The following is a 72,089-nucleotide window of genomic DNA, read 5'->3' as shown; positions in this document are numbered from 1 at the left end:
TCATAATTGAAATTTTCATTATCTACAATAAATACATCCATTTCTTTTTCAATGTCATAGATTTTTATCTTAAGTGTTACTATACCATTTGTTTTTTTTTACACCATTAATTGTCCTCAAATTTATTATTAGAAGGTCGCCTCTATTATGTGCTTTTATCTGTAATAATTTTGCATTAATCAATGAATTATTTCATTGATTAATAAATCAATAATTTGTTCCTGAATCATATACTCCATAGATCTCTAAAGCGTCATTCATTAGTAACTTGATTCTAATTAGTAGGGGTATTAACAGTATTTTGGATTTGTTTCATTTAATTCTAATTCTAATTTATGGTTGTTGACAGTTCTTACCTGCTGATTTTTCGAAATATCACGCGTAAACCTTTCCTTCTTTTTCACAAATTTTGCAGGCTTGTTTTTTCTCAAAACAACATTTTTCTTTTGTTTCTGAAGTCTTCATTTTAATTAAGTGTTCTAAACCACTAATTTCATTGAAGAGATCTTCCATTTCTTTCAAAGCGTCTCCATCAGTTCTATGAGATATATAATTTGGAAGTCTAATAGCTATTAAATCAATCATACTTTTTTTATCTAATGATTTTTTTACTTGTAGTATCTTGTAGTACTACAAGTGCCTTTCCTTTTTAAGAGCATATTCTAATAAGGAACCATTCATGTATTTGAACTGAAAGCATACCTCACTGGAGTCCACCCTTTGTCTGCATATGTGTCACAAATTTGTTTTTCCATTCATCCCAATTAGAATTTATTATAATTTATTTTATAAGCATTGACCTATACCAATCCACAAATGATCCTTCTAAAAATAGTCTTGGAAGTTAAATTTTTTCCGGATTTTGATCTATTTGCAATATTATGCACTCATTTTCAAATGTTTCCATCCATTGTAAAACGTTCACATTTTAATCATAACTCATAGGATAATCATAAATCATTACTCATAGGATCTAATTTTGTACCTGTAATAAAATGAATGTTAATTTGCATGAACTCTTGTTTTATTTTTCACAATTATTCATAAACATCCATCATTTATTAATTAGTTTGAAAGGTTATATTATTTATTGGACCCAAATTATATTTTATTGTCTAAATAATATTCATAAAGAAGTAAAGTTAGATAATACACCAGTATTGTTTTGAATTTCTAATTAATCAATTATTGTAGTAATAGTAATCAATAAATAGTAGTCAGGGAATTCATTATTTTGAAGTCAGACGCGTAAGAGGGAATTATTAAAAATTGTTGAGTCATGTACGCTTCCAGGCCACCGAGCAACTAAAGTAGAATTTCACTATTTTGGAGAGTGATTCATCGTTTAAACGCTGAATATCCTCAAATTTAAATCTACACAGCGGCCCTCGAAAACTACCCGTTTTCTCAATTGCAATTTGCGTTTTCTCATAAGAAATTACACAATATATAAGTAGTATATTTATTTGTGCTTCTCTATAGAAAAACTGACCAGGAGTTGTCGTACAGTGTAGCCAATTCTTGTTCACAAGTAGTAATTATGGTCATACAAAACCTGTATTCTTCCACGCAGCGATTATTACCGTCATAAAAATACCAAAAAACATGATTTTTTCAATAGTAAAAATTAAGCACAAAATTGTAATTAAATAAATTTTATTTATATGTTTCGTTTCGTTACATATCTAAATTTATAAAATAAAAATCGATATTTAAAAACAATATTTTTCAATCGTTTGGCAACTTTGGAATTAGCGACGTAACTCCGTTTGAATTTCGACACACAGAAAGCCGTAAAACTAGTTTTTGTCGAGCAAGTGCCCAGCAACAATAGTTTATTTACATTGGCGTTTCTGAGGGTAGGGCATGTGTTGCATTTTGTGAATATATTTTATGCGATAAGTTTGTGTTATTGATAAAACGTGTTATTGATAATACGAGTGTTATAGTTTGTCGTTTTATAGTAAATTTTTAGTTATATTCTGTGATTATTTGGTTTGAGTTTTATTGGAGTTGGACGAAAAACCGAGTTGTTCCAAGAGAAGACAGCAAAATTCTGATGTTGATTCCAAAAATGAAAAGCGCCAAAAGAGACGGAAAATGTTAACGTCCGAAGAAAAGGTAATGATACGAAACGTTTATGAAGGAATTGTCGGCAGAAAAATGGCATTAAATATTAGCCAAGCGGTCGATATTTGTAGCAGTTTAACAAAAGTATCCGTTAGCTGTATTTATCGTGTACTTAAAAATACATCGGAAAATAAAAAGCAAGAAAAAGGTAAAACTAGATGTAGGAAAAGCATTGTTTTGGATGACGAGACAAGGAATATTACACGTCGAAAAATTCGGAGTGAAATTCCAACACTAAAAATTATTTCTCAAGAGCTCGAAAACGATGACTCCTTACCCAAGATATCTCGTAGAGTCTTAATCAGGACCATACGCGAAATGAACTTTCGATATGTCAAACTCAACAGAAAAAGTATGCTATTAGAAAAAAATAAAATTATTGTGTGGAGAAGAAAATATTCAGAAGAAATACGCAAAATTCGCAACACTGGACGCAAAATATGTTATTTGGATGAAACCTGGATTAACGAAGGTCATACCAGTTCGAAAAGTTTGGCAAGATTTAAATGTCAAAAGTAAACGCGAAGCATTTATAGAAGGCTGAACTACAGGATTAAAAGCTCCATCAGGAAAGGGACGGCGTTTAATCATCACCCATATGGAAGTGATACTGGGTTTCTTGATGATAATTTTCTTCAATTTGAGTCACAAAAAATAGGTGATTATGAAAGAAATTGAAAGGGAGGATTCAAGAATGGCTTACAGAAAAGGGGATTGCATACGAAGAATCACTGCTTAAAATTTAGCTACTTGACATTGCACGGTTAAGAAAAAGTGAATATCTTAAATATGCTGTAGATGAAACTGCAAAAGATTATGGTGTCAAAGTTCTGCGTCTACCACCTTATCATTGCGAACTTAATCCCATTGAACTTATCTGGGCGCAAGTGAAAGGAGAAGTAGCACGCAATAACAAAACGTTCAAATTAAACGAAATTAAGAAACTTTTGATTCAAGCAATCCTCCATGTAACTCCAGAGAAATGGGCTAAATGTATAGGCCACATAATTAAAGAAGAACATCGTATGTGGGAACTTGACACTCATATCGAAGTTTTACTAAAGCCAATTATAATTACACCAGGTGGTGAAGATAATGACAGCGATAACAGCACTGCATCTTCAGATTTAGACAGCGAATAATATTTTCTAATAGTTTAATTAGAACATCAGCATAAAAAAAAAACAAAAACAAAAAAAAAACGAGAAGAACATAGTAAGTGTGTATAGTGTTTGTGTTTAAATAGAATAGCACAATGTTTTGTTACATCAAACATTATTTTTATTTTGTTTTTATTGAATTTTATTTCGTTTTATAGGATTTTATTTTGTTTTGTTTTATACTGTTTAAGTGTTTTGTTCATTTTATTAAATAAGACAATATGGCTCTTGGCGAACACCCATTTAAAAAATGTAACGCGCCACAAGACATACCTCTGGGGTGGTGTGAAAACTGTGTAACTTGTGTAACTCTTTAAGGACGGGTCACGTCAAAAGACGTTTTAGCGTAACTTCCGCGACAGCCGGTTGGTATCAGTAAACTTTCTGCAAAATTACTTGTTTTTTATAGCTTTTTGTTTGTGGCATTCTGTATTTTTAGGGGAATGTAGGGAATGAGCCACAAACTATTTATTCATATGTTTATTTATTGACGTTTCGATCTCTATATCCAGAGAGCGTTTTGAATTATACAAATGATAGTAATATTTATTTTCTATGGCTTTTTGCTTCTCGTTCTGTATTTTTAGAAATAATGTTGGGAATAAGCTACAATATATTTATTCAAATGTTTAATTTACGGACGTTTCGATCTTTATAAAGAGACCGTTTTCAAACATACAAATGACAGATGTATTTATTTTTCTATAGCTTCTTGTTTGTGGCATTCTGTATTTGTAGGGAGAAGGTTGGAAATAAGCCACAATATATCTATTTACATGTTTAATACACTGACGTTTCGATCTCTAAAGAAAAAGAAAATAAACAATATAAGATTATAACAATATATAATAATAAACAAATTAAATAAATATAACTATCATTTATATCTTTGAAAGCGGTCTTTGGATATAGAGATCGAAACGTCAGTAAAAACTTGTAAATAAATATATTGTGGGCTATTTCGAACATTAATATTTGAAAAATAAAATATAATTAACGTTAAAATAAAAGTGAGTGTACGTTACTGGATTTTCATACGTCTTTTCGCATTTCTGCGCCTTTAAACGATGAATCACTCTCTCAAATAGTGAAATTATACCATAGATAACTGAATTTTAATTGTGCATTGCACGTTTCTTGAACATTTATAGATAATCATTCTTTCCTGTTTCTAAACAACTCACCATGCTCTCCTTAAGGGGGCTTGTATTTTTATATGTGTACAATTTATCGTTCCAAGGACCCTCGAAAATCTTGGTTTGGTAAAAATCATTTGCACCTTATTCAATTCATTGCGGTTCTGGAGCATTTGTACAAACCAAGGATGTAATATAGAATATAATACGATACTTTTCTTACAATGGGGCAGACTGTGGCCTTCGAAACATTAAAGTGATCACCAGTACATACTTCAAATGATCCTGTAGCATAAAAGCGAAGAACAATTAACAATTGTTTTCGAACACCGATTTGTCTGTTTTTGTTGCCCAGAGGACGCAATTTTTCATTGATCAAATGTAATAACTAACTAACTCTGCCTGGGGTAAAGTGAGGAACGGGTGAATTGAGTAGCTCGGAAATCACCTTACTGCAGCCGGTCCCAAGTACGGATAAAAGGGAGGATTGAGCGGAGGGTTGACTAGCCACCCTCGGAAAAAGAAACTAGTTATGAAAACTGCAACTTTGCCTCGTAACCGGACAGATAAACACAAAAAACGACAAATCCAATGTAAAAGGACTAAGAATATCGGAATTTGGAATGTCCAGAGTTGGTACAGACCTGGAGCTGTTATAAATGCTGTGAAGCAACGGGAAAACATAGGAATGGATATAACAGCAGTCCAAGAAATAATATGGCCAGACGATGGAAGTATAAAATAAGTAAATCCACCATCTTCTTCAGCGGTAACAAAAACGGACGACATGAAGTTGGAACGGGCTTTGTGATTACAGACAGCCTAGTACAGAATATACTAAATTTTAAACCTATAAACGAAAGGATATCATCATCATCATTTTGGCTTTACAACCCTGTGTGGGTCCTAGCCTCCCCAAGAATTTTTCTCCAGTCGTCCCTATCCATCGCCTTCCTCCGCCAAGCACGTATTTCCATATTTCTCATATCTTGGTCTATGTTATCTAGGAATCTTGTTCTGGGTCTTCCTCTTCTTCTATGACCAATAGGTCGTTTTTCTAGCTGGGTCGGTTTGCTCCATCCGCATTACATGGCCTACCCACCTCAGACGTCCTATCTTTATGTGTTTTACGATATCTGGTTCCTGGTATATCCTATAGAGTTCGAAGTTGTATCGTCTTCTCCAGACACCATTTTCATTTACCGCTCCATAGATGCGCCTTAGTATTTTTCTTTCGAAACATCCTAACATGTTTTCATTGCTTTTTGTTAAAGTCCAGGTTTCTGAACCATATGTTAGGACTGGGCGTATTATTATTTTGTAGAGTTTTACTTTTGTATTTCTTGATATAACTGTAGATTTAAACAGGAGATTAAGCCCAAAATAGCATCTATTAGCCGTGCAAATTCTGCGGTTTATCTCTGCGGTAGTGTCATTTTCAGTATTGACGAGCGTTCCCAGGTATACAAATTCGTTAACTGCTTCGATGACGTCATTTTCTATAACAAGTGGCCGTAGTGTTTGTGGTTGCGTACCTATTTTCATGTATTTTGTTTTGTTGGTGTTTATTATTAAACCCATTTTTGTAGCCGCTTCCTTTAATGCTACGTACACCTCTCGTGCTGCGTTTTCCGTTCTCCCAACAATATTGATATCATCAGCATATGCTAAGATTTGCACAGATTTGTTATATATTGAACCGGTAGTTGTGATTTGTGACGTACGTATTACTTTTTCCAGAGCTAGATTGAATAGTATACAGGAGAGTGGGTCTCCCTGACGTAGCCCGTTATTTGTTTTAAAAGGTTCAGAGAGTTCCCCCTGGATTCGTACTTTGCATTCAACTTTTTCAAGGGTTAGTTTGCTTAAACTTACCAACTGATTTGGTACTCCTAGGTCTATCATTGCTCTAAACAATTCTCTTCTATTTACAGAGTCGTAGGCTGCCTTGTAGTCTATAAATATGTGGTGCGTGTCTACACCGTATTCCAGTGTTTTCTCTAGAATTTGTCTTAGGGTTGAAATCTGATGAATTGTTGATTTACCACCTCTGAAACCAGCCTGGTATTGTCCTATTGTTCGCTCTGCATATGGTGCCATACGATGGCATAGTATATTGGAGAATATTTTATACGCTGCATTTAGGAGCGTAATTCCTCGATAGTTAGAGCATTCAAAGATATCACCCTTTTTGTGTATGGTGCAAAGTATTCCAATATTCCAATCATTGGGAAGGGACTTCTGTATCCATATATCCTTTCTTTTATAAGCTGCTATAGGGCTATTATGATATCGTGGCCACCTTCTTTATATAATTCCGCTGGGAGATTATCTATTTCGGGTGATTTGTTTCTGGCTAGTTTGTTTACAGCGTCTTTAACTTCCAGGATCGTTGGTGGATCCTCCTTCCTCTTGTCTGCTCCGCTTACCTCGCAGCTTTCGTCTTCCGGGTTTTCTTCTTCCTCTATATTAAGTATCTGGTTAAAATATTCCGTCCATCGGTTTAGTACGTCTGTTCTTGTTGTTAAGAGATCGCCATTTAAACTTCTACATGGATTTGTGTTTGCCTTAAATTCTTTTCTGTTGATGTTAACTTTCTTATAGAATGTTCTGAATTCTTTCTCTCTGTTGAGGTTTCTATATATAGAAGTTCCTTTTTTAAGTGGTTTCGTTTCTTCATTCTGTGTATTTTCTTTTCTTCTCTTCTCTTTGTCTGGTAATTCTCTATACTTGTTCTAGTTCGGCGGGTAAGCATTTTTGCATAGGCTTCATTTTTTTTCTGTGTTGCGTCTTTGCATTCATCGTCAAACCAGTGATTTTTTCGGGTACAAGTTTCTGTTCCTATTTCATCTTGTGCTGCTGACTCAATATCTTCCCTTATCCTGTTCCAGAATGAGTCTATATCTCTCTGGTCTTCTTCGCCTAGACTTTGATTCCTTAACCTATTGGTAACATTTTCCCAGTACTGTTTTGCAACAGTTGCATCTCTCAGCTTCTGTACATTCCATTTCTTTCTATTTATTTCTTTTTCTTTGTTGGAGTTTGAAATTCTAGCCCTTAGTGTTGAGATCACTAAACAATGGTCTGAGTCTATGTTTGCGCCTCTATAACTTCTGCAGTTTATTATGTCCGTTCCGTGTCTTAAATCTATTAAGATGTGATCAATCTGACTAGTTGTTCTTAAATCAGGGGAGGTCCAGGTTACCTTGTGTATATTCTTGTGTTTAAAATAGGTGCTAGCGACGGTCATGTTCAGTGCTGCTGCTAAGTTTATCAGTCGTAATCCATTATCGCTACTGATGTTGTGTAGGCTATGCCTTCCTATAGTCGGCATAAAAACATGCTCTCGTCCTATTCTTGCATTCATGTCACCTAGCACTATTTTATTGTCATTTTTGGGGCATCTTCTGTAGGCTTGTTCTAGGTCTTCGAAAAACTGTTCTTTAATGTCTTCTAGTTTGTCGTCGGTCGGTGCATTAATTAAGCTGTAATTAAAGAATTTACCTTTTAAGCGTAAATAGCACATTCTTTGACTGTAGGCTTTAAAATCAATAACTAGGCCTTTTGTTCTTTGGTTTACTATAAATCCCACTCCATCTATGTGTTGGTTTTCATTGCAGCTGTAATATATGGAGTGGGTTCTCTTATCAAGAATGCCTGTTCCCGTCATAAATATAACGACACGAAGAGATAGTACAGGACAAAATGTGATGGTCAACACCTCCAATTTTGAAAGAGTGCAATGTTTTAAGTATCTGGGGGCCGAAATCACAGCTGACAACGATGTTACTGAATAAATAAAAGACAGAATCCAATCTGCAAACCTCTGTCTATTCGCACTGGATAAGCTCATAAAATCAAAAAATCTTACAAGAAGTTCAAAGATCAAAATCTATAAATCCATCGTCAGACCTGTAATAACATACGGATGTGAAACGTGGACCATCACCAAAGCAAACGAAGAAAAGCTCAGACGCATTGAACGAAAAATACTTTGTGGACCTCACCATGACATCACCACAAACCAGTATAACCAATCAGAACCAGAACCAATATCGAAATAAAAGCACTCTACAATGACGCCGATATTGTCCAAGAAATTAAATCCCAGCGACTTAGATGGGCAGGCCACGTGAACAGACTGCATAACGAGAGACTTGTAAAACTGGTATGGGAGAAGATTCCCACAGGCAAGAGACCACTCGGACTTCCCAGAATGCGGTGGAGGGATAACATCCAAGCAGATCTCCGGAAAATGAACATTCCATTTGACCCTGGGTTGATGGAAGATCGAACAAATTGGAAAAAAGTTGTACAGTCAGCCAAGACACACCCAGGGTTGTAGCGCTACCTGATGATGATGATGAAATGTAATAACTGATTTTCTAGTTTTAGTAAGTTACCAATAAGTTTTAGGTAATCTAAACTCATTTTTAAAATCCCCATCATCAAATTCAGTAAAAGGGTTTTTTTCTCTGCAGCAACAAGCGTTGTCTGTATCAGAGGATGATGAGGAGTATGATGATGACAATAATCTGAAATAAATATATATTTAAACAAAATTCAATTCCTCCAATTTGATCACATTTTCCTGCAATACATTTTTAATAATTTCAATTAACTGACGAATTTTTTTTGTTTATTATGACATTTAAAGTAAGGCTAACTTGTCAATTTATTCGAAGAATAAATGAGGCGTATAAAATCAAAATCAGACATTTGATATTTTGCTAAAAAATGAGGTATATATGGATTCCATATGTAAATATTGATAGGAATACGTTTTTCTGGTCCTTATGTTCATTAACAGACATTTGAATGGCATTATTCACAGTTGAAATTTAGCCTTAGATGCAAAAGCAGACATTTGTGTACACTTGTTACGTGAAAAGGCAGATATTTGCCTTTAAACTAATCCCGATGCGACTTCTTAGTCACGTGCTGTCATGTTTCCTCTGTTTGTTATTAAACTCGTATTTCGTTCATACTTTGTATTTACATTAAGAGCAAACGTGGTAAACATACGTTATGAATTAGTGCTCATGAAAATAAACAATATTTAATCATTGTAAACATGAATAACATTATTATTGAACCAAATCCAGCTGGTAAAGGGCGAAAACCATCGGTAAATAAGGATCAGTGGAAACGAGAAATAGCAAAAAAACAAAGGCATGTCAACATTGAAGTTTTTGTTTAACAACTGATCGAATTATATCATTTTACTTTCGTAGATATTCTCGGCGATGCTTTCCCGAATTTCCCAGGTGCGCTCATAACACTAAAGTTCATAAATGTTCCTCGTTGACAATTAACGATACCAGAAAATTCAACGAAAACTTATATAGCAAACCATCGAAATCCTATCAAGACATGTTTGTATTGAAGCACTGCGTGACAAATAATCCAAAAAGACCTGGTACGAAAATTAAAGAAAACGTTCTAAAATAACCAAAAACAGTCAGTGTTCCATCAACACTTCAACACTTCAAGAGGATCAATTCCTGTTTGTAAAAAACATTCGTAGCGATAGGTACTGGATATTGGAAAAATCCAAATTAAATGGATATTAAAGGAGTATCATAAAACAGGAGTTTTGCCGGCAGAAAGAAGAGGGGGTGACAGAACTTCAAAAAAATAAATTTTTGTAAAAATCAAGCTATAACACATTTCATTGAATCTATTACTTGCTGCGAAACTCATTATTTATCAGAAACATAATATAACCGTTGTATACAGATCATATTTTCCTTGTGAACCAAATATATCGAAACTGTGGAAGACGTATAGTTCTACAATGGAGGAACATCTAAAAGTAATACAGTGCTTCTTCAGAAATATTTTTTTATGACAACACAACATTGGTTTTAGATCACAAAAAGTTTATGTATGTTTACAATGTCTCCAATTTTCAAAAAAAAATGATCCCCCACTTCATTATGAATCAGTAAAATTGTTTATCTGGTCAGAGAATGATCGCTAGAGGAGTTCAAATGAGATTGTTTCCGCTATTTGTTACCCATTGACAAACTATAATTTGGATGAAGGGGTAGAGAAAATGCGTTTAGTGGCTGATGGTTGTGGGGACAAGAGTAAGAATATCACAATTGTTAAAATGGTTCAATACTGGCTATAATATTGTGCTCCACTTCATATAAAGTATATAGAACTCCTGTAGTCGGTCATTCTTTCCTTCCCATAATCGAGTATTTGCTCAAATAGAAAGAAAAGTTAAAAAATATGCCACTATAATTGATCCAGACACGTATATTAATTTAATTAAAGATTATTCTACACTGCTGAAGATGGGAACAGATTACACAGTTTTTGGGTGGATAGGTGAAGTGCAAAAAGTTCTTGAAAGTCCTGGATCCTGGCATTTTCGTTTTTAATTATCTAAACGAATAATATTTTTAAAAAACAAGAAAGGATTTGTTTATGTCACAGGAAAACCATTTTATATAAATGTGCTTTATAAGGCCAAGAGCATCTGCAAGAAAGGAAAGAATATTACTCAGATCCAGTTACAACCATTGAGTGTAGGGAGACCTTTAAAACCAGATAAAAAAAAGCATATCAACTTTGTTAACGAAACACTATGGGGTAAATTGGACGGCTGATGAACATCTTCATTTCTTCACAAAAGGTTTTAGCTACTTGAAAAACACTAACCAGGCAGAAAATCATCATGAGAGTACGGAAGATCATCCAGAAGACAAAAGTATGATTAATTTATCTGATACTAAAGATATTAACTTAATAATTTAGTTTTTGTTTATATTATATTCATTAAAAGCAATATTTTCCAAATTTAGTTGTATTTTATTACGACCCTTTTTTGTTATTATATATCCTAGTGTGTGTGTGTGTGTATCACACACTAGGCTATCAATGTTATATTAAATACAAAACCAGTTAAGGTTCATTTAGATGCATAAGTAGACATGTGCAACTCTCACGTGCAAAACCAGACATGTCTAATTTTTAAACCAAAATATCTTTTTACTAACAAGTCTAATTTATGTTTTGCTTAGTAGTAACTGCTTATCAAAGATAGAAAATTTTGGTTAAAACACGATGTTCGTTGGTGTCAAATTATGATTTTGGTAGGTTTTTTGCGATTTACTCAAAGCAACTTATAGGTCAAATGTCTGGTTTTGCATTTATCTTCTTCTTCTTAAGGTGCCTTCTTCATTACTGAAGGTTGGCTATAACTACAGCAAATTGCTCTCTATCTTGAGCTGTTCTTAGTATCGAATGTGTACCCATGCCTGTTCAGTCTCTTACATTCTTCAACCAGGAGCATTTTCTTCTTCCTGGACTTCTTCTTTCTTCCACTTTTCCTTCCATTATAAGTCGTAGAAAGTTGTATTTTTCTCCTCTGTAAATATGTCCTAGATAACTCGTTTTTTTGTTTTTTACAATATTTAGGAGTTCTCTCTCAGTACCCATTCTTCTTAGTACCTCGTTTTTGGTCACGTGCTCTGACCAAGAGATCTTCAGCATCCTTCGAAAAAACCACATCTCATGTTTTCACTCCGTATAACAATATGGAATAAATAAACGTTTTTACAAATTGGTATCGGATATCCAACGATAACGTAGAGTTTATTAGGAATTTTTTCATTCGTTGAAATGAGGACCTAGCATATTCTATACGAGCACGTATTTCGACCTCGTGGTCAAGATCGTTTGTTATCCAGCAACCAAGATACTGGAATCTTTGTACTGATTCTATATGTTTGTTATAGATACAAATATTTATGTCGACATTTGGTGCACGTGTAACAGCCATTACTTTTGTTTTATTTGTGTTTATATTTAGTCCCAAGCTATCTCCCTCTCTGGTTATGACATTCAAAAGTCGTTGTAAACCCTTAGCACTGTCCGCAATAATGACGGTGTCGTCTGCGTATCTTAAGTTGTTTACGTATTCTCCTTTGATTTTTATTTCTTCTTCAATATTTTCGAGGGCATTTTGAAAGATCTTTTCGGAATATATATTGAATAACAGTGGAGAAAGTACACAGCCCTGACGAACTCCCCTTTTTATTGGCAATTCTGCTGTCAGACGATTGTCTATTTTGATGGACGCCATTTTATCCCAATATAGTTTTTTAATAAGTGCTACAGTGTTATGGTCTATACCATGTTGTGTTAGGGTTTCTATGAGTTCTGTGTGTTTTACTCGATCAAACGCTTTTTCGTAGTCAATAAAACAGAGAAACACGTCTTTTCGCTGATCTTGGCATTTTTGTAGTAATATCTGAAGGCCAAATAATGCCTCCCTTGTACCAAGCCCCATACGAAATCCAAATTGATTGTCGCTCAGGTTTCTTTCGCATTCTCTGTATATTCGTTGATGTACATTTTTGAGTAAAATTTTCAGAAATTGACTCATCAGGCTAATTAATCTGAACTGTGAGCATCTATTAGCTTTATTTTTCTTGGGTATAGGTATAAATGTCGATCTAATCCAGTCTTCTGGGACGATTCCAGTGGTATGTATTTTGTTAAATAATAGTGTTAACGTCTGAAGATTTTCTTTATTGATAAGCTTCATCATCTTTAGGTATATTTCATCTGTACCTAAGGCTTTTCGTGGCTTTGCCGTATTAATTGCTTTTGTAACTTTCGATGTTAATATATCAAGTATTGTTTCTTGTACTATATTCATTTGTGGTTCTGTTCTCTCGTCATCAAACAGATGATGTATTTTTCCCAGATATCTTCTACATTTTCTGGACTAGATACTATTTGGTTGTTTTCATCTATTAAAGTTGTTGTAGTCATGCTTTTTTAGTAAATCTCCGAGTTCCTCACAGTTGCTGCTCATCCATTCTTCTTTGGCTTTCTTGATTTTGTTTCGGATGATTTTCTGGGTTTCATTATATTTTTCTTCATTGCGATTTTTGTAAGATCTCCTTATGTCCATCAGTTCTAGGACTTCTTCTGTCATACATGTATTCTTTGTTTTTCTGATGTTGTCTTGTAGTTGTTCTCTTTGTATAGTTGTGATTGTTGTCTTGAAAGTATGCCAAATACTTTCTATTGTTCTGCTGTACTTCTGCTTCCATGGGTGCTTCATTGAACTTTTCTTTGAGTGTATCATTGAGTATTTTCTCTATTTCTGCCTGTACTATTGGATCTTTAAGTGAATTGCATTTATACGCTTCAAATATTTATTTTTCCGATAATGAACGAATAACTTATTTTAAGTTTATTTATAGAACAATTCTTATTTGACGTTGGTAAACGGCAAATGTGTCAGTTTTATTGGTCGATAAACTTTATTCATTAAATAGACTACTATTATTTGTCGTTAGTGAAATCGGCCTTAAGTAATTTAACCTGACCTTAGTAATCTATATGGACTCGGTTGCTGAATTTTAGAAATATGCTTTATTAAATTTATAAAAAAACAAAATTAATCTACTCATTTCTAAAGAACTTTATTCTTTTTTAATATTAAAGAGATATCTTACTATTAAATTACTTGTGAAAAATCATATATTAATTGCGCTATAAAATATGATTTCTTTATTTCTTAATGGCGAATGCGCGACTCCGGATCCCAATTTAGCGCTCCCCTCCTGCGGTTCTAAACACATAAACTCCATGTGGCCGCAGATAATTATGTTTAAAGCAAATGATGTTTGTTGTCTTTAAGCAAATCTGAAATGAAACCAGATATAACATAGTGGGTTCTTTTTCGAAGAATAGTCATAATCCAGTCGTAGATCAAATGTAACATACGCCTGTAATAACATAATGACTGTCACTTCAAGCCCCGTTTTTGATGTATGCCCTATTCCGCCGCCAAGCTCTACAACGTTAATGTTGTTTATTATTAGCTCCGGTAAATTCGAATGATTATTTTGATGGTCGAGTTGTCGGGATGGATTAGTGTTAACTTGATTTCCTGATTTATTGAAATTTGTATTATAAACAAGGATATCCGACGGGAATAGTGATCCTACTCTCAAAATTTATTATTTATTGCATTATTTATGATATGTAATTGTATTATCTGCGACAACATTAGAATATAATATGTGTTTTACAAAAACACCTAACACGATTTTACAGTTTGATGTGCTGATTCTATTATTGTTTTCGGCGGTTTATATTAAGCTGTTAGGTTGAAGAAAAAATGATAGTTGCAACGAAGAAGATAAATAATGTCAAAATTTTTAAATAATTGCGGATTAAATTCCATATCTACTTAAATATAATTTTTTTATTTAAAAAGTAATGTTACTTAAGCGGTGATGCCTTACTTAACACGTTAAGCGCCATTTGTTTTCTCTTAGATACAAATACCTTTGATTATTTATGGCCGGTTGGTCCAAAATTTGTTTGTGGCCAACGATTTTTTTACAAGTTGATAACTAAAAACATTTTGTTAATATAAAATAAAATTAATTTTATTCAAATAACACATTTCTTTTTAGTAACTACTAGTAAAAATTAACAAACTCTTTTAATGAATAGTATTGCATTAATAATTATCTTATACTCTACTGTAACGCACACGACCCAACTGAAGCTTGAAAATCGTCGAAAATTCAAATAAAAGATCGGACTAGCCCATACAAAAGAGTCGTAAAGCAGTCAAAAATCAACAATTACCGGCTGAACTCGCCAGCATTTACTTCTAATAAATTTAAGGTTCTAAGCAAAGACACCCAGGAAACAGAGAAACCAGATAAGGAAACTGGAAATTCTTTGTGAGGGAAACCTTGCAAGTCACTCATTCACTCTCTGGACAACCTGTACAACCTGACATCAGCTTTGTCCAAGAATGTTCAAGAAATACTGAGTACGAATATGATTCAAACAGAAACTACAAACGACATTAAGGAACTAAAAGGCATGTTAAAAACACTAATGAAACAAATATGTACTATGCTACTTAAATCTACTCACAACTGTTATCGTCCAGATCTCAAATTGAATAAGTTCATAAAAATAGCCATTTGGAATGCCAACGGGCTCGCAAATCATGCCTACGAGCTCAAAACTTATATAACAAATCACAATATTAACATAGTTATAATATCTGAAACTCATTTTATAAATCGAAGTTACATCAATATTCCAAACTATTTGATTTATAATACAAAGCATCCAGATGGAAACGCACAAAGCGTTTGCCAATCATCTGGTAAATGTGTTCTAGCCAATCCTTCCAGACATTAACAAACTTGACACAACAAATGAGACCAAAATGTCTTTAGAATCACAGTGTCAACTTAAACTATCATTGAAAAAATTCACAACCAGAAAAGTTTACCAGAAAATACAATCAGACTTGAACCCTAAAGAATCTCCTGGATACGACTTGATTACTGCTAAAATTTTTAAGGACTTTCCAAAAAAGTCATTTTGTACTTGACATATATTTTATTGCAATTCTAAGAACGGGATACCTCCTCATTTCATGGAAAGTAGCAGAAATTATTGAGATACCTAAGCCATATAAATCTACAAAAGACATTAAATCCTCTAGACAGCCTGCTGCCGATAATGTCAAAGGTTTTTGAAAAACTTCTGTTGAATAGGCTACAACCAATTCTAGCAGAATGCCAACTAATACCTAACCACCACTTCAGATTCCACCATTTCGAAAGCAAATACTGTTTAGCAGCCTTTTTGGATATTTCTCAAGCTTTTGATAGAGTTTAGAACACTGGTCTACTTTACAAACTTACAGAACTCCTTCCTTTAAATAATTTCCTTATCCTTAAGTCTTACCTCCTTGACAGGCAGTTCCTAGTAAGACATTATGATCAGTACACAAATTTAAATCCAATAATAAAAGCAGGGGTTCCACAGGGTAGTGTTCCTGTTGTCTATCTGATATTTACAGCTAATCTGCCTACAAGCAACGATATCATCACAGCAACGTACGCAGATGGCAAAGCAATTTTAATTTTACATCCAAACCCCAACGTTGCTTCCCAACGACTACAGACAATGGAGAATAAAAGCTAATAAGAGCAAGATAATCCATACAACATTTACTAATAGAAAAATCACATGCCCACCAGTGTCTTTGAATAACCAAGAGTTACAACAACAAGATCATGTCAAATACCTGGGTATGCATCTCGACATAGAAGAAGCATCTTCTTCTCATGACGCCATCTCCTTTCGAAGGTTGGCGATCCAAATGGTAATTGTAGTTCTGAAAACTGCTTCGCGAAAGATTTCTGCGGATGAGCGGTCGAACCATGTCCTCAGGTCTTTCAGCTACGAGTTCTGGCGTCTTCCTACTGATCTTTTGCAGTGTACTTTTCCTTCCAGTATAACTTGAAGTAATTCATATCTTTCGCCTCTCAACATATGACCCAAGTATTGCATTTTCCTCTCTTTGATTATTCTTAGTATTTCTTTTTGTTTACACATGCGACGAAGTACCTCAACATTAGTAACTCTTTGTACCCATTTAATTCTCAACATTCGTCCATATATATACATCTCTAAAGAAGCATATAGAAGAAGCATATATTCATGAAAAGAAAACAACTGGACCTTAAGCTTAGCAGACTTTACTGGTTACTAGGTAAAAGATCACAACTATCTCTACATAATACGGTATTGGTATATAAATCAGTCATAAAACCTGTATGGAGTTATGAGATCCATCTGTGGGGATCAGCGCCCAGATCTAATGTAGATATCCTGGAGAAGTTTCAGTCGAAAGTCTTACGCGTTATTAAAAATTTACCATCGCATGTACCTAATCAGTTCATTGTGTATGACCTTCAAGTCAAGACTGTTAAAGAAGAGATCACACATTTCTCCCAAAAATCATCTTGGCTTGAAAACCATCCTAACAATATTGCAACACACCTTATTAGGCATCTACCAAATCGACGACTAAAGCGACATACTCCCAGTAATCTTTCAAAAAGATTTCTATACTACGTTAGATTTATATTTTTTGTGTGGATCCCATATTTACTAATAATTTTGTTAAAAAATTAAAACATAAATAGGAAATTTTCATGAGACAACTGCATTTGTGGCGAGTTTGTGAAGATTTACCTTGGACATATTTCCAATCCTGGCTGCTTTTTATTCTTTCATAACAAGCCGTACATCTTTTTTTCTTATTATCATCAATTTATCTATATTACAATTTACATAATTAATTTTAATATTGTTACTTATAATTATACAAAGCTTATAATTAATTTCTTTAATTAATTTGTTATCTTTTTCAATCAATAAAAGTATCTAATTGTAAAAATAATAAGCAAATTCAAGAAAGATTACCACGTATAGGTTTTTCAAATAAAAAATTATTTTTTTTCAATATTTTTAAAAGATATTTTTTATAACTATAATACATTAATTTTTAAGTCATAATCATTTCATAACTTTTTCACGACTAATTATAAGAGAAAAGTAAGATTTAGAAAAATAAATATTTATTTTAAATTTTTTTACTCGATTAAATAAACAATTAACAAATTAACTAATTAAATTTTTATAATCAATGCAACGAAGTACCCAAAATTATAAAAAAATTGCTCACTTCGGATTTAAGGGCCGTAGAACATTCTATTTATTTTTAAATTCGTTGAAAAAATGAGCGCGCAATTGTTGTTTTTTGAATGATGTTATATTTCATAAACATTGTCTGCTTCTCTTGGAGCAAGAACATTTTTTGTTCTTTGGGCAAAGCCAAAAACAGGTTTCGTCTAAATTGTAGATTCTGCTGGGTTCTTCAAATACCTCCAAATTTGTTTGTTCTTTAAATAGTCTTCCACATAAGTAAACCAATTTTTTCTGTCTATTTCGGCAACAACTGAGCTATTGTGCTTTCTGAGGTTCTTAAAGTTATATTTGGGTGAAGTTTTAGGGAGGCGTGAAACTATCATCTTCCTGGACGGTTATCTTTAAACGGACTTTCTCTAGGGGCTGCGTCATGGAAATACTCCACAGAAGATTGACTGTCTTCCATTCTACGCGAAAATCCTTTCTCGTATGAGGTCAAAATCCGTCTTTCTGGGACTGCTTCTTGTTCTGAAGTTAATACTGGGTTAGGTCCAAGAGAAACTTTATTATTAAATTTGACACTTCATCGGAACCGGAAGTGTTGCTCAAGCAATCTGATATAACTTAGAAGCGTCTCCTTGACTCATACCATTACTTATGACTAAGTTTATAATGGATTAAAAACAAATGCCCAATCCTTAAGAAATACGTAAGTTTTTATGTGAACAACTAAACTAGCGGCAACAAGAAGTGACCACACCCTTAAAGCACTCTATTCTCACTATAGCAAGACGAAACTGTAAGCGTCATTATTAAAATTATTCTGTAAATTTGATTTATTTCAGTAAGAGCAGACATTTTTAATGTTTATATATTAATGTTAACATGGCCAATCACTTTAGCATGGCCAACTACTGTATCATTTACCCTTCTTCTTCTTTGTGTGCCGTGCTTGTATTCAAGCGTTGGCTATCGTCATATTGACAAGCTGATGAAATGTTTCTCGGTCGGCAGCTAGATGAAACAGTTCCTCGGCCGTTCGACCTGTCCATTGTCTAAGGTTACACAGCCAGGACAGTTGTTTTCTTCCGACCCAACGTTTTCCCTATTCCCTATTTACCCTATATATTATTTTTTAAATAAAAAATGGCGTTTATTCTTTTACATATTTTGTTTATTACATAGGTATTTTATCGCCAAATTTATCAAAAGCTGTTTTTAGATACCTGTATCAAAGAGTGTCACGAAAAACTCTTTTTATTTGCTAATTTCTCTGGTCTATAATTAAAAAATAATTTTTCTTTAAAATAAATTAAAAAATAATGTTCATTCATCGGACGACTATTGTGTTTATTTATATTCATCCAAATCGATCAAACGCGGCGATACTTCTAACAGAAATTAAACGGAAATACGCAACGACAACTAAAAGAACTAAAAAGAAAAACTTAGTTTTCAATAATCAGTGACGAGTTAAATGATAGCGGTTTCGCATTATATCCAACATCTCCCGGTTTACGAGGTGTGAAAGACCACCCGCAACATGAACGTTACCAATCACCAAAGAGCCCGACCCATTACAAAATTAGAAAACATTCGGCTCACAGCAATAAAGGGATACGTAAATAAGTAAATAGTAATGTTCTAGAAATTCGAGTGTTTATTTGTGAATGTGTGTGAACATTAAACGTTACACAAACACTAGTAGTTGGAATAAAGGTGGCCTTGTCTTTCTAAATTTATGACATTTTCTTTTATGACGACCGCTTACTGTTAACGATGAACGGCTTTTATTTTAAATTATGCAATTACATATTTAAAAGCATGCTCTGATCATCACTAACGACTAGTAAATAATAACTGAATAAAATAAATTAGATTTGCAATAGGCAATAAGAACTAAAAAACGGGCTAAATATACAATATTAACATGCAAATGCTATTCTATCTTTTTGTATCTCTCTCGCTCTCTCTTAGCTTTCCAGTGTACAAAGAATTTGTCTGAGGGGGGGTTTTGAATTTTTTTATGCTACCTCCATTTTGAGTCCCTAAAATTTGGGTTTTAGTTTAATTTAAAGTACTAAAGATAGTAGTGCCAAAGATTCAGGTATTTATTATCCTGCCTGCCAACTAAAACCACCCTCTCTTACTTGTGCGCAGTTGACTGTCGCACGTACCGTACTCCGAAAGTGGGGTGGCTGCTGTAAGGCTGACGATATTTTTGGAACACTCCCTTCTCTTATCTAGATCTTATCTATTGTTCTATAGCTATTTTCTTGTGCCTAAATGAATTACTATTTTAATGGGAATAAGCCACAATTAAAGTTTAAAATAAGTTTATTGACGTTTGACATTAATCCAACTTGTAAATACAATACATTTTATAGACGGCTATCGCCGTATTCCCGTTCTCCTTCGCCAATACTCCCGGTACAAGGCATGCTCCTCCTCCAAACCTCTCGATTCCATCGCTCTTCTAATTTCTTCATTCCATGAGCGTCCAGGTCTACCTCTTTTTCTTCTTCCAGGGGTTTTCCATTTGTGAAGTTTTTGGGACCAACGTTCGTCATGCATTCTCAATGTGTTCAAACCATTTTGAACCTCTTCTTTCTATTCTGTCAATGACCGTTTCTGTAGCATTCATGTTATTTCTTATAGATTCGTTGGTCTTCTTTTCCTGCCTTGATTTTCTAGCACTTCTTCTCAAATAATCCATTTCAACTGCCAACAATCTTCTCTTCAGGTCTGCAATAATTGTCCATACTTCATAGCCGTAACAAAGAACTGATTTACCCATGGTTTGCTCTATTATTTTTTTGTTTGTTTTGGAAATGTTGCGATCCCACCATAAGGAGTTCAGACATCCTATAATTTTACGTCCATGATTAATTCGGTGTTTAATTTCGGTTTCTCCCAAGCCGTTCTTTGCAATGAGTGCACCTAAATATTTAAATTTTTCCACTTGTTTGATTTTAACGTCCTCGTCTATCAATACTTCAAACCTTGCATCTGAATTGATAACTAAATATTCTGTTTTCTTCATGCTGACTTGTAACCCCCATTTTATATATTCTCTGTATAGACGCTTTATGTAAAGTCTAGATCATAAGAATCTTGAGCTAGGTCATCCTCAAACTTCAGGGAGAACAGTACGTCATTTCCTATGGGGATTCCCATTCCCTGGCAGTGGTTTTTCCAATTTTAGAAGGCTGCCTCAATATATAAATTAAACAGTAAGGTGACATACTGCATCCTTGTTTCAGTCCTTTAGTTACTTTTATTGGTTCTGATAGTCTATTTCCGATTTTTATGTAAGTAGTGTTATCCCTGTATACTTCTGTGAATATTTCTAAAAGGTATGGACTAATGTCGAGTTTTTGTAATGCTTGCCACAATTTAAGTTTTGGAACTGTATCACACGCCTTTTCTGGGCCGATGAAGGCTAGATGTACTTCGGTACCAACCGCTATTATTTTTTCTATTAATTGTTGGAGTATAAACAAGGTATCAGTGCAAGATCAAAGATCAAAGGTTCAAACGTCAATAAACTTATTTTAACCTTCAACTGCGGCTTATTCCCATTAAAATAGTAATTAGATCTTATCTGTGTCATTGGCCCCGTTGGTGATCCTCTTCTTTCTTTTTAATGACTGCTCGGAAGTAATTGTGAACACTATTCCATCCCTCCGTACTTCCCGTCATCTTCACGATCATCTCTCTTACAGTCACAGGGTTCATACCTATTTCTTTATACATTCTGTTTATCTCCACTGTATATCTGTTACACTTCAGCATTGTGTGAGTAACAATGTCGGAATATTCGCAGTATAGGAATTTATCTGTATCTGTCTTTCTGAACCTAGAAGATACTCTACTCAGTCCCATAGGTTCAGGATCAGCATCTTGGTCCACTGGGCAAGATCTTCCTTGTTGTTCCACTCTTCTTGTCATCTTTTTATTAATCTTTCCCTTTCTTCTTTTTTTTATAGCTGTTGTCAAATGCTCTTTCTCTCATAGAGATGTCTCTTTTCTGCTGCTAACACGTGCAGAGGAACACATCCGGTGATAGTCCATAAGGCCGCCGGAGATACAGTCCTGTAGGCGCATGCTACTCGCAACAGACTCGTTCTGTCTATTTTTGCCATAAGCCTAATATTAGGTATTTATATCTAAATATAATGAAAAATATTATTAATTATTGTATATTAATTTTTGTGTATTTATACAATAATTATTGTGTTCTACATATTTAAAGTGGTAATTTAATTATTCAATTAGCGTTTTGGATTTTTTGTATTGTGTGTGACAGACAAGTTACATTTTCCTACTATTCTTTATATATTTTTTACTTTATATACCCTGGGGGGGGGGGAGGTTAACCCCCAACCCCCCCCCCCTGGGTGCGCCACAGCATCTTTCGTGTATCTAGAATTGAATATAGGCCTCCATCATACCTCTACCTTTGTATATTGCTTGTGCTTCTTTTATCCAAATTAGCCAAAACAGTTTTTTAGGAACCATAGTTTTTAAAAATAATAGGACCATACGCAGAACAGCAGACAAATGACAACGGACATGAATTGAGACTCTTTGATAACGAGAACAAACTAAAAATTACGAACACATTCTTCTAATATAAAATCTTCCATAAATATACATAATATGTTGGTCGATTCCTATAAATGCACTAGTACTATGATATAACTGTGGGGAGGCCTACTGGTTTTGTTATGGTTGAACCGAGAAATAAAGTTTTTTTATTGTTTGTATTGTTCTTTTCACCATGCCATTGCTACGAGGGTATTGTGGACTTGATGTTGTTACTTCAATATTATACATACGGACAAAATTTAAAAATTCATGAGAACTAAATGGAGGACTATTATCAGAAAATATTTCATAAGGCAGTCCATTAATAGCAAACATATTTTTTAATTGTGTTACAACACTGCTAGGCATTTTGTTCATTAGTTTGTTAACAATTGCAAACTTCGAAAAATAATCAATCACAACTAAATAGTCTTGTGAGGCTACTGTCATAAAATCAATACCAATTTTCTGCCAAGGTACTTCAGGTACATCATGTGATTTTAATGGCTCCCTACAGTTGCTCTTATAGATCATTTGACAAGTCAGATAGTTCAGAACAATTTTTTCTATATCCTTCATCAATCCCGGATAATAAATTACTTCTTGAGCCTTCTTCTTACATGATACTACACCCTGATGAGACTGATGTATAACATCAAAAAATTCACCCTTCAATTCTTCAGGGATGATTAACCTTTTTTTATAAAACAATACATTCTCTAATAAATATATGTCATGTCTATCAGACCAGAATTTTTTCACCTCCGAACGTACAGAGCTTTTATGCTCAGGCCACCCATTTAAAACATAACGTTTAACTTTTTGTTAAGATGGGTCAGTATCAATTGCATTTTATAATCTTTTTTCATTTTCTTTAGAATACACTTTCAAATTATTTTCATCATCTATAAAATTACTATGTATGGTTTTATTCAAAGGATCTCTACTTAAATTATCAGGAACTTTGAGATTCTTACCAGGAACATATTTGAGTGAAAATTTATATCTCATTAATTGCATTGCCAGTCTTTGGATCCTAGGTGAAATTTCATCTAAAGGTTTTTTTAACAAACCTAAAGAGGTGTGGGATCTGTTTCTATTTCAAAATATATGCCATAAAGATAGAATGAAAATCTTTCACATCCACACACTATACCAAGAAGCTCCTTTTTAATGTGGTTAAATCTCCTTTGGGTTGTAGTTAAAAGATATATTATGGTTCCCAAAAAACGTTATAATTCTTTTCGATTACTTGGTGGTGTCATTTTTGTAATGACTTCTGTGTTATCATGATCAGGTGAAATGCCAATATTACTAATCTGATGACCTAAAAATTTTACTTTTGTGTGACAAAATTTAGATTTCCCTAAATTCAAAGTTAAGAAACTCTGGTAAATTTTTTTTAAAACACATTTCAAATTTTTATCATGTTCACTTTTAGAATATCCAGAAATCAAAATATCATCAAAATACGTTATTGTTTCTGATACACTATCTAAAAGTTCGGACATATATTTTTAAAAATTTTCAGGTGCACAGGTATGGCGATAATATGGTAATCTCAGATATCTATAACGATCAAAAGGTGTAGTAAAAGTACATAAAAGTGAACTTACATAATTCAAAGGCAACTGAAGAAAAGCAGATGATGCGTCCAATAATGTGAAATAATTAGCCCCTGAAAGCTTAGCAAATAAAGTATCTTGAGTAGGAATTGGAAACCTTTCTCTTTTAACATATTTATTTAGATACACAGGATCCATACATATTCTAATATCAGATCCCTTATTTTTCGGAACCACAATATTTTGCCACAATATTTTCGGAACAATAGTTTTTTGCCATTCTGTGGGTTCACTAACTGGTACGATAAGGTTTTTACCTACTATATCATCAAGTTTATCTTTAACTTAGCCCCTTATAAATAAGAAAATGTGTAAAAAAATTTCATTCTTCACATTGAAATAGTTATAGTTACTTACTTAAATGTTTTTAACTTTGTATAGTAAATATTTTGTATTCCTTATTATATAATTTTTCATTCATAATTTCTTCCTTCTTTTACAGTCTTACATAAAAAATATCCAAACTTCAAGGTAACTTCTTTATTTATCAAAATAGTATCCCGCCAAAAAGAAATATCGTCAATTAGGGTTCCGAGACCAAAAAAAATTGGGAACCCCTGGATTAGACCATATCGATGTTTATCAAGAAAAACAAACAAGGTGTGGTGTATGTTATAAGCAGGCAGCGTTTAGATGTAACAAGTGCGATGTTGCACTTAACCTTAAATAATGTTTTGTAAGGTTTTATAATAACAAATAACTTTAATTTTTATACTTAGTACTATTTGTTGTATAATGAAAATATTGATCCTTAAATAGCTTATATTCCTACTGTTAGTTATAACATTACCTAATAACTCAAAAACGGCCAATCTAAATGACAACTTATATTTCTAAAACTTGTACATAATTGAAATAGAAAGCCATTCATAGCAGAATTTATTAAAAATTTTGAGGTAATGAGTTTCAGGAGTATCTGTGCTGTAAAACTATTATGCACGGAGCACATTACCAAAAAAGAAATGTTGAGAAAAGTAGGCACAGAGAAGCCACTTTTAAATACAATAAAATAAAAAAAAGTATTATAAGTTTGGGTAATTTGAAAGGTAATTTGAAAGAACTTAAGAAAGACATCGTAACTAAAATAAAGCAATGCAGAGTTAGATGGTTAGGTCAAATTTGGCGAGCAGGCGATGAGGCAGTGACATACGCAATGATAGAATGGAATCCAGGAGGAAAAAAGAGAAGGGGAAGACCGAGATCAAAGTGGCTGCAAGAAGTTGAAGAAGACCTCCAAAGGGTAGGAGTCAGAGAATGGAGAGGAAGAACTGGAGACAGGAAAAAATGGAGAGATATTGCCAAGAAGATAAGATAAACAAAAAAGACTGATCCACTTAAGAAATAGGATCTAGAAAGCATTTGTCGGTTTAACCCCACACTGGGGTGTATAGCCATTATATATATATATATATATATATATATATATATATATATATATATATATATATATATATATATATATATAATTTGAAAGGTTCAAAATAGTCCATTCCATATCCATTCCAACCTTTCCTTGCACTTTCCCTCCATTCCAATTCCAATACATTAATCAGTTTTAGGTTATCCTCCAAATTGTTATCCTACAAGAATCTGATTGTAGATATTTCTTTTTTTTCTATCAATTTCCTAGTTGTTTTGAGTCCTCTAACCCTTGGACATATCGCAGCCATATCAGACATTTCACTAATGAGTGGTACAGTATTTTCCTTTTTACTATTTCTTCGTTCTCAACATATTTCTTTCAGATATCCATAGTTGTTCTTTATCTTTTTTGTCATAAGTTAGATCTCACTGGTTTAATCAGAGTCCTGCAAATAATTATTTTAATTGTTTTATATTCTTATGGGGGAAAGCTACATTAGCTTCTCCAATGTTGGTAATTACATTGGCGAGTTGTTCACTGTGTTCAGCTAATCGGATTAGTTATTTGGTACTGCGTAATTCCTTTCCAATCAATCGATTTTGTACCGATCTTCTCTAAGAATATGCTCAAGTTCTATATAATAATTTGAAAGAGATTAAAAGGTAAACTGTAAGAAATTCATATAACCTTCTAAGCAATATCCAAGGCTGGTGTAAACTTTTGAATTCTTCTTCCTTATGTGCCATCTCCGCGACGAAGGTTGTCAATCATCATGGCTATTCTGATCTTAGATGCTGCCGCTCTGAATAGTTCGATTGATGTGCATCCGTACCATTCCCTCAAGTTACGCAACCATGAGATTCTTCTCCTTCCTATAGTTCTCTTGCCCTGTATTTTACCTTGTATAATTAATTGAAGTATGTTGTATCTTTCATTATGCATAACATGCCCTAAGTATTGCAACTTTCGGGTCTTGATGGTTTCCAATATTTCCATTCTTTTGTTGGCTCTTCTCATGATTTCGTTGTCTATTACATGCTCGGTCCATGATATCTTTCGGATTCTTCTATAAACTCACATTTAAAATGCTTTCAACTTTTTAGTATTCTACGCGTTAAGTGTCCATGCTTCTATCCCGTAAAGCAGGATCGAGAAAATATAACACCTTGCCAGCCTAACTCCCAAGTCAAATTGCAGTTCTCTTGCACAAAGTACCATTTTTTTTTGACCGTCTACTAACTAAACTCACCCCCTCTTTCTCCAACCGACGGGCCTGGGACCGCTCTTAGCGAGCATTACCATCTGACCCGTCAGCTATGCTCATAACTCCCATCTGTCGCTCTCCGTCTGCACTCCGTGATTGCTATAGCAACCCAGTCGCGCCACCCTACTCACGTCTGCACCGGACTTGATCTGTAAGGTAACCATCCTTGTGCAGAGCGATAGGCAGGAAGGAGCGACCGCGCCGCTATTTCAACCATCTTGAACTTAACGAGAAAGGTCAGAGAACAGGTATAAGCAACTCCAGATATTCATATTCCACCCCCGGGGGGTGGTACATTCATTTCCCCATCTACACTAGCCCATTACTTAGTAATAGGCTGCTCCAAAAGTAGATACACAGCGTACACTAAATACAAGGAAAGACAAAACAAAACGAAACAACACGTATGTAAATGGTGTAAATTCATTTAAGATTTCGGCATCAGTAGTGGAAGCTGAATAGTGGCTCACCCCACTGACGCCGACAGATACGACACATTCAAATAAACAGTTCACCTTTGTTGCCGTCTCCTCTCTTTCTCTTCCTTGTGTTTTATGGTTTCTGTCACAAAATCAATGATCAAGTAAAAGATTCTTTTGTTTTCAATTGCTTTATTCATTAGATCATGTGGCTCACCTAGAGGTGACCCCAGGCCCAGCTGCAGCAAAGTTCGCCCCACATTGTATGCAGGGCATACGAATACCACATGATGCGCGTTATCCACCACTCCACACTCGGGACACATATCGTCCTCGGTCTTCTTTATTCTATATGTATAAGACCGAAAAGATCCATGTCCCGTCATAAATTGGGTGAAGTAGTAGTTGACAACTCTGTGTTTACACTCATACCACCTTAATACATCTGGGATAAGGGCCCTCGTCCAGGCAGCCTTGTCTGTTTCCCTTGACCATTGGTCCTGCCAGATCTCCAAACTCCTTTTTCTTTCTTGTGTTCCTGAACCAATCGCAATGGTTGATACGGTCCTGTACGCGCTGCATACCCTGATCAATGGTTTCCTCTGTGTCCTAAGAAGCATGTCTTTATATTTTGCTTTGTTTAGAATCTCATGCCACACTGGAGTCCCATACAGTAAGATGGACATGATTGACTGTAGTATAACTGATCTTTTGTGTGACCCAGGGCCTCCTATATTCGGCAGTAAGTACCTGTCTCATTTTATTGAAGTTTGTTTGCGTTAGTGGAGTAAACGATTAATTATTGTACCAAGATAATTATAGTTTTCAACTTGTTCTAAAGTTTCACCGTTAATTGTCAGGCTTTCACCATATTATGGGTTTTTGATATCCTCATAAATTTGGTTTTCTTGATGCTTATTGATTATCCATATTCTTCTCCATTCTCAACTATCTTGTTCATTAGCTTTTGAAGGTCTTGGAGGTTATCTGCTATTATGATTAGTATTTTCGGCATATCTAATGTTGGTAATTGGTGTTCCATTGACCTTTACTCCAGCTGTTTCTCCCTCAAGAGCTCTTTTCGTAATTTCCTTAGAGTATACATTGAATAGTAGTGGTGGCAATACACACCCCTGTCGCACCCCTCTTTTAATTTCAAACTCTTCTGATGTTTGTTTATTATTGCGTATGTGTGCCTGCTATTTATAATATAGATTTTTTATAATTCGAAGATCATTGTATTGTAATTGTTTTGCTTTGAGATTGTTGTATGTTATCTGCATTGAAACTTTTCAATGCAGATAACATACTTTAACAGGTCCAATATACAATCCTCATATTGTTAATTTAAAGATAAAGGAGATGATTGGCCCAATGATGATCCCAATTTGCTCTAAGTTTATGTAACTCAAGCAGGAAGAACAAAGTTAAAGGAATATTACTAATTACATTTAATAATTTATTTTTATATTTACAAATTTTTAAATCTATTATAGTTTTCACAAACGTTTTCATTCATTCTTCTCTATCCACTTTCGTCTTCCATATTCAGAGACCATAAAAGCAATTTTGTCTCTTGCAGCTTTTGGAACGTCTTCTTTAAATGCTCCCACAATTTCATCAGTCTCTAATTCATCACCTCTATCCTTCTTACCAAAAACCACAAACATTGTCATATACATGATATCCATGAAATTACTAGGAGCTACAGCATCTAGCTCCTCCCAAAATTTGTCGATATCAAATAAATTTGTATTACAGTTTAACCTTCTCAATTGGTCTGTAAATTCTGTGTGATAATAGATAAGAAGTTCGTCAAAGTTTTGTTTCAGAACGTTTAAACGTACACTGGACCAAAGGAAAAACAATACGTCAGTTAGTGGTGATTGATAGTAATACAATTGGAAGTCAACAAACTTGTTTTTCTTAATATTTCCACTATCTAAAACATAAATGAATTAAAAACATATAATTTAAGTTCTTTCTCTAACAACATTGATTAAAAATGGATTCCAAAAGAAAATTAAAATGGTAGTAGCTTTTATTGATCTTACTTGCGCTTAAGACGCGGTATGAAACAAGGCCTATTACATCAATTGTACCAGTGGTGCCATATCAATCGTTTAATGACCTAGTAAATCAAATAATGTGCTACAGATTATTTCAAATTAGCTATAAAGGGAAAACTAGTAAATTCAAAAGTTTACAGAATGGCTTAACATAAGAGTCGATTCTATCGTCGCTCTGGTTCAACATTTGCATCTCAGACGCTCTCACTACAATCAACCGCAAATTTATTTATGCCGATAACATGGCTTTGGGTATACAAGAAAGAAACTTCGAGAACGCCCGAGCTACTTTAGAAGGCGACCTAAATATTATTAACACATATTTTAAAAACTGAAGTCTTCAAGCAAATCCTAAAAATACAGTTGTTGCTGCTTTCCATCTAAATGGCTGTAAAGAAAACTACAGACTGAACATAAAAAGCAAAGTAGTTATTCTAAACTCTCGTTTTAATACTACATCGCACTCTAACTTTCAAGCAAAACTTACATAAAACTGCAATTAAAGTAAAAACTCGCATCATTAACATACTTGCAAACACTCCTTCGGGAGCCAATGCAGACAAAATCAGGACAAGGGCTCTTGCATTAGTCTATTCAACAGCCCAATGTCGTGCTCCAGTCTGGCTAAATATTTACCACATTAACGTTCTAGATGCACATTAAATCAAACCATGAGATATATTACGGGGACCAAGAAGAGTACGTTAACTCAATGGCTTCCGATTTTAAATAATATTGCATCACCCAAAATAAGACGGTTAGCTGTCTTTAAAGCTCAATACCAGAAATGTCAAAAGAATCCATCACTGCAAATAAATACCGACATTGTTCAGCTAACCCCGCAATTAATTGCTTTCAAGATCTCTAATCCCGCTCTAAACAAGAACAGCTAATAGTCGTCCAAACAATTTCACAATCAATATGCATTGGATAGGCGAATGGAACGAAGAAGTAAACAACGCACATCAAATATAAAATCCAACAGTCAAGCATTCAACAAATTACCTAACCAATGGGACAGACAGACCGCTATGTTACACATGCAATGCTGCTGAACGAACAGTACAGTCCACCACTTCACCCCAGTGAGTTCAGTTCAGCTTTGAATGTCCAGCCACACGATTCAAAGGTGGTTTAAACGAAATCCACGATTTCGTAGATTTTGTTCCCTGAGGCCATGGAATGACTTCTCGGTATTAATATAAGGCTTGTTGTCACCTATTTAATTATTGTATTGTTATTTTTTTGTATAATGTTTGGCAATGTTCAATACGGATATGTATATATATATATATATATATATATATATATATATATATATATATATATATTACATGTGACTTTTTTTATTTCAGCTGTCTTTGGTAATAAAAAATATTTAAGACCCAAAGTTAACCATAAAGAACTTCTTGAATGTCTGAAAAATTCCGATATAGACGTTTCAGATTCTGAAAACTCTGATCTTCTTCTTCTTAAGATGCCTATCCGTTCCGGATGTTGGCGACCAACATCCTAACTTTGCTTGCTGCTATTCTGAATAGTCCGGTTGTCGATGTATTAAACCACTTTCTCAGGTTTTGAACCCAAGATATTCTTCTTCTCCCTGGTCCACTCTTTCCAAATACCTTGCCCTGAAGAATGAGTTGCAACAAGCCGTATCTCTGTTCATTCCTCATAAAATGGCCAAAATATTCTAGTTTGCGCTCTTTGATGGTGTTAATAATCTCGCATTCCTTGCATATTCTACGTAGGACCTCAACATTAGTCACATGATCCACCCATGAAATTCTTAAAATACGTCTGTAACACCACATCTCGAATGCCTCGAGTTTTCTTAAAGAAGCTTCGGAAAGTGTCCAGGCCTCTACTCCGTATAATAACGTAGAAAATACATAGCATCCAATGAGAGAGATTTTGGTAGCAAGTGGCAAATCGTGACTTCTGAAAAGAGACTTCATCATTATGAACGCCGATTCTTGCTTCTCCTATGCGTTGTTTTATTTAACTGGAGTGATCCCATTGGCTGTTAATGTTGGTACCAAGGTATGTGTAGCTGTCCACTCTGTCAATTGGATATTGGTTAACCAAAAGCTGTGTATTTAATATTTCGCGCTTACTGACTACCATGTACTTTGTTTTCTTCGTATTAATATCAAGTCCGTGTTCTCTACTTATATCTGATATACGCGACATTATTCTTTGTAAACCGTCCAGACTATCTGCAAAAACTACTACGTCGTCGGCATATCTAATGTTGTTTAGACGTATTCCGTTGACTAATACGCCTTCTTGTAGTTCGCCTAGCGCTTGCTCAAAGATATATTCAGAGTATATATTAAATAACACCGGGGACAGAATGCATCCTTGCCTCACTCCTCTATCTATGGAGACTGCTTCTGTCAACTGGTCATTCACTTTAATATTGGCTGTTTGGTTGTAATATAAATTATAGATGATTCTTAAGTCCCTATCATCTAACCCCACTTCTTTCAAGATGTTTATAAGTTTATCATGCTTTACTCTATCAAATGCCTTTTTGTAGTCGATAAAACAAGTATACACATTACAGTTAACATCCCTGCATCTTTGCATAAGCACTTGGATAGCGAATAGAGCCTCTCGGGTGCCTAAGGAATCGCGGAATCCAAACTGCGTCCATGATACTTGTTCTTCGCATTTTTTATATATTCTGCCGTGTATCACTTTCAAGAGCGTTTTAAGTAAGTGGCTCATTAGGCTAATTGTTCTGTAGTATTCGCATGTCTTGGCATTTACTTTTTTTGGTATGGTCACGAAGGTCGACTTTAACCAGCTTTGGGGTATTTTTCCAGTTACGTATATGTTGTTGAATACAGTTGTTATCCATTTTATTCCCTGTTCATCCATAAGTTTTAGGAATTCTGTACAAAACTCGTCAGGCCCTACCGCTTTACTATCTTTAGTTCTTTTAATAGCTGATGTGACTTCTTCAATGGTAATCGGGGGTCCTGTTTAGCACTCAGTGTCTTCAATGGTATTCTGCCTTTCATCTGCAAAAGTTACTTCCATATAATTCTTTCAAGTGTCTAGTTTTTCTTCCACAGTTAACAGTGGTTTGCCTTCGTTATCTGCCAAACACCCAACTCTTCTAGGTTTGTATAAGCCTGCGGCTTCTTTAACTTTTTTGTGCATATTAAATGAATAGTGTTTATAATGCAATTGCTGTATTTCCTCACACTGTTTTCTTAGATGTGTATCCTTAGCTATTCTAATAGCTTTTTTGATCTTTTTATCGATTTTTTTGTATAATGACATGTCTTGATCTTTGAACTTTCGCCTCTCTTCCATCATATCTAGAATCTCATTTGTCATCCACGATTTCTTCTTTATTTTTGGTGGTTTGAGAAATTTCTTTCGTATGTCTTTTGAAACTGTATGTAACTTTTCTAGCTCCGAAATTCAATTAACGAAAAAAAAAAACTTGAGAACCGAAATACATTGGTGCAAAATGGATGTTTTTATCCCTCAGCATGTTGACTTTACTTTAATTGTCAATACACTACACGAAAGGCAAAATTGCAATGTTGAAAACAACGTCGGTAATACTTATGTAATTTATTGTACAAATAATAAATTTTTGCAAGAAAAAGAAGAACCTTTGAACGATACTCTAATAGGTGAAAACATTTTTTGGAATATCTATTCTAATGTCCTGTCTAAGTATCCACAAATTAGAATGTTTTCGGCTAAGACAACAAAAGTCAACAGTATTGCACAAGCCATGACACTTGATAGATATTTTCAAATTAGAAATAATTTAAAAGTAGTTATTGACGCTGATATACCTCAAAATCGAAGAAACGCTCAGAAATTATTTAAGATACGGCCTTTAGTTGAAAGACTACGAAGAGGTTGCTTGACACATCCAAGATACATAAGGTTTGTGTGGACGAACAAATGATAACTTTTACGAGCTTTAAAAATGCTTTTGTCTGCGGCACTCCCAAGGAATTAATATTAGACTTAGATATTAATCAAGGGAAAAATATATATATCTGCCGAATAATGATGACAAGATCTTAGGTGTTGGTTCATTCATAGTTATTAAGTTATCGACAATATTATTAGAAGAAATACATGTATACATAGATAGATGCCACCACCTTACCTTTACTTGAGTACATGTTAAACAAAAATATTTTTTTAACTGGTACAATAATGAGATCCAGAAAACCCAAAGTTTGGGGATGTTGAAAAAACCGTTATGAAGTTCCTGAAGTTTAAAATAGCTATTTCTGAATTACTTCCTACTCCACATTTCTGAAAATTTTGATTTTGGGAACATTTCAACACTGGTAACTAGAAACAGTTACAAATCTAGAACATCACTTTAAACGCCTACTAAGAGACAGATAAAACACACTCCTGCAATAGCATTTGAGCTAAAAAAATCTGTTAGATGTAAGCTTCCAGGTTGCAGGGTAAAACAAAAGTTTATTGTGAATCATATGACATGTTTTTATGTTTAACGGGAAATAAGAATTGCTTTAAACAATTTCGTTTACAATAATTTTATATTGATGCGATCCTGATGTCCTTTTGAGTGAACATGTTTTTTTCACATTTAGCATAAAAATATAATATAAAAAAAAATATGTTTATAATAAAATGTGTTAAATGTGTTTTTATAATAAAAATTTATACAAATTCTATGATTTAACCAAAAAAGAAAACAAAAAAGATCAGGTCAGATCTCAGGATGATAAAATAATCTCAGTTACTTACGAAAAAGTTGCATGGTATTATTAACCCAAAGATCGCAATGTACTAACGTAGCAAATGGTTCTCTCGCAGGTTTATCAAAAAAGTCATTGATTGCTCTCCTCATTTTATCAAATTTAATTTTAAGATTAGAAATATACGGTCTGCATTCTTTGTAATCTTCCAAAATACTAAAGAATACGTCCAAAGACTGTCTATACTTTTCTTTATCTGACGGTTTTGGTGGTGGAATGGCCTTTTTACAATTTTTTCGAATTTTTTCCTCAAATAAGTCAGTCTGAGTAAATTTTAAACCCAAGGCTGTGGCATGTAGTCTGCATATATCTTTTAAGATAATTTTTGCTTCTGGTAAGTTAAAACCTTCGTGCCGATCAACATTTATGTAACCTACAAATAAAAAAATATAAATTAAATCAAATTAAACCTGTTATAAACCCAAGCAAAAACCAGTTATTTGGCATTTTATAAATACGGCATGTATTACTGGTACCAGGCTATCTGAAGTAAAAGGGATGCACATTTAGTGAAAGAAATAATTATATGGCCTGGATTTTTTTCTGATAAGTTACACGAATTAGAAACTGAATGAATTAGAGTACTGGTACATATTCCACTTGTAGAATAATTGTGAGTGCTACTAACAACCTAACAATTCTAATCCAGAAATAAAATTAAAAAAAGGGATAAATATATTATATCAACTAAAAAAAAGGCATGTTACTGAATGTACTACAGGTATCAAACTATCTGGAGTAAAAAGGATGCACATTTACTAACAAAAAAAAAACAATTACACGGCCTGGATTTTTTTCTGATAGGTTATACGAATTAGAAACTGAATGAATTAGTGCACTAGTACATAATTCCACTTGTAGATTAATTATGAGTGCCACTAACAATTATTGTAATCCAGAAATAAACTAAAAAAGATTAGATATAGATCAACTATAAATTAGGTAAGATTATTAATAATGTCGCACTAACAGCCACTATCAATGATATTGAAACATACTAAATCAACTTAGCGGACGCTATATAATATATAAGCTTACGAAAGAAGTAGGAACCACGGACGAAACATTATAGCTTTTGGGAGGGAAACAAAAATAACTCCGAACGATACAAAGACTTAGATAAAATTATCAGCAGAAAGATAGACGAGGATAAAGAGAAATGGTTATGAGAAAAAAAAAAAAGATAAAAGAGCCTCCAATATTTTAATAGATTTACAATAGATTTCACATGCATAAAAAGATCAATGAGTTGACTTATATTTACAAGAAAAAAAAATAAGAATAGCAAAAATGTTCTGCAAGAAAAACGTCAACGGATACACAGAGAAACATACGCCACAAAAGGAGGGAGAAGAAATGAAAATAATATCTAGACAACGCACCCTTAGTATTAAAAGGGCACATCTCGAAAATCGTTACTTTTGGGAAAACGAGATTAAAGATTAAGCAACTTCATCATTTTCATTTACTCACCTATAACATTTTTATTTGAAAAGATAGATAAATAAAAATCTAGGTATACAATTTAAAGTATTTGTACTCTATAATGGATAATCGAAATATTACAAAAAAAAATAATTTAATTAAAAAAAAAACGTTTCAAACAATCTCTCCCAAGATAGGCCCCTCTCCCACTAATTTTCTTTAAATTTTGAAGGCATCTTACGAATTAAGCCTTTTAATGATTAAATATACACTATGTTTTTAAGTTACAAATCTAAATATGGCTGTGTAATAATAATGTTTAACTACTTTCAATGATAAAAGTGCCTCTTGTAAAGGAATTAATAAAACATTAAATCGTAAAAGATTAAAAAAAAAATAACTTTATTCTCAAAAACCAAAAAGTAATAGGCATATAGCATTGAAATCCAATAACAAAAACTATAACACTCTTTTTAGGGCAGTCATATAAAAAAAACCAGAATTGTTTTAACGCTTATAATGTAACAAAAAACTAAAATAGTTCTCACAAAAAATTACTGAATTTACTAGACAAAAAAATTAACAAATTTTCTCAACATAAAATCATTCTGCTTTTGTGGGAGCGCTTAAGATCTATCATATTCATTTTTTACAATCAGTTGTGTTTTAATAGAATAGAATAGCTAACGACTAGAATAGTAGCTAAAGAACTATGACATATAAAATAGCCAGCAGGCTTAAGTTTTAAGTAATAGTCATAAAACATTTCAAAAATAAAACAAAGTATTAAAAATTACAATTAGAAAACAGTTACCTACATTAACATATTATTATAGTAACAGGCATGATAAGGGTCAATAAGTCTCTGATAGATATTTCTTCATTATCCAACATTTTCTTTCTTTTGTTTCTAACATTTATTTTTTTAAACGCGTCTTTGTATGATGTCTTATATTGAAAAGAGAATGGGTTCCCTTTCGTAAATTCATAACTTTGATGTGATTTCATACGATGGTATTCTTCTCTTCGTCAACGTTGAAATTATATCCCCATTTGACTTGTAAATCTTTCAAGTCGTAAAAGAAATCATGATTCAAAGTATGAACGATAAAAGGTTTACCCGTTTTCCTAGCTCTCTGAATTGCGGTGGTGTATTGAAGTGGTGTAAAGATTGGACCAGCTTTTAAATCTCTTGATATTTGTTTCTGTATCAGCATGTGTACATTGTCGGCTTCATTTTGCGTATGACCTTTTATAGGGAATTTGTGAGTTATGCCTTTTAAGTTTTTTATAGTAGTGACTGCAAACATGTATAAAGAAGCTATGTATTTATTTTTGTTTTGGCCACAACAACTATCTGTTACAAATGTTACGTTAACTTCATGTTCACCTGCATCCTCACAAACCTTCTTTAAAAAATCTAAAATGCAACTTCCAATCTCCACTCCACCTCTTTTTTCTTGAGTCTCATCCCAGAAATAGCATTGCACGTCACCATAGCTTTTAAAATCGTCTTCATTCTCAGGTAATTTATTTAACACAGTCAAAGTACAGTTGTAGCTATTTAATTTGGATTTATAATAAAACGATGATGTTTCTCCATTGGGACTTTGCATTATCGCTTGAACATCGGAGCAAACGCATAAATTATATTTGTCAAGAGTCATTCTCTCATTCCTTTTTTCTGCTCGGCTTAATTCCTTTTCTTCTATGTGAGTATCATATTTGACTTTGAGAGCAAACCTCTGATCAGCAGAAGAGTTTTTATACTGTAAACAAAGATCGCATTGATCTTTCTTGGGTTGAAAAAAACCCAAATTAAAATGGGTAGTAAAAATCTCATAAAACAAATGAAACTTTCCAGGATCTCGGGAATTATTTTTCTGTTTTTCTTGAAAGTCTCTAAACAAGTCAGTAATACTTTTCGATCCACTTATGAACTCTCTTGAGGTCGACGCTTATAAATAATGCGATTCAATTCGTGGTATTAGATTGATAAATCTAATGATACCTTCTTTCAGATTGTCATCCACGCGTCTATGACTATTATGTTTGCCTCTTCTATCTGCTTCAACAGAATTGCAATTGTTAGTCTTATATCTTACTGTGCGATCATTTTACTTGTTATTCCCAACGTATTGATAAAAAATGTTTTGCAGACTCTGATTTTGGCTTTATCATCGTACAAGTAGAAAGCAACATTTGGTGCTTTGGGATGTTGAGCGTTTGAATACTTATATTTAGGTTCAACTATAGCCATTTTTGCTTTTATAAACATACGCTCTAACTGCAAATCTCCTAGTGCCCAAAAACATTTGAAATGTTGAAGTCTTTTAGCCTCACCAAAATTTTCGCTGCATTTCAATCTGCATTTCTGATTGCATGGACTCTTCATTTGACGCGCAGGAACAACGTTTTTAGTCTTAGTAGAAATGTATTGTTCTCCTGCATTTCGTTTTATCTTTCGGTTATTTTGCTTCCATTTAGTAGGATCAGCTTTACGTTTCTTCAATCTCCTGGGCGATGTTGCAACTACTTCAGAAGTACCATCATCAGAGGAACTTGAAAATGAGCTTGGCGAACGTTTTCTACCTTGATGTTCATTATAAGTGGGATCATTGTCACTAATATCAGCATCACTCTCTTCTGAATTCATTGGCGATATACGGTAATGTACAGCTGGAGTTCGTGGTGTTAAAATTACGGATTCTAGTATTGAAGGTGAAGTAGTTCTAGATAATAAAGACTGAGGCTGGGCTTCAATTTCTTTACCTTTTAGAATATGGAAAACAAATCGTCCTTGTTCCAGTGAATAACATCAAGAGGAAGAGCTGCTGCTAGAAGATAACAAACTGCTACTGTTGACGCTAGAAGACGAACTGGAACTACTAGATGACGATCTCGACGAACGTTTTGATGTTGCAGTAACAGTGTTAGTCTCAACCAAAGAATTATTTTGTAATGGCAGAGTATTATCGGCTATTTCTTGTTGCTTTAAAAAGTTTTCTCATGAACTTAAAGGTATGTTAAGAAGGTTCATAATTCTTCGCGATCGTAATGACATATTTCTTAAATTTTTTTGCAATTTATCTGTAAGAGGTTAAGATATAGTTACCCTCTTATTTAATACTTGTTAGTACATAAAATAATAACAATAATTAAGGCCTTAGTACCGAAAAACTTTGTAGTTTATGGACACAACTAAGAAACTCGTTGAATTATTTTAGTATTACAAGGATTTAACTTTCAATGATATTGTAAATCAAACAGATATTTTTGTAATAACAATAATCCTTTAGATATAGTTCCAAAAATCATACAATAATTTTAGTAATATAAAGAACTTTTTTTAAATAAACCCATAAATTTTCGGAAGTTTTAGTAATATACAGCATTTAATCTTAATGTGCCTTTATAAAACAAAAAATATAAAACAACACGTACCTCAAGTTTTGTAATAGAAGGGCTCAACTCGTAATGAGAGCGCTCACTAACACACCTGCTTCGACATACATCGGCACCTTACTGAATGAGTCTATCTCGCGGGAAGATGTGTTGGCGGAGAGGGGAGTACGAAAGGGTCACATTATATCGGGACTTGCTTTATATTCTCCGTTTTCAATTTCTGTCAAGGCCAAGTTGTAGTACTAGTAGTTTTGTGCCCATTTATGCCAAAAACTCAGAAACCCTAATTTTCGAGATGTGCCCTTTTAATACTAAGGGTGCGACAAGTTAATTAGAATTAGAAGATAATTTCAGAACTACATGGCAATTACATTACTTAATGTATTTATCAAAACTTTTTCTGTTATTATCTATACCAGATTCTTGGTACATTTTGAGACTATAATCGATGATTTTCAAAATGAAATTAGACCAAAATAGTCTTATTGTAGCTCACATGCCGACCAAATTAATAGTGCGTAATTTCATCGTTGGTATCGGAACGCCAAAGACGCCACATCGCTACCATTTATTACATATTTGCAGTTTCGAAAGATTTAACTTAATTGTAAAATTCCACATTGCAATAAATCAGCTTTGGATAAATGTGGCGAATACGGAACAACTTATGTGTTGTCGACCACAAAATCGTTTAGTTATAATATCACGACCAACGTGTATAGTGCTACCGTTATCATTCGGTAATTGTCGCTGATACAGTAGGTAGTCATGGATTCCAGTGATAAAAACTATTAATAAAATATACATTAAACCATCGATTGAAAAAACATTATTTGAAAAAGTTATAAACAAAAAGGTATGCAGAGGTTATAATATAAATAAAAATAATATTGTGCTGTTATCTGGTAACAATATTTTAAACCTTATTAGGATTAAACTAATATTTTCTAAAAAGGTTTGTGGGTTTAACCATGGCCTTCCTAGGTAGTTGTTGCACTATTTTTCCTGTTATTAAGTCAAATTCTGGAGCCTTTTATGGGATTTATATTGTTTTGGTTATTTCTTTAGGGGTAGAGGATAGGGATTTCTGCTTGATCATTATTTTCCATTTCGTGACTTTGGAATACAGATTTGCTTTTTGTTGTCCATGCCTATGTTCCATTTTCTTTTTAACGGCGGAATCTGTTACGTTGGTCTATTTATTCTTTTTGTACACTTTCATAAAGAGTAATCAGTGGTTTGATCATTGGTCAGATCGTTTAGGTATTGGTTTATTGATTCATGTTTGATTAAATATATTTCTCCCTTTTAACTATTGGAATGGGTTATTTTATACATTTTTATTTTCTGCAGTTCTGTTTTGCCACGTTTTCCTGGCTTTTCATTTTCTTTGCCCCAGTTCTTGAATTTCTTTGGGAAAATTTTGACGTTTAGTTTTTCTTATACTTTGTTTGGCTCCATGCTGCTAGTTGTATATTTTTATGGTTAGTTTCTTTGCTTCTTCATCAAATTATTTATTAGTTTTGATTGGTACATTTAGCTCAATTATGTCACTAACTCCTGCCTAAAGCTAGCCCAGTCCGTTCTATTAATGGTTAGGGTAGGGTTATTTTCTCTTAGTATAATATGCTCACTGATTGTTAGTAGTATTAAAGAGTGGTAGTAAAGTCGGGTGTTTTATTTGTATTAGTTGGCTAATATGTGGTTTTCCAGTTGAGTGCCATTCTCTACTCTTTGTATTGATTAACCTTGAACCCCAGTATTTTTAGCATTAAAGTCTCCACCAATGATAAATTTTTGTTTAATTTAATTTTCTTTTTTTAGATTAGGTTTTTGTGGAAAACATGCTGCTGCTATTATTACATCAAATTTTTTAACATGTATGTATGTTTTAACATGTATGTTAGCTGCCTGGATGGCTTCAGTCTCTATATTTTCTCTATATTTCTTTTAAAGTGAATTAGGTTATTCTTCACTACTACTGCTGCTTCTTGATTCAAGAGCTTGATATATTTGATATCCTCTCAGTTTAATGTATGTTTTGGTTGTTTAAGGTAAACATATTTTTTGGTTGTTTAACGTAAACAGTATCTCCTGCTGATGTTGCAAGAGACCATTTGAGTTCCAATGTAATATTCTTAACTTTCCCGACATTTTATCTTTGACTAGTTTCTATACTATTTAATCTTTCTAGGATTTTTTTTATTGAATTCTTCTTGCATGTTCATGCGTTCCATTAGTATGCGTAGCATGTTTGATATCGAACTGGGGTCATTCTCTACTACTTGTTTTGGCTCGTTAGGGACCATTTGAGCATGTTTCGATTTGTTTAACATAATAACATGTACATTGTTTAATTTACGATTTCTTTTGTTTTTCAACCATTTTTCTTTTGCTCTATTTGCCATATTCTCTACTGATTGTAAATTTTCGAAGTATTTTTTATAGTGGTTTGAGTTTATTTTTCCTCTATTCTTTAACTGAATGTCAAGATTCCACATCATGCAATTCCATTTTCATGTTTCTCTTAGTTTTCCTAATAATTTATTTTGCAGCCTCTTTAAGTATCATTTTCATTTCCTGTCATTTCATTTTCTGCATTATGATTCTCTGTATATCTGTTGAGTTTTTTCTACATAATATTTTGATATTTTTTTTCTTCTTGTATATAGACTTCAAATAAGCTTTTGATTGTGTTAAAAGAAATAAAATGTCGAAAAACCGATAAATAGGATATTTGAGACAAAAATAGCAGAAAAGGACTAAAACCAATCGACGATGTACATGGAGCACGCAAAATAAGAATAAATAACGAGATTCATAAATTGAATAAATTAAATGATATTATACCATTTAAAGAAAGTCAGAGTTTGGCATGGCTGTCTGGCTGGCATATGTCCAGAGGTTAGAAGACAACAAAGCAACTAGCAAAATTATGTACTGAAAACCAATAGGAAAACGAAATAAAATCTCGAACTATAGTCGGAAAATTTTCAGTTATAGGTGACTAATCTACATATTGAACTAAACGGTAGCGGCAACCATGTAAAATGTCAGCAGTAAATTCTTACTGGGGTCATTTTTATTGTGTATGCTTCGCTCATGTAAATAAGTGAAAAAGTAAGATAATTCCCATAAAATTTGCCCCCGTAACAATATAAATTGGTGCGATTCACTAGTGTATAGTGAGACAAGTTCATTGAATAGTTTGAAAGATCGGTAAACTTATCAATATTTTGCTAGTCTATATATATATATATATATATATATATATATATATATATATATATGTATATATATATATATATATATGTATATATATATATATATATATATATATATATATATATATATATATATATATATATATATATATACATCCTGCTATCATTTTCGCATCGATACATTATGCTTTTACCATCACTTTAGCATCGTCTTGCAAAGTAGCATCTGTATATCGACGCTACTTTACAAGACCTTAATAACTTTTTTCCTGTACTTGTTACAAACATTTTAACCATCTCATTGATTAGAGTGTTGATACTTTGTTGATATTTTAAAATATCCGCTTTCTCTTTTTATCCCTTACTGAGTTATACAAGTTTATTCCAGAAAATGTTTGAGTCTAAAATGATGGTACAGTGAAAATATTATATATATTTAGTTCAGGGTTTTACCGTTTACTCGCTGCCATTATATACATGAAAATGTATATCCCACTTTCATTATCAATCATTTTAGCATCAGAAATTTGGCATCGCTGTTGAATATAATATTACCCACAACGAAATAGTAAATTTAAGAATATATATATATTTTTTTCATCCACAAATCATTCTGGCATCATGTTTGGTTAAAAGTAACGGGTTATGATATATTGCAACTACCTATTGTATCTTCGCTCCAATTGGTCCAGTCGCGACGTACAGCCCCTCAAATGATAGGATTTAACCAATAATATACAATAAGACAGAAAAATCAAATATAGCAGCATGTCAAAAAGGCCTTAATTATATATCTTCGTTTCTATAAGTCCAATCGTGACGTACAGTATCTCTAATGACAGGATTTAATGAATTGAAAACAATGAAATAAAAAAATTAAATACAGCCATGTCAAAAGGCCGTAGTCACGTATCTTCGGTCCTATTAGTCCAATCGTGACGTATAGTACCTCTAATGATAGGATTTAATATAAAGAATACAATGGGATATAAAAATCAAATGCAGAACAATGTCAAAAGCGCCTTAGTTGTGTATCTTTAGTTCTATTAGTCCAATCATGACGTGCAGTACCTCAAATGAAAGGATTTAACAAATAAAATACAATGAGATATAAAAATTAAATGAAGTAGCATGTCAAAATGGCCTTAGTTATGTATCTTCGGTCCTATTAGTCCAATCGTGACGTACGATACCTCAAATGATAGAATTTAACTAATAGAATACAATGAGATAGAAATCAAATACAGCAATATGTTAAAAGGACCTTAGTTACGTATCTTCGTTTTTAGTAGCCCAATCGTGACGTACAGTACCTCAAATGATAGGATTTAACCAATCGAATACAATAAGATAGAAAAATAAAATACATCAGCTTGTCAAAAGAGCCTTAGTTATGTATCTGCGGTCCCATTAGTCCAATCGTGACGTTTCGTACCTCAAATGATAGAATTAAACCAATAGAATACAATGAGATACAAAAATTAAATAGAGTAGCCTGGCAAAAGGACCTTAGTTATGTATCTTCGATCCTATTAGTCCAATTGTGACGTACAGTACCTCAAATGGTAACATTTAACCAATAGAATACTACGACGTAGAAATCAAATACATCAACACGCCAAAAGAACCTTAGATATATATCTTTACTCCTATATATGTTATGTCAAAAGAGCCTTAGTTGCGTATCTCCGGTGCTATAGGTCTAATCATCACATATGGAGCCTAAAATGATAGGATTTAACGGAGATAATAATATAGAGTGTAAACCATATTTCCAATGCTTTATGAAATAGAACCAGTTTATAATATTCCGGACGACGTAATAACACCTTATTTTAGAATATTGGTGATGAATTGAAATCATTGTTCAAGAAACGAATTATTCATGTGCAGATGTTTTACTATAACAACATGTAAAACCAAAATCTCGATTAAAAAAGTTGCAACCAGTTACTCTCGATGACACTTAACCCCATTATTGATTTTACGAGTGATAAAATGGGTCAACAAAAGACCAGTTTTAATCCTTGCAACATTTAAACATAATAGTTGTATCTTGGTTTAATCAAATGAAGAGAAAAATTATACACAAGTACTAAAACCACAAACTATTCTCGATTATAACTTGGTGAAAAAGAGTGTTGATTTTAGTGATCAAGTGGCTTCTTACCAAAGCCTGCAAAATGCTGAAGTGGTACCGGAAAGTGGCAATGGAATTAATATTTAATACCGCAGTAGTCAATGCTTAGTTGGTAAATAATAGAAAACGTAAAAAAAGCGACAACCCATCCTTGAGTTCAGACTGAAGTTCGCGAAGGCATTTACAAATAAAGAAATGTTGTAACCCTCACGACCAGTTACACCCAAAAATACCATTTAAGGCAAAGCGATGTAGATAATACAAAGAGAAGAAAGTGTACAAGATGTTACAAAGTTTTAAGAAGAAACCTGACTAGTAGAAAGGCCGATAGAAAAGTTAAAAAAGTTAAAACATACTCTGAAGAATGTGATTGCAAAACTGAAATATATTTAGTGTGCTTCAATGAAGCACATTAAAAAACAATTTTACTTATACAGGAACTATTATTGAGTAAAAACGTATTGTGCCTCAAGTGGCCTTATAGTATTGGAAGTCGTAAGTTGATAGTTTCCAGTAGAACGATTTATTGTTAATTACCTCCGAAAAGTGAGTTATAGTATTTATAAAGAAATGGATGTAAATAATATGCCTTCGACATCTAAAAAAGCTAGATGTGAAGATAAACGTAGATTGACCACTGGTGAATTACAATCATTGTTAGAAGCATCTGGCGAGGACGATGTAGATTAAATGAATTGTGGAAGTGACTCTGACGAAATACTTGCACAAAGTCGTTCAAAAAAATCGAGGATTGCGTTTTGGAAAGAGATAACACAAACAGAATTTAAGACTTTTCTCGGCTTATGTTCCATATGGGAACAATTAAGATGAACCGTCTGCATGACTACTGAAAAAGTATGGGTAACTTCTATAATAGTGTTGACTTGACTACACAATTGTTCATAGCCCATATGAAGAAATAACCGAATCCTCACTTGTCAAAGAAACTAAAAAAATGTTAAGTGGTCTAAAAACTAAAAAGGAAAAAAATTTAATAATAATATGTTAAAAGTTTTTTTAATATACCCTAAAACTGAAAGCGCAAAGAATCGATTGCAAGTTACAAAATACTTGTAGAGTCATACGAGTTTGGACAAGTACAGTTGTTTAAATAATCGCTTTCTGTGATAAACAAATTGAATAAATAGTAAAATATTTTTTGATCTGCTTGATATTTAGCACACTTTAATAACTCATCAATTGCCATGATTTCAAGTAGCTATATTACCTGTCCTTAGTCAAAAAACAAAGTTATTAACATTTATAAATTACTACAAACATAATATCTTAGAGTTTATGGTTTTTTGGAATTATCTCAATTATTTATGTATTTAAATTTGGTATATCTCTAAATAGAAAACTTTTTATGGTCTACAACTTTTATTTAAATTATTTTTCTTTAGAATGTATACAAAACGTTTTATAAGCAAAAATTTTTTTGCCATTTATGATTGTTCAAAAAAACAAAGCAAAATCAACTGTACGTCTTTACGAATTTTTCGTCGGCTACCCCTCATACTATTTAGAATTTAAATTTCTGTATAAGATTTTTTTAAACTATTTAGCGAGGTTCGTGAACTACTTTCTTATGGCATGGTCAAAGTCAAATATTATTTTTTTATGTGATTAAGCCACAATTATTGGTCGATATTGAGATGAAAATTACATTTTTAATTAACTAATATTTAACGATACGATTTCCAATATTTAACCTTGTTTATTGTACAAATTATGTAAAAATGTGTATACACATTTTGTACAAAAAACGTTTTTTGAAAACGATTTCCTGAATGGAAATCAGAATGTTAAACATTAAATAATTAAAAATGTGATTCTAATCCCAATCACAACCAATATTTTTGACCTAATCCCATAAAAACCTAATATTTATCTTAAACTATTCACTAATAGCTTCGATTAAACAGCTTGGAAATTCAAATATGTAAAATATTCCCCTACACAACTCTCTGGGAAAAAATATCTAAATTGAATAACAACTGAACATTGATATAAAAAAACTTGTTGGTTGACCCCAGCCGGCCGGCAGGTAGTTTCAATGTCTTCATTTGAACTTGAACCCAAACCGATCGATATTTTTATGTTTTCAAATATTATTTAAGTATTAACACTGGCAACATCTATTGGCTTTAAAATGATACCAAATACAGTAATTTCACCTCCCAATGTTAAAATGATGGTTTGATGTAAAAAATTTAATTTATAAAAAAATCGGATTATTGAAAAATCGACAACGGTGCCAAGCCTACAAAGGTGCACTAAACGAACATACACGACTTATAAATAGAAAATGATAGCATTTCTTGGTGATGCTAAATTACTGCAACGTGAAAAGAGCTTAAAACGATAGCGGGATGTATATATATATATATATATATATATATATATATATATGGTCGATATAATAACAGATAAAAGGGAAGAATTACAAAATATGATGGATGAATGATGATAGCGAATCAACAAAAATAGGTCTACAAATGAATTATAATAAAACGAAAATTATGACCAACCAACCAGAAGAATTAATAATTACAATTGCACAAACAACTATAGAACAAGTAAAAGAATATGTATATTTGGGAAAACTAGTTATATTAAATAAAGAAAATCAGACCGGAGAAATAAAAAGAAGGATACGGTTGGCTTCGGTATCCTTCGGAAAATTTTCCATATACTAAAAAATAGAAAATACTCCCAATATTTAAAAAAAGAGTCTTCAACCAACGTATACTTCCGATTCTCACCTACGGTTCTTAAACTTGGACGTTTACAAAGAAAAACATGGAAAAAATAGCAAAGACACAAAGAGCCATGGAAAGGCAAATGCTGAACATCAGGCTATCAGACAAGAAAAGAAATACTTGGATCTGCAACAAAACAAAAGTAACTGCTGTATTAACGCAGACAGCAAAACTTAAGTGGAAGGTCGCTGGACATACCATAAGACAAAAAGACGACAGATGGAATAAGATGATTATACACTGGAGACCATATAGTTACAAACGAAGAAGAGGAAGGCCGCAAATGAGATGGTCAGATGACTTGAAGAAACACGCAGGCCCGAAGTGGATACAAACTGCCTACAATAGAGAGACGTGGAAGAAGGAGGAGGAGGCCCATGTCCAAAATTGGACAGCAAAGGCTGTATAGATAGATAAATATATATATATTAACGTTCTTGTATTCTATTTTTTAGGAATATATTTATTAAATAGACTTTATTATTAACTTTAAAATAGTTGTGAGATAAGTAAAGTAAATTTGAGGCAAGTTTATTCTTTATATAGTATTAACCCATTAACGGCCGCTCAATATACAAAGAGAAATTTGACAATTAATTTATTAGATTGGATTAAAAACACATAAATTAAGACTAATTTACAACTAAAAAGATTTTTTTTCTCGTTTTCAAGGAAAACAGTACAATTTTTAATAAAGGAACATATTGTATCTTAAATGTAAATTAAATTCTAAGGTAAAAATTTTCGAAACATTCGGGGTGTAGATGCATTCTACACATTTTACATAAATAAATAGTATTACTTTTGCACATCCTACATTCTTGCACTATCGTCTCTTTTTGTAATGTGGCTAATATTGTCGAATCTGGTTTCATCTGGTAAAGCAAATTTAGATTGACGTCCATGTACTAAGTTTGACACTGATGTAGCGGTTTCTTCACTATTATAAATTATAAATATAAATCTATGTCGGCTCATGCTTTCTCTTATAATATGCACTTCTTTATCCTCATCCTTTGACCAATGCATATCAACTTGAAGCAGAGTGTGAACCAGATAATATACCTATGCTAATATTTTTTTTTAAATCTATGTCATTTCAAAATCGTGACGGTTATTCTGCGATGCATAAATATTTGTAAAATGTAGAATTCTCTCAATTACTTTTTTATCAAATATATGACTTGCTTCCATGGTTGGCTTTTATATTGTCTAAATATCAATCAGACTGATGTTGTTACAACTTGAGAGAAATTTGGATTTACTATTTTTGGCTGGTTTTTTCTTTGGACGTTTTATCTGTGGTTCAGAGGAATATCATAATCAGAATCGTCAGAATTCCCAATCACTTGTATTTCATATGTACCTGCAATATTTGATTTTATTGATTCTTCACAAATAATCTTACCATCAATGTCATCTACATCAGAAACTTTCTAATTTATTCTCGGCGGCAAATACCCACATTAAGTGAGTCAGCATTTTCACAATCTGAGTCTTCTTCTAACAAAGCTATTAACTCTTTAGTAGATACTGCCATCTTCACTTCATATTTCGAGAATTTACTGAAATAAACAAATCCACTACTATATACACGCATTTACGTGATAATAGTTTAGCTTACTTCATTTTAATGTATATGAATTTCATAATATGTTTTTATATTTATATAAACAAATAAACAAAAGAAAACTTTCAAATTAAGTTAAAAAAAACAAATATAACGTTTACAGCACACAGCCATTCTATAAATAGAGAATGATGTGAAATGACGAGATCGTATGTTAAAATTTCAGATTGTTTAGCCTAATGAAAAAATAAGTATTTTCCAAAGTTTTCTGTTTTTTGAAGTTCTGTATTAGGTACTCTCTAATAAGAATAGAATTTTACTTTAATTTGTTAGACAACTATAAGATACCTGTCAAAAGACACATGATAATTTAATAATTATATTGGTCTTAGATTTAATTTTTACGTAATTTCTTATGTGTTTAAATAAATAATTAAATTTTTTTTGGTACGCCTCTGCAAAATTGATAAGTGGAATATAATTTCGTTGAAAAGTTATCGTTAAGAGCTTCGTTAAGTGCGATATTGCCAAGTAATCACCTTCAATTAATAATTGTTTTAGTTGTAGATGGTTAGACAATAAGGAGTATGACGAATAATGGAAAAGGACGAGGGAAAAATACTAGTGTATTAATGTGTGTTAACTGATGTGTGATCATATTATCATATTATAATACGGTATATGGCTGGTCCATATATACCACAATTTGCTTTGTGTAAGATATTTTATGTGTGTATAGACTAAAATATCATTTGTCAGATCCTAAACTACAGTTAAAATACAAATGTTAAATAAGCCTAACAATCCAAAAGACAACCCTACCTCTTACCGACCTCTTTTTCTTACATGTTGCTGTGCAAGATCCTAGAAAAAATTTAAAACCTCCGCCTTATATGGTAATTAGAAAATAAAAAATTTTCTTACTTCCTTCCAAGAGGCAGATCTACATTAGATAATCACGTTGCATTACCGTCGTCAATTAATGAAGCTTTTGCAAATAACCAAAAACTAATAGCAACAGTTTTCGATATAACCTAAGCCTGCGATAGAGCATGGGGACACTGTATTCTACAAACATTAAAAGTTACTGGCATTCAAGGTCACATACTCGCGTTTATAAAAAACTTTTTAAAAAATCGCTCAATTCAAGTTAGAATAAATGGTGTTAAAAGCTCATCCAAGATACTAGACAATGGAATCCCACAAGGTTCGATTCTTATTCCAACTTTATTCTTAATCGCCTCTAATAGTATTATGGATGTAATTAAAGCAATTACTATTTAAATGGGATTAAGGCTTAATTAAAGGTTAAAGTAAGTCTATTGACGCTTCAATTTTCACTTCGGAAATCGTTCTCAAAATTTTTTCTTTTTTTCCGAAGTGGAAATTGAAACGTCAATAAACCTACTTTAACCTTTAATTATGGCTTATTCCCATTTAAATAGTAATTACTTTAAAATGCCATAAGCAGCAAATAACTTTAGAACAGTAATTAAAGCACCCATTAAACCTAGTCTTTATTCAGATGACATTGTTATTTATACTAAATCGAATAATGCAATGACAACAACTAAAATTATACAAAGTTTCCTAAATCGGCTTCATAATGAGACGATAAAAACGGGATTTGTTTTTTCTATTATTACATGACATTATTTTTAATAAAATTAAAACCTACCTAAGAACTAGTCTAACATTAAATAATTTACCTTTAGAACAGTCAAAAGAAATAAACTTTCTAGGTCTAACTTTTGAGAGAACTTTAAATTGGAATTTGCACATAAATAAACTACAGCTTTCATGCCAAAAGGGATACTGAAAATATTATCCAACAAAATTTGGAGTGCTGATCATACAATATTAATTAGGCTTTACAAATCGCTTATTAGAATTAAAATCGGTTATGATTGTATATGTTACGATGCTGCATATAAAACCACTTTAAAAAAACTAAACACTATTTAATCTACAGCTTTGAGATTAGCACTGGGAGCTTTTAAAACTAGTCCGGTTAGTAGTATGCAAGTTCTAACTGGAGAACCTCGCTTACATATAAGACGACAGCAACTATCCTTAAACTATATTGCAAATATATCATCCCAAAAACAGCATCCTGTATTCTTCCACATCTACAACCTTGGTTTTTCTCCTAACAATAAGACTAAAAACTCTACACCCCTTATAGAAAGAATAAAGCTCACAACTTTCGATAGTAATCAACTCAATGTATCGCTAAATATAAATGCAAACTATTCCCAATGGACAAGCCACCCATTAACTATTGACCTACCACTTACAAAGTATGTATCCCAAATCAAATAAAATTCCACAATAACTAAACATCTATTTATTGAAATTCTAAACCACTATCCTAGTTATTTTCAAATCTTTACCGATGCCTCTAAAATTTCCCATGATCATGCAGCTGCCTACTTTTGTAAAGAAAATTCTTATTGCATATTGATACCAAAGACTGCATATACTCACAGGCGAGGGTACAGTTATTTTGGAAACCCTAATCTTCTTCAAAAAGAGTAGAACGATAAAGTGCATTATCGTAACAGACTCATTCAATGAATTACTGGAATTGAAGCAAATATATACTAACAACCCTATTATACAGACTATAAAAAACGAACTAGAAACATTCCGATCATTACGAAAGGAATCGTCTTTTATTTGGGTACCTTCAAATACAGGTATTTACGAAAATGAAAAAGCAGACCAACTGGCTAACAAAAGTCGAATGAACTCAAACCATATTGCAAAATTGAAAACATATCCGTACACCGATCTAAAGAACCTGGTTAAAGTCCACTTTACTAATGCATGGCAAAATCATCAAGTTATTATTAACCATCTAAGATTTAACTACTAATACTTAATAACAAAAGAAACACTACCTATCTGCTCCAGCAGCTCTAATCCACTGACAGTAAAACATATCACGGATTCACAGATGATGATCTCAAAACAGTTCTCACCAAAAAAATTTCAACAGTTTTAACCTATTTAAAAGACATCAAGATATTCAATTGTAGTAATATTTTTTCTATTTGTTAAATCCACTAATAACCCTGCGCGGTTGATGTGGTTTTGTGTTAAAAAAAATGTTAAAAAATCTATAGGAATGACCTCTTATGTATAAACGGTTGATGTGAGCTATGGCAAAGTTAATATAAGTCATATTGTTTAATCCACCATGTATAACGAAATAGTCGACAAGCCCCCGAACTATACACTACATAAAATTATGTTTTATAAATCACGTAAACTGATAACACACTGCTGGAATTAGTCAGCATTAGTAGTAAATTTAAAATAAACACAAACTTACCATCGAATTTTAAATCCTCTAACAGAATGACTGCAGTATCGTCGACTTCATCACTTCCGTTATTATTAATTCTAGCGCCATAGAACTCAGGAAACATATCAAGAACATCTTCTATCCCTCTGTCCTGCTGAAAATTTTGTAGCGTTGGAACTATTTCTTTGTAAAATCTTATTTCATTCTTGAAAGCAGTAGGAAATAAACTTTTGACGAATTCATTAGAGTTTTTGACACATTTAGCTACAGCATTCAACTTTTTTTCGGAACCATCGTCACGCTTTTTTAATATCACTTCAACTTTTAACATAATACTCAAAAAATTGTCACCAGGTTTAGTTAGCGATGTTATAGATTCTTTGGTTACTTCATAGTCTTTGGAAAATATTTCTCTTATAAATTCCCGTAAATTTTCTTCTGCCATTGTGCTTATAGGGAACTAAAAGTAACTGTTTGTTAATGACCTGCTACGCTTAAGTGGTTTGATAATCTTACTATCTTCCTCTCAATTACTTAATGTGAAATAATTCAATTGCTTTTATTTAAGTAATATACCCGCTTATTATCGCTTTGTACGCCTGTACTATATACAGATTGTCTGGTAAACTGATATCGGGTTTTGATAGTTTTAAAGTGGATAAAAAGATAAAAAATATGTGTAACCTTGTAGTTTTTAGTTATAAATTTACCACATTGTTTTTTTTTTAGGAAAATTTTTAATCAGCATAGAAATGAAATTTTCAATTTAACAGTTGTTGTGGTAAATTACATTTTTTTTTATTGTAATTGACAAAGTGAAATACCGGAACACCGTAGAAATTTACTTTTTTAATTAGCATAATGGCTACATCACAGTTGACTTTTGTGGATAAATGAAGACGGTAATTACAAACAGTGAATAATATTAATTAATTTTTTTTCTTATGCAACTCCGCAATCACAATTTGGAGACGGTATTTTTCCCACATGAAAAGTATGTCGGAGCAGCTGCCACAGAGTGTTCTTATTCTATTCAGTATGGCCCAAATTCGTCTTGGTTGTTCGAAACCATCTGGTTTGCTTGTAATAGTTGGCATATTCAGAGTGGCAGGTGGTGTATTCTTTTCCCATTCTTAGACCCAACGTTTTTAACTTGTTTAGGCTTGTGCGCCTCTTCAAGAATGTGACCAATTTGTTGGGTTAAAACATCAATTTCATGTTTTCGCTTTTCGAGACAGAGCGTGGCAGTAGCTGTAAGGCCGTAGTGTCAGAAGAATTGTTTCCACCTTTTTGGATGCCGTGTGGACCAAGCCCGCTACTAAGTACAAGTTCAATGTGAAAACGGTCCTTTTTAGATTGTTGGCCTTATGTTTTGTGAGATTGGGAAACCACAGAAAACCAATCTCCCCCTGTCCTTTTGATTTGAATTCGACTATTAAGGAGTGTGTGTGGTGCTCACTGTTTAATGTTTGGTGTTGTGGATGTTGTGTTTATAGGGTTGTTGGGATGTTAGTGTAGTTATTGGTTGTGTGTTGGTAGCTTTTTCTCTAGGAGTTTATAATGTTTATGATTGTGAGCTTAGTGGAGGTAAAGTGTATATGTGGGTAAATGAAAAGTATATATTTGGATGTTGTGTGTGGGTAAATGATAAGTGTGTATCGGAGTGCATGTGAGTGTTGTATTGTGTATTTATGTGTCACTTCTCTTTTCGGGAAGACACTAAAAAGGATCATGGAATTAAAATTAATTAAGGATTTTATGTTCGAGGAAAGGTCGTATGGAGGGATTTGTTTGGGTTAGTGTATATGTTGGCTTTGTTTTGGGTTATTGGGTTGTATTCTGCGGTGTGGACATTTTGGTGAGAATGCGGGGTGGCCTCCATTACAGTTGGGACATTTTGGATAAAATAGGAGTAAGCATTAGACCTGTGTTGTTGTCCACAGAATGGACAAGTGAATGATTTTTCTGTGCATTTGCTGCTGAGATGTCCGCTTTTGCAACATTTCGAACAGTATTTCAGTCGAACCGGAACGGAATTGCTTGATTTTGGAACCTCAAAAGCAAGCCGTTCTTCTTCAATATTGATGTCATTCGAGAGTGCATCGGTGAATTTAGTTTCGGAGTTCGTGAAAACTCTGATATAAGAGGTAGGTTGGTTAGTGGAGCGGGCAATTATGCGAGCTATTTTGGTGAAAGGAAATTTGTTTTCGGATAGGTTATCCTCGATGATTTTCTGGGAATGTTTTTTATCGACGCCGGCAATGACTAGATGAAAGATTTGAGGATCATTTGGAACGGGTTGCGGATTAGGGGGATTTATGGATTTGTATCCTTAATATAATGAGATGGTGTCATCTCGAGTGATTTGTCGTAGTTTTGTCGTGAGAGCTTTGAGGTCTAGATATTCGGTAGTACGCACTGAGGCTGCCTTTTGGGTAGGAAAGACTTTGATTGAGTCTAAGTGAGGGATTAGGTTGTGGTCTTTGATGAGTCGGTAGAAACGTCTCTGCTGATACATATCTGGGGGGATGTCCTCGATGCTGTAATTTAGGATCGTGTGTGGTGTTTGTTGCGTGTTGGCTGTTAGTGATTGAGTGAGTGTTGTTTCTTGAGGTGTGGCGCGTGTGTATGTAGGTGTGTGTATTGGTGATGGTGTTGATTGAGTGTGTGTTGGTGAGAGTGTGTCTTGTGTTCTTAGGTTTATATGGGTACAGGGATTTAGGGGTAGAGGATCGTAGTAAAGAGAATCTGCTTTGGATGTGGACAGGATAAGTTGTGTAAGTTGTGTTGCTCTGTGTGTGTGTGTGTGTTTCATTGTGTTTTCTTTGGTGTTGTGAGTATTCTTGGTGTTGCGTTGTTTGTATCTGTGTATTCTGTAAGTTTTCGCTTGGATACGGTTATGTGACTGTGATCTATAATGGCTTACAGATTCTCTTCCCACTCTCTTATTTTGGGAATAGGACCTGTTGTGTAGAGGATTGCCTGGTATTCGGATTGTTCCATTTCTAGGTTGAAAGGGATGTGTATGAGGAAATTGTGTTTATTGAGGATTCGGAAAAATTATCTGTGGCTAGAAAACTTTTTCGGGATTTGGGTGATGTAGTATTGTGTGTGTGTGTGTGTGTGTGTGTGTGTGTGTGTGTGTGTGTGTGTGTGTGTGTGTGTGTGTGTGTGTGTGTGTGTGTGTGTGTGTGTGTGTGTGTGTGTGTGTGTGTGTGTGTGTGTGTGTGTGTGTTGTGTCTGTTTTGGTTTGATATTTGTTGGTGTAGGTGGAGGTATGGGTGAAGGTGAAGGTGAGGGTATGGGTGGTTCGAAGTATGAGAATACTATGTTTTTGATTTTTTTCGAGAGTAAGTGGTGATTTTTTCTGTTTTTTGTGTATGTTTTGGACTATCGGTGTGATGTGTTTGCTGGCTGCCTCAGGATTTTGGAGGCAGAGTTCTGTCAGAGCCTGCTCCCACTCCTGTGTTTAGAAAATGTTTTCTAATTATTTTTAAATATTTTTAAAATTTTTTTTTACTGCTACGATTATTAAGAGAAAGAAAATAAAATGATTTGATTATTTTTTGACTATCCTGTAAATCATGAAATATTTACTTTTTTTTATTTCTTCACAAAAATCATTGTGTATCTAATACCCATATATGCTGTTTATGCAAAAAAATATGTGTGATCTTCCAGTATTAACATTAAAAACAAAGTTTTGAAAAAAGAAAAAAACACACACACACTTCTTAATCGCACTGGTCCATAAATAATTGTGATACCAAATTATTTACCAAAGCGTAAGACAATTTTATTTGATTAAATATTTATACTTTAGTACTATCATGTTTTATCTGTAGTAAAATATTTTACTAATTAAAAAACGCTTTATACGATACGATAAAACACTTATTATTTAATTCTTCACACATGTTGACATTTTATTAGAATATGTCTTAAAACAGTCAAACAAGTTTTGTTGAAATTTTTGTCTAAGAAAATTATGATTTTTTATTTGATTTGTTTATTGGTAAAATAAGGTTAAAATAAATAATTTATGACCATTTTATAATTTTAGTAAAAATGCCTATTGTAGATATGGATTTAAATTTTAATAAAGAAATAACGAAGATAAAGCATATTTTTAAATCTAAAACCACCATCGTTTAGTGTAGAACTAGCATAAGATTGTATTTAGATTTTTGAAAGAAACCATCAGTTATTGCCATAAGTGAAATACCATAGACAACTTAAAAAATATTCCTTTTCAATATTGTTCACGTCTAATATACCATTTCTTTAACCTTGCGTCGGGTGCGCTTTTCAAACCAAAAGAAATTAGCGCTGTGTATCAAATTGATTACGCGGTTGTTTACGCCTCCTATTGTAAATAATAACTTATTTTAATATTATGCATTTAATAAATGTCATCCATGTACGTAAGTACATAAAAGACTTCATAAAAAAATTCATTCGAATACAAATCATTAACGCAAAAGGTAACTAACTTTTTCTAAAATCTGAGGTAGTACTCGTAAAAAAAGCCATGGCATTCTGTACTATACCCTTTCCTCATTTATGCCATTTTATGGTATTTCTGTAAATATTTGACTGCAAATATTGCAAAAGCTGTCTATGTAAATCAAACAAATGGGTTATATATAATGATACATAAGCTAAACATATCTATCTAATGAGGTAACTGATTAGCATGCATGAGAAGTAGGACCACACCGTATTTGAACCATAATTAATTCTGTGATGGGAAACATGAAAAAGTGAACGGGAAGGAATATGTAAAACAAATTGGCTGAAGCAATTGAGGAGTTGGATTATTAAGCTTAAAAATAATAATCAAGTCAAAGTTAACTCTTCTGGTAAGAAAAAAATCTAGATTCAAGATATTGATCACACCAGAATAAGAATATGGTCTACACAGTTTAAAAGAACAGTATTTCAGAAATCTTTGAACTCTCTCTAACTTTTGGATACATACTTGAGTAAATGGAAAACATAACAGAGTTGAATTTTCACCTTGCGAACAGATAAAACTGTAAGTTTTTAGAGATGCAATCCCACAAAAATCTCTTTTACGTCTTTTAATGAATCCAAGGCATTTCATCGATCATCAAGATCGATTTTCAAATTAAAAGACAAATTCCTGTGAAAAACCATACTTAGATCTGTAACATTATTGACTTTCCCGATCAAAATATTCTCTAAATTATGGAAGTGAATTGAAAAAAATTATTATTCAAACATAAACAAAAAAAGTTAAGTTAGAATCGACGTGTGAGGTTGTCCGATACTGATTACTGGATTACCGCAAGGCCGAGATAATCAACCAAAAAAGAAGATGTATTTGGTGCCTTTTCTAGTAACTTTCTTGGGCGTGAATCTGTCTTTTTAGTTTACTCTTCCTGGTTAAAAAACAAACCATAGTTTCTTATGTTATCAACATTGCATATACTTTTATATATAACTTCATTCGCTTAGCTCGGGCATATTTTGACAGATTCATTGTCGGAAACCTACAACTCAACAATTCCTACTTCTCAGTAATAATAGCTCAAGTATCCTACTATTGCAGACTTCTTTCTTAAAAAAAAAAGAAGAATTATTCTAAATAGTGGAAGTGTATACTAAACCCATTAAATTTTGGGTAGTATATATTTAAAAAATATATTTTAGTTGTTATAATTTAACATAACTATTTATTATATGGTGCAGATAAATAAATATTGATTGTCGGTAATTCGCAAAGTTCTATTTTATTTACTATTTAATGACAACAACCTAATACCAAAGGGCTTGAAGTTACGTCCAGCATATTCAAGCAGAAGGTTGAACAACATTCTACATAGAGCCAGCTTGTCCATGATCCGCGAAAGGTTACAATATCATAGATGTAATTTATTTTTTGTTGAACAAGATATTGTAAGTATTGAAGATTTACTTTTCGATATGATATCAGATTCTGATTTTGATCACATTATTTTTAGTTTACATATGGTATATGAAAATTCATATATTAAACAAAGAGATATACATTTAAATAAATTTAATATTCTATTAGAACAAAACAGTATACACACTTTAGATAACCTAAATAGAAATAATGACATTTTAGCGACAGTTGTCAATCTATCAAATAGACATTTAAATGCAACGGGGAATTTAATACTGTCAAAGGGTCTTTGCTGTTAGTCAGCCATCAATTCCAAAATTAGACATAATAAGCTCAGTGGAAAAAATATCTCAATGTTTACCAACCCATGAAAAGGAAGAATACAGAGTATTATGTAAACTTGAATTGGAAAAGTCTATTAAAATTGAACAAAACATAAGCAAAGAGGAACTAAAGTCTATAAGAACTTTAAAAAATGACGACTCCATAATCATCCTACCAGCAGACAAGGGGAATGCAACTGTGGTAATGGATAGAATTCAATATAAAAACAAAATTAAAGATCTAATAATAAACGGACCTTATACAAAATTAACAAAGGATCCAACAAAGCCTTTGGACAACAAAATATATAGAACTTTATTCAAGTTTAAAGATTGTTTACCCAGTTATCAGAGAAGATTAATTACACCTCATTACAGTAAGACCCCTCATTTTTATGGAGTACCGAAAATTCATAAAACGAATATACCATTTAGACCCATTTGTAGTACCATGAATTCTCCTTGTAGTGAAGTATCAAAATTTTTATTAAATATTTTAAAACCAATTGCAAATAAAAATGACACATTTATAAAAAATACACAACATTTTTTAAATAAATTATCAAATATTGAATTTAATCCAAATAATACTTTAGTAAGTTTTGACATAAATAGTTTATTTACGAATGTGCCATTAGATAAGACTTTAAATATAGTCAAGACAAAATTAGAAAGTGATGATACATTGGCAACTAGAACAAGACTAAATATATCAGCTTTAATGGAGTTAATAACATTATGTACTGATAATACATACTTTCAACTAAATAATGAATTCTGTAAACAAAGTTTTGGACTAGCAATGGGCTCTAGCTAATCTCCATTATTAGCCGATATATTTATGGAAGATTTTGAAACAAATATTATTTCTAAACAAAATTTAAAACCCTCAGTATGGTGGAGGTATGTAGATGATGTATTCTCAATATGGCCAGAGTTGTTGGACACATTCCTAAATGATATAAACGATAAAGAAGAGACAATAACATTTACCATGGAAAAGGAATATAATAACACATTACCTTTTCTGGGCCCTGATTCTATTTCATTTCGATGTCGAAATTTAAAAGCGACTACGCCATGACAGTCGCAATCGCTAGCGATTCTGATTCATTTCGATTGTAGTTAAAACTGGGGATATTTACTTTATCATTTTGACACTGCTGAAAATTTGGGTTGGCCCTGTTGTTTATTGGCTGCACTACGCTTGTTGAATGTTTGTTTTGTTTACGTTACGTGAACGTCTTTTTTTTCTTGTTTGAGTTGTTAAATCATAAATAGTGGCCATTCTCAATTATATTTTGAATTGAAAGAAAAGATGGCAAGAAAAAAAGGCGATGTGGGAGATCCTTAAGTTATAACCACTAAGATTTGACTTAGTGGTTATATTCTAATATATTTTTAAATTTACTGCAGCTTAGTAATACTAACCCTAAACATTTTAGGTATCCTAGAGGCATAAACATCTTCTTCCAAATATGGTTCTAATACCCTTATTAAATAATTTGCAGCTTGTTTATTAAGCCGGAATTGCTGCCTAAATTGAGCATCACTTAGTGAAAAAGAATTTTGAGTATCCCGTAACATTCTTCTTATCCTCCGTTATGAGCGTCGGATATCTATCCTCTCTAATTCCTCCAAAACTAGCAAATGTCCGTAAAACACAGCCATATTAATACTTTTTGCCTCAGTTTTCCTTGCAAGGATCAAAACACCGCCTACCTAAACTGAACCTAAGTTCACTTCTCCCAGTCCAGTCAGTCATGTCAGATTAATTTCGACTCGAAATTAAATTTCAACCACTTTCTTGAAGTTGAAATTAATTTCGATAAATCGAAATTTAGTGACGTCGTTTGGTTAGTTCAGCCGAAATCTCAATTAGAATCAGGGCCCTGGATGTTTTGATCTATAAGAACGATACTGGATACGAAACTCAGGTGTATAGAAAACCAACACAAACCAACAGATATTTAAATTTCAAATCAAATCATAATATTATTATTAAAAAGGGAATTATTAAATCCTTATACGATAGAGCCAAAATTACTTGTTCTAACGAAAATTCGTTCTTGGAGGAAAAACATTTGTTAACATCTGTTTTATTAAAAAATGATTATCCTTTATCGTTTATAAATAAGGAATTTTCAACAATCGATCGAATAGAACAAAACAACTTAGAACGAGATCCTACAGCATATGCAGGGAATAATACGAGGAAAATAACAATACCATACATAAAAGGATTATCGGAAAAGCTTAAAAGGATAGGAAATAAATTCAACATTTCAACAACATTCAAAACAACAAACACGTTGAGATCTATCTTGTCCAAAACCAAACCTAACAATGAACAAGAAAGGACAAAGAATTGCATTTATAAAATAACTTGTGAATGCGATCAGTTTTATTTAGGTGAAACATCAAGACCATTAAATGTTAGAATAAGTGAACATCAATCCTATATTAAAAATAGAGAATTTGATAGATCTCAAATCTGTAAACACGCATGGGATAATGAACATAGGGTTCAATGGAATGATTCAAATATAGTCCTAAAAGAAACGGATGGTAAAAAGAGAAAAATCAAAGAAGCGGCTCTTATTATGCTAAATGAGACCAATTGTGTCGCGAATTCCTCGGCAGAATGTAGTAGGATCTGGTTACCCATATTGAAAGAGGAAGTTATTAAAAGGAAAATACCAGTATTGGTAAGTCAGTAACATTATAGAGAATACATCATTTATGTTTTTTAAATAAAAAACATATAAAATCGGAATTTGGTGTTTATTGAAGGTAAACTAAATGCACGATCAAATACTTACCATGTCAGGATAGTATTATGAGGTTTTTTTCCTGGTTTTTCCCTCATAATTTACTATGGAATCACTAACAGGAGAATTTTACTGTCATCATGGCATGTATTTGTCTTTTTAAAGACGAATTACATGTTATGATCTTTTCTGACGGATATTGTCAAATTAAACTTGATTTCATGTAATCGAATGAACTATCTTATAAGTAAAGTCGTCCCAGGAACGCAACTCAACAATATTGGCAATATCATTTTAAAGTCGTCTACTTTAAAATGTATAAGATATGTCTGAATTGTCAATATAGATGAGTCAGATAAAATTAAATTATTAGAAGAATTTTTCACTAAGTAACAAAAAACAAAATTTGTTTAATTTACTAATGTTTGTATTTTGAGAACGATTTGCGAAGTGGAAATTGAAACGTCAATAAACGTATTTTAACCTTTAATTGTGGCTTATTCCCATTTAAATATAAATTAATTTACTATTTAGTTTGTTTACTATTAATATTGGCTATGAGTACGTGTGCTTGGCTGTATAGTAATTTCTAGCCACTTTTAGTCTGTCAAAAAGTAACTAACTTCGCAAAAAAATAATTAATAAATTCACTAGACAGTTCGGACTGGGAATAGCGAACCGAGTATAAAAACAAACTTCAAGCAAGTGTGTCGCATTGCGAAAATGCGCTGTCCTGAGTTTTGCAATCGGTTAGGAAACCATGTTGGGGTTCTATTACCCAGGACCTCCACATGAAGGGCATTTGGCTGATAGTCGTGCCCCTATCGCGCATCAGAGTGCTATAGGGGGGAAAGAGATGGTCTGGAGCATTGGAGCGCGGTGGGGTGACTCCTGTATTTTACACGAGTTAACACACCTCGCTCCAATGAATTGTTACACCCGAACGTAATTCTTACGTTTAGGTGGTTTTACTCTGGCATGGTCGTTTTCTTTCCTTTTAGTCTTAATAACCTAGCTAGAGGGTATCTTTATTTATAGAGCACTTTAAAAAATGTCATCATCATCAAATACATCATACAAGTTTTAAAAATACAAAAAACAATGGTTTTAATACTAAATGAAATTATTTAAAAATTCAATCATTTTTTGTAATTCACATTCCATTAGAATTGGTATACGTTTTCATTTCGGATTAACTGGAGATTTCTTTTTGTAGTGAGCCATCAGAAATAGTAGGTTTCTTCGATTATCTTTGGAGCGAGTTAAAATATTTTGTAACCTACTCCATAGATGGCAATGACAGCAAGAAAGTTATTACATATTTTATATCTTAGAACTTTGTGCATTATTCAAAATTAAATGTAAATTTGATGAAACTAGTAGCTTATTTTATTATAAAGTAGGTACTTTAAAGCTGGTTACAAAAGCTTAAGAGAATGGAAAATGTACTTAAAATTACAACAGCATCTAAATCAACAAATATTTCAAAATCAAGGAATCAAGAGAAACATGATTGTTTGTACGATATAAATGACTATAAATTTTGTATGAACAGATTATTTGATAAATTAATGTGTTTTTATAATTAATATTATGCGTCTATAAATATTCTTGGATTTTTACTCACATTACAATTCTCTTTACCCAGTACGTCATAAGAAATAGTAGTTCTCTTCTATACTCATTCGCGCAAGCTGAAAAGTTCGTGTCACCCTCAATAGATGGAGCAATATAAATAAAATTACTATTTTAGCCTTAGTAAAAATCAAATTAAATTTATAAAGCAAATCGTTTATTTGATTACCTATATAAAATATCTTAGATCAAAATATTGTCAAAAAACTTAAGGTATGGGAAAATACATATTACAACAGATCTTAGAACAACTAATGTTTTAAGAGCAATTTTGTACATTATGTGAAATATGCAACTAGTGTTAAAAATTCTTTAACTCTTTGAGGAGCAAAAGTATTCATGCAAAAAATGTCCTAGTGAAGCAACAATACTTTTATTCACAAATTGATAGAGAAAACACATCAAGGGGTTAATTATCTACTATTGATACACAATTCGATTCGTTTTTTTGCAACTAAGTTTTTATTTTTTAGTTATGGGGTGGTACAGATTTTGTACCACCGTACCAGTTCGTACAAGTTTGCAGACATATAACTAATGTAATATAATATAAAAAAGCGAACTTACAGTTTATTGTGGTATTTCTGAAAGCATAATTTGCTTTTAGTTACATAATGGAACTTGACACACTGAACAAATCCATTCACTACTAACTTGTTTGTCTTTGGTGCTGCACAAAGCACATCTTCTTGAATTTCGCTGTAGATGATGTTCTGAAGAATGTAGGCGCACGCCAATGGGAACAAATGGCTTTCCTTTTTTTGATCTGTATTGTGCCTAATGGCATTCCGTTAGATAGCTTCTTTTTAGAAATAATTTGGTCAGCCAATAATCCATTAATAACAGCACGGCGAAAATCTTTTGATGTTACTTTAGGCAAGTTCACCAACTTGTAAAGGCAGTATGCATTTACAACCGCAGCATCTAATAAATAAAAAAAATATTCGATGCCGCTATTTTTTACTGCTACGATCAATTTTGTAACTTGATAACATCTAGTCAAATGTATCTACAGAATTTATATTTTGATTGTAATCAGTTATAGCATGAGCACATGGTATTAGACGTCTGTCACCATTTTTTTCTTTTCGACTCACTTCACTGACATCTTCAGGATTGTGGAAGTTGGTAAGTATATGTACTGCTCTCCTATCCTTTCATTTTACTGCTAACAATCAACAATCGCTGGTGAACCACTGATACTCTCATCGATTCATTTTTTACCAATCTTAAAAGTAGGCAGATATCGGCGAGACACATTTACAGTATCTACTGCATGGATGTTGTGTCTCTTCAATTCCTTCATTAAAGGTACTGTATAAAAAATCTGCTAAATCAGCCTTCTCTGTATGCAGATAAAATTTTAGACAATAGCCTAATTTATCGGCCAACATCCACAGCTTATATCCTCGTTTTATGGGTTCTTTTGGCATATACTGCTTCAGTTCACTCCGGCCTTTGAATTTTATCATGGATTCGTCAACGGCTACTTGCTGAGATAGATACAAACAATTCTCAAATTTATTTAGTAACAAATCTATCATGTGGCGCAGTTTATACAGCTTATCAAAATTCGGTAAACCACGAACAGGCATACAAGAATTGCCGTTTACATGAAAATGGCCAAGTAATCAACTAAATCGCTTGAGACTCATCAAACTAGATATGTACGCATCTTGAAGGTCAGGTGCACTAGACCAGTAGTTTTTGTAACTAGGATATCTCTTTATACCCATTAGAAATTTTATACCCAAGTCTGTTTTTATTTCTTTAAAATCAGTCGACAAAAAGATTTATCGTGAGTTGTTTTTATTTGCTTTGCATATAAATTAGTTTGGAATACCAAATGTTCAACAAAATCATCTTTTATGGACAACTGAAACAAATTATATGGAGTTGGATTATCAAGCTGTTGAATAAAGTCTGGTACTCTAGAAGAATGTGTAAAGTTTTCAGAAGAAATAGGTCTGTGATTAGTTGACCATGTTGGTGGTGTATAAGAAGAAGCATTATTTTTCGGCCTAGGAGTTCTAGTAATATCTGTTGTCTCCTTTAGTGACAAGCCAGAATCAGACTCTTCACACGAACTGTTATAAACTTCCACAATATCTGCCGTTGGAGTTTCAACCGCTTCGTGATCTTCATTTCGGAATCGTCTACTATCGATTCGGAATCAGATGGTATTCATCTATATTATCCAGTTCCACTTGAAAGTCGTTTATCGTCATGCCAATTAGGGTAAAAGGTATATCGTCTTTTCTCAATCTTGACATTTTTTAAGATAAAAATAAATTTTGTAAAATATCATATGCGGAGCGGTGGTACGAATAATGTACCACGAGAATACTTTGTGGATTTTCAATTGCCACATAAGAATTATCAATTAGGTTAATTTTTACTAACCTAGCAACCTCAACACAGGTATTGAATACAATTATTTTGTAAATGCTTCAGTTTTCAGTAACCTACTAATAAAAAACTTTCGATAAGCTTCAGTAGACGATGCACTGACAATAAAATAAAGTTTGTGACTACAGAGTGCGATAAAATTTGGATTTAAGCATGCCAGTGTGTTTGCCAAGTCTCCAGTAGATGGCTGTTACATTGGTCGGAAAACTGTACCATTGCAGTGTAAACTATAACGAATTAAAAAACTGGTACATTTATTAGACCACTGCCGCGCCGCTTAACAATACCGAAAAGGATGGTACATCGCGTGTACCATGGCGCTTCAAAGAGTTAAACCGTATCGCTGTCACATTCTTTAAACCTGAGCACATAGAATATAGGCAAGGGAATGAAATAATAAACCTACCAAATTTTTGCAGTCGAATGAATCTTAATGAACCTTTTTGCATTTGATTCGTATAAGTGTTCGAAAATTTTGTGGACAAATTTGATGATGTGAAAATGAAAATTGCATGATTGAACGAGGAAAATGCATTTTCCAAAGAGAATTTCAAAGTGATGAAAAATGAAAAATGTGTAATTCGAAAACAGTTGACGGAAATGACTTCAATATTACTACTCGGGGGTTTTTGGGGTCTCTCAACGTGAATATGATGACGGCGATGTTCTCCGAGGCATCTAGTGCACCTTGGCCTTGTCAGTTTTTTGTAAATTCAATACAAAATCAGTGCAAACTCATTACTCAGGAGTTATTGGGGTTGCTTAACACTATTATCATGTCGGAGATAGTGTACGAAGCACCTGGTACCCAGTACGGGCCTTGTCTGCTAGATTTTGGTAAAAATTTAATACAAGATCAGTGCAAACCCATTACTTGGTGGTTTTTGGGTCGCTGGACACTAATATCATGTAGGCGATAGCCACAAAAACTCTGGGCACCAGGGGCTCTGTACCAAGTGTCTCGGAGACCATGGCCGTATGATATTCGTATTCAGTGACTCTAAAAATCCCTGACTAGTAATATTGAACTCATTTTTGTCAATTATTTCACAATTACAAATTTATCACCTTTCGTTACTTTGAAACGCAGTTTTGAAATGCATTTTACTTGTTCAATATTGCAATTTTTATTTCCACGTCATCATTTTAGCTCATAAAATTTCCTGACACTCATACGAATCGAATGCAAAAAGTTTAACTGGGATCCATCCTACTGCAAAAATTTGGAAGATTTTGGGCTTTTTACTGCTTTATAGCCTAGCCCAACGATGGAACCCATCAGACTTAAGATAGAATTTATGAATAAATACTTGCCACCCACGTAGCCAGTCATAATGGTCGACTCTTGTTTCCTGAATATCAATCGTATCCGAAAAAACTTTTTTGGTACATTTGTACAATCATTACTTTTATTTTCGTTGTTGTTTGCACTTGAAAGAAAGATAGAAAAAAATATATTTTTTTATAATATAAAAACATATAAAAACATAAATATATAATTTATAGGTACGCAGTTGCACATCACATGCCACTGATGTAACTTTGAGGTTAGACAATATTACGATAATAAAAATATAATTCTAAACTTCTGACATATTTGTAATACTTAAAAATGAAACGTAAGCTGATTATAATCTTATTCTTTCCAAACAAAGGCTCTTCGAGCAGAGGCTTCATAATTCTGAGAGCGTCTTCAAAATTGTGTGAAATTTTGTTAATTGAAAAACAGCCAAAAATAGAACAAAGCTTAGCAAATTGAATATACAGATTGAGTCAACAGTTATGGCAGATAGATTAAAAAGTCATTTCGTCAACACAGTTTCTGTAAACTTTCAGTTTATTTAGTGTTCTTGAAAATTTGTTTTATTTTGTGAACTAGATGGTTGTTTTTGTAAATGTTTATTAGAGGGAAGTCAGCACACTACGACCACAAAATTGAGCATTTGGCATCTAGTTATACATCTAACTTTTTCTCTTCTCTTTATTTTCTATTAGATGTTCTTCTCTGATCTTGTTTAAGGTTTCACATCTATTCTGGAGTGATTCTTCTGGATCATATGTTTGCCCCATGTTACTTAGTTTTTCTGAAAGAATCCGTGAGACCACGGATTCCGGAGACACGTTGTTTCCTTATCTTTGACTCTTCTCATATCACATTTATTGTTACTATTCTTTTTTGTAATCTTTTAAATCTAAAACTAAACTTACCAATAACAGGAATATGATCTGACGATACGTCAGCACCGGGGTAACGTTTAACTGTTATGCATCCAATACGGAATCTCTTGTTCACCATTATGTAATCAATTTGATTCCTAATTATGTTTCCTGGCGGATCTTGCGGAGAGTTTCAAGTATACAAACGTCTTGGTGGTAGTTTGAAGAACGTATTTAGTATTGCAAATTCTTCTTCCTCTATAAATAGTTTTAATCTTTCTCCCATTTCATTTCTCTTTTCTAGACCAAAATCACCAATGAACAAAATTAAACGGAGTTAAAGTATTGTGATTACCACCTTACCACTGTGAACTTAACTATATGGACCTTCTGGGCTTAGAAGGGACATATTATTCATATCAAACATTTTATGTGACAATAATTGCCAAAAAGACGTGTCACAGCAAATGAAGAAACATTCTGGAAACTTTAAATGGTAATATAGGAAACAATAGAACCAATTAATATTTCTGTTGGAAATGAAAAAACTGATGATGATCATGATGATGCTTCCTGATCAGAAGCACTTATATTACTAATTATAAGTTATTATTAAATAGTAATACTACGCTAGTACGCGAAATATATTTGTTGTTAAATTGTAAGGAAATGCCCTAAACCAATATTTAGTATTTTGATATAAATTAATGTGGGTACGTAATATACGTAATAGTTATTGTTTAATCTCTTAGCCCCTAACTCAGTGGTGCTCAAACTTATGCTGCATGAGATCTACCACATAAACTGCAAGCTTCCGGAGATCGACTGATATACCCTGTTTTTAAAACAGGAGGAGTAATTGAAATTTACCGCGCCGCAATGTTTGTAATTGGTCCAACCTTAAAAAAGTTTACTCCACTGTTATGAAATTTTGACACTAATGACATTTCATAGGATAATTAAGTTATATGCGATTTTTTGTGTTTTCTGCGCTATTCTTTTAATTTTTAGATTTTTAATCTGCTTTTATATAAAAGAGAGTTGTGTTTAGAACTCTTTAATATAATATTTTTGGATTACCGTCGAAGGCCGATATGATCAACCAAAAAAGAAGATGTATTTGGTAACTTTACTGTGACTTTCTTGGGTGTGAATCTGTCTCTTTAGTTTACTGCTCCTGATTTAAACACAAAGCATAGTAAAAAAAAACAATTTTGAAAATAAAAAACTTTATTGCACATTTCTAGTTGATAAAAAGTTGTAACTACAGAGAGTCATGGTTTTCATATTAATTTTATTTGGATACTTATGCATTGCACTGTATATCATCCACAAGTATTTCATATGATGGTACGTAATTACTGAGGGCCAAAAGCAAGCATGAAGAGAGATGTTCGTCAGTTAGCCGATTACGATATTTTGATTTCACTATCTTCATTTGGGAAAATGCAGATTCACACAAGTATATTGATTCAAAGAATACTGCGAGCTGCAGAGCTAGTTGTCTCAAAGACGGATATTTCTCAGACGATATGAAAGACCAAAATTTCGTATCGGTCGCTCTGGATTTAAGGTGTATTTAAGGACGGAAATAATCTCCATATTGAACGTAACGGATATTTCAGTGGCTATTTTTTCCACGTCTTCACACAATAAAATGGATTAGACATGAATGCTACAATATCTGTCAGTTTTTAAAATCAGCGAAGCGTCTTTCAAACTCACTATGAAGTGCTTGCAGCTCCGTCTCGTAATAAACATAATTCAAATCAGCGGCTACCATTTTTTTCAATGATGGAAAGTTGTTTAAATCCTTTCTGCTAATTTGCTTAATCAATAATTTCAATTTGTTGACAAAAGAATGTATTGCGCTCATCATATCGATAATTGTTGTATTGTTACCTTGTAGTTCAAAATTAAGGAAGTTCAAATGATTTGTTAAATCTGTTAGGAAAGTCAGATCACTGAGCCATTTTTCGTTTTGAAGTAGATGATTGTCGTCCCCTCGTTCTTCTAAAAAAGAAATTATTTCGGGAAGTCGCTCCTAGAACCTATCTAAAAATTTTCCAAGGCTCAACCACCTCACATCTGTATGCAGAAGTAAATCAGTGTGTTCCGCGGAGTCACTAGCTTTAAATTGCGCTTTAAAAAAACGTCGTTGCAAGCTTCGCGCTCTGATTGAATTCACAATTTTTGTTGTCATCTTCATGTCGTCCATATTTAAAATTTTGAAACAAAAAACTTGCTGGTAAATGATGCAATGAAATAAAAACAAAACGACGAAGTTATCGTTACCTCGACATAATGCAACAAATCCATTGTTAACGTCAGTCATGGATGGTGCACCATCTGTTGTAATACACACGAGTTTGTAAATCGGTAGCTCGTATTGTTTTACAAAATTTATAAAAACGTTATATATATCTTCTCCGCAAGTTTTTTCTTTCAGATGCAGCATTGTTAACAATTCTTCTTTAGCCAACATATCAGATAATACTATCTGAATGAAAATACACAACTGGGCGGTATCAGTCATATCGATTGACTCGTCATATTGCAAAGAAAAGTACATAGCATCATAATTATTTCGATCATGCACATATGGTGAATCAGGATAGTCCCCGTATTTTCTCCGTGAATCGCGATCGACTTCAAAAACTTTGGCGATCGACCGGTCGATCGCGATCGACCTTTTGAGCACCGCTGCCCTAACTGAATGATTTTTCATTTTTAATTTATGACTACAAACTTGACTTCAAGATTACGGTAAAAATATAGAAAAAAATTTTACTTGGTTAGTTTTTTGTGTTTTTTTCTTTTTTTTTTGTATGTCATATATGGCACAGTATGCATAAAACCAAGATTCAACAAGTAAAATTAATAAAAAAATTACGTTTATTACTTTCTAATATACTTCTAATAATACTTCTATTATAATAAATATTAAGTATCAAAGTTGTAAAAACAATTTCTATCTTTGTTTAAGCAAAGAAAAACATTACAATTTTTATGAAGTCGCATTTTATGAAGCTTTTTGAACCACAGGGATATTTACATCTTTGCCTTTCACTTTACCATAATGGAAGATGACCATATCCATCTGTTCGTACATCTTGCATTTGAATATCGGTTGCTGGACCCCTTCTTTATTTGTTTTGTAAATTTTACCTAATTCCACACGGGCGACTACTTTTTGTAGTAAAACCAGCTTTATTAACTTTGCATAAGCACTCTGCTACTGCCATTTTGAAACCTGCCAGAGCTAAATTATTATGCTCATTGTCACTTCTTCTCCAAAGAATCCACGCATTTATATCATCAAATCAATAATATGGAAAAATATACGCATGTATAGGTCATGGATTTTGACAAGAGCTATGACCTTGTAAATAACAGGTAAACTTGTGTACTGCATCAGCATGACTCATAGCTCTTGTCAAAATCCATTACCTCTACCATTTTTTCGATCTGAGTTTGATCCTATAATATCACAACATTGAATCCAGGAGATCTACTTCCCCCATATACAAGTATTTATTGTAGATATTTACAGCTTTTGGACATGGAACCATTATATAATGTGTCTTATCCTTTTTCAAAAACGGTTTAACTTCAACTGTTGGAATACTACCAGCATATGTTGACAAAATGTTTATCAATTTGTTGTCAGACCATGTAACAACAGATGTTTTTTTACTATCAATTGTGGCGACTTTCTTTACCATAGCTCCTCGGCCGTTCTTTTTTAGTTCAGCCACTTTTGGCATATTACTGTTTCGCACTCTGTTTATTCTAACTGTTCCAAATGGTAACATACCCTGTTTCGTTAGATACATTTGCAATGGGACGGTGTTGAACCAATTATCAAAGAATATTTTGTGATTTATAAGTCTTGGTACTGTTTGTTTTAGCCTAAGAATTCCATTTGAAGTTACCCCTAAATTAGGAAAACTATCGGGTACAACATTAATTTGGCTTCCTACAAAAGTTTCATAATCGTAGGTAAATCCGCTGACACCACTAAGAACAGACGCCTTATATTGCCATTTGTGGGGTTTTTGAGGATTAAAATGTTTTATAGATGAACGCGCCTTTGTTGGAATTATCTGTTTATCTATGTCTAAAAATTTCTCTTTCGGAAGTTGGAGTAACTCATTCCTTAGCTTATTTAGTAGCGGTCGGATTTTAAAAAGTTTATCATGACCGTGATTACCGGCAGCAATAGCATCGTTATTGTTCGCAAAATGTAAAAAACGTTTTATTTCTTCCCATCTCTTACATAACATAACATCTTAGATAAATCGATGATTCAGGCTAGAGTTCTAATAACTTCTAGCGTTTGGCAATTGCACTATTGACATATAAATACAGGTTCCTAAGAACTGTTCTAGCTCATTTTCAGAAAATTTCAAATATTTTTGAGGTATTTTTCCACTGAATATAATACAGTTGGATAAACTATATCTTTGATCATTTGCTAGAAAAAAATCTAGCAACTATTGCTATCAACAAGTCCTCGTAGACACTTTGTCTCAGGACTAGCAACCTCCAGTGGAGTCTTACATTGCCATCTTATTTATTCCTGTTGACACTTAAATATCCTAGTATATAAAATTAAATAATGTAACTCAAATTTAATTAAACAACATTTAAAGGGTTTTTACCCAAGTATTTAATGGCTCAAAACATGTACATCCAGATAGCACTGATGATGGAATATTAATTCCGAAAACGTTGTGTGATGTAGCCCGATAGGGTGTTTTTGATATCCCTTTTATAAAAAAAATTTTAAATAAAGTTTTTGTGATACATGGTATATAACCAGCTACAGGAACTTAGTTTCCTTATAGATAACGAAATACGTGAAAATACTTACAGAAATTCTTTCTTGAACGTCTATCCTTAATGTCGCTATTTTTTTGTACAAAAATATTCAGTAGAAACTTCGATAATTAAATATTAAATTGCACAATTCTTATGAGAAGCTATCAGAACACGGCAAATTTTCATAAAAGTTATGTGCTC

The 72,089-nt window shown here is 32.9% G+C and overlaps 1 protein-coding gene across 1 annotated transcript; it reads right to left on the bottom strand.

Moving 5' to 3' along the window:
• Positions 1 to 28,641: 28,641 nt before the first annotated feature.
• LOC140445371 (uncharacterized) lies at positions 28,642 to 52,487 on the bottom strand. The gene is made up of 3 exons (XM_072537349.1): positions 51,904 to 52,487; positions 34,030 to 34,413; positions 28,642 to 29,138 (listed from the first exon to the last, which is right to left on the bottom strand). The coding sequence occupies exons 1-3, from the start codon at positions 52,319 to 52,321 to the stop codon at positions 28,708 to 28,710; spliced, it is 1,233 nt and encodes a 410-aa protein (XP_072393450.1). The 5' UTR covers positions 52,322 to 52,487; the 3' UTR covers positions 28,642 to 28,707.
• Positions 52,488 to 72,089: the final 19,602 nt, after the last annotated feature.

This window comes from Diabrotica undecimpunctata, chromosome 7, assembly GCF_040954645.1.
Source record: "Diabrotica undecimpunctata isolate CICGRU chromosome 7, icDiaUnde3, whole genome shotgun sequence".
Taxonomy (NCBI): domain Eukaryota; kingdom Metazoa; phylum Arthropoda; class Insecta; order Coleoptera; family Chrysomelidae; genus Diabrotica; species Diabrotica undecimpunctata.
Note: the sequence above shows the minus strand (reverse complement) of the source record. Positions and strands in the feature narration are given on the sequence as shown.

Excerpts from the sequence above, each read along its gene's own strand:
- LOC140445371 (XM_072537349.1), bottom strand. The coding sequence starts at position 52,321 with ATGGCAGAAGAAAATTTACGGGAATTTATAAGAGAAATATTTTCCAAA. Across the intron at positions 34,414-51,903 it reads AGAGGATTTAAAATTCGATG|GTTACATAAATGTTGATCGG; the intron begins GTAAGTTTGTGT and ends TTTTATTTGTAG. Across the intron at positions 29,139-34,029 it reads TAATACCATGCAACTTTTTC|ATAGTGGAAATATTAAGAAA; the intron begins GTAAGTAACTGA and ends TTTATGTTTTAG.